The sequence below is a fragment of the Pelodiscus sinensis genome, unplaced genomic scaffold (genome assembly GCF_049634645.1).
Source record: "Pelodiscus sinensis isolate JC-2024 unplaced genomic scaffold, ASM4963464v1 ctg156, whole genome shotgun sequence".
In the NCBI taxonomy this organism is placed as follows: domain Eukaryota; kingdom Metazoa; phylum Chordata; order Testudines; family Trionychidae; genus Pelodiscus; species Pelodiscus sinensis.
The window spans coordinates 648-69386 of NW_027466003.1; the positions used below are offsets into that span (position 1 = coordinate 648).

At 64.9% G+C, this 68739-nt stretch overlaps 3 protein-coding genes across 3 annotated transcripts; 2 read left to right on the forward strand and 1 right to left on the reverse strand.

Annotated features, from left to right (window-relative positions):
• Positions 1 to 1205: 1205 nt before the first annotated feature.
• LOC142825867 (amyloid beta precursor protein binding family B member 1-like) lies at positions 1206 to 16096 on the forward strand (the record flags this gene model as incomplete). The annotated part of the gene is given in 7 exon segments (XM_075918011.1): positions 1206 to 1574; positions 4390 to 4474; positions 8700 to 8783; positions 9500 to 9615; positions 15509 to 15685; positions 15820 to 15849; positions 15851 to 16096. Coding segments are annotated over 7 exon segments (996 nt in total), but the record flags the coding sequence as incomplete, so codon positions are not given.
• Positions 16097 to 16222: 126 nt separating this feature from the next.
• SMPD1 (sphingomyelin phosphodiesterase 1) lies at positions 16223 to 30962 on the reverse strand. Its single transcript, XM_075918016.1, is given in 7 exon segments — positions 16223 to 17838; positions 17911 to 18056; positions 18422 to 18498; positions 24997 to 25101; positions 25104 to 25170; positions 26635 to 27398; positions 30684 to 30962. Coding segments are annotated over 7 exon segments (1767 nt in total). The 5' UTR covers positions 30882 to 30962; the 3' UTR covers positions 16223 to 17428.
• Positions 28244 to 30636, forward strand: LOC142825872 (uncharacterized). The gene has a single exon (XM_075918017.1). It carries the CDS (start codon positions 28904 to 28906, stop codon positions 30509 to 30511), a length of 1608 nt encoding a protein of 535 aa, XP_075774132.1. The 5' UTR covers positions 28244 to 28903; the 3' UTR covers positions 30512 to 30636.
• Positions 30963 to 68739: the final 37777 nt, after the last annotated feature.

A 68739-nucleotide genomic window follows, 5' to 3' on the forward strand; every position in this document is an offset into this window, starting at 1 on the left:
CCTCGCCCCGTCTCCCTGCCCCCGTCTGCCGTCTGCCTGCCCCCCGCCCCGTCTCCCTGCCCCCGTCTGCCGTCTGCCTGCCCCTCGCCCCGTCTCCCTGCCCCCGTCTGCCGTCTGCCTGCCCCTCGCCCCGTCTCCCTGCCCCCGTCTGCCGTCTGCCTGCCCCCCGCCCCGTCTCCCTGCCCCCGTCTGCCGTCTCCCTGCCCCCCGCCCCATCTCCCTGCCCCCCGTCTGCCGTCTCCCTGCCCCCCGCCCCATCTCCCTGCCCCCCGTCTGCCGTCTGCCTGCCCCCCGCCCCATCTCCCTGCCCCCGTCTGCCGTCTGCCTGCCCCCCGCCCCATCTCCCTGCCCCCGTCTGCCGTCTGCCTGCCCCTCGCCCCGTCTCCCTGCCCCCGTCTGCCGTCTGCCTGCCCCTCGCCCCGTCTCCCTGCCCCCGTCTGCCGTCTGCCTGCCCCTCGCCCCGTCTCCCTGCCCCCGTCTGCCGTCTGCCTGCCCCCCGCCCCATCTCCCTGCCCCCGTCTGCCGTCTCCCTGCCCCCCGCCCCATCTCCCTGCCCCCCGTCTGCCGTCTCCCTGCCCCCCGCCCCATCTCCCTGCCCCCCGTCTGCCGTCTGCCTGCCCCCCGCCCCATCTCCCTGCCCCCGTCTGCCGTCTGCCTGCCCCCCGCCCCATCTCCCTGCCCCCGTCTGCCGTCTGCCTGCCCCTCGCCCCGTCTCCCTGCCCCCCGTCTGCCGTCTCCCTGCTCCCCACCCCGTCTGCCTGCCCCCCGCCTGCCTGTCACCCCCAGACAGAAGAGCACAGGACAGTCGGAATCCCCCGCCACAGGGCAGCAGCACAGTCCCCCTACGTCACAGCTGCCCGCCTGTCACCCCAAGTGCCATGGCCCCGCCCGCCCACGGTCCGACACCCCAGGGCCAGGTGTGGCGGCTCGGCGGGTCCCCCGATCTGCAGCAAGAAGAGAGTCCGCCAGCTCTCTCTCCTCCCGGACACAGCCCGGCACAGACGGGAGGTTACAGGACTCAGGGCCCGGATGCCCCAGACCCCCGGGTTAGGGGCCCATCACCCCCGCCCCTCAGCTTCCTCCATGTTTCCCCCCAGCAGCTCCCCTGCCCGCCCTCAGCCTGGCGCTTTGCCTGCCTGACTCATGGCAGCCGCCCTGCTGGCAGGGCTACAGCTACCGGCCAGTAGGGGTCAGTGGTGGCCCAGAGGGGGTGGCCGCCCCACGGCATTGCACCTGGGACCTGTTGGGCTTTGTCGCCCCCTGGCTCTGCCCTCAGGCCCTGCAGCCAGTCGATCTGCGGGGGGCCGGGCCCCAGCTGCCAACGGCCCAGGCCCCTGGCCAGGTGCAGGGGAGGATGCTGCAGGGCTCGGCTCTGCGGGGGGGTACCAGCCCCCCAGGCTCAGGAAGGGGGCAGGACGCCCCCCAGGCTGGGAGCTCTGAGCCTCGCCTCTCCCCACAGGGACTTTGCCTACGTGGCCCGGGACCCGCTGACGCAGAAGCTGAAATGCCACGTCTTCCGTTGCGAGACACCGGCCACGGGCATCGCCACCTGCCTGCAGGCCCTGTGCGCCCAGGTGAGACCCCCGACCCGCCCCAGGCCCCGTGCGCCCGGGTGAGACCCCCGACCCGCCCCAGGCCCCGTGCCCCCAGGTGAGACCCCCGCCCCGCCCCAGGCCCCGTGCGCCCAGGTGAGACCCCCGCCCCGCCCCAGGCCCCGTGCGCCCAGGTGAGACCCCCGACCCGCCCCAGGCCCCGTGCGCCCAGGTGAGACCCCCGACCCGCCCCAGGCCCTGTGCCCCCAGGTGAGACCCCCGCCCCGCCCCAGGCCCCGTGCGCCCAGGTGAGACCCCCGACCCGCCCCAGGCCCCGTGCGCCCAGGTGAGACCCCCACCCCGCCCCAGGCCCCGTGCGCCCAGGTGAGACCCCCGACCCGCCCCAGGCCCCGTGCGCCCAGGTGAGACCCCCACCCCGCCCCAGGCCCCGTGCGCCCAGGGTGAGACCCCACCCCAGGCCCCGTGCGCCCGGGTGAGACCCCACGCCCCGCCCCAGGCCCCGTGCGCCCAGGTGAGACCCCCACCCCGCCCCAGGCCCCGTGCGCCCAGGTGAGACCCCCGACCCGCCCCAGGCCCCGTGCGCCCAGGTGAGACCCCCACCCTGCCCCAGGCCCCGTGCGCCCAGGTGAGACCCCCGACCCGCCCCAGGCCCCGTGCGCCCAGGTGAGACCCCCGACCCGCCCGCAGGCCCCGTGCGCCCAGGTGAGACCCCCGACCCGCCCCAGGCCCCGTGCGCCCAGGTGAGACCCCCGACCCGCCCCAGGCCCTGTGCGCCCAGGTGAGACCCCCACCCTGCCCCAGGCCCCGTGCGCCCAGGTGAGACCCCCGACCCGCCCGCAGGCCCCGTGCACCCGGGTGAGACCCCCGACCCGCCCCAGGCCCCGTGCGCCCAGGTGAGACCCCCGCCCCGCCCCAGGCCCCGTGCGCCCAGGTGAGACCCCCGCCCCGCCCCAGGCCCTGTGCGCCCAGGTGAGACCCCCGCCCCGCCCCAGGCCCTGTGCGCCCAGGTGAGACCCCCCACCCCGCCCCAGGCCCCGTGCGCCCAGGTGAGACCCCCGACCCGCCCCAGGCCCCGTGCGCCCGGGTGAGACCCCCGACCCGCCCGCGCGGCCCCGTGCCCCCGGCCCGGGTGAGACCCCCGCCCCGCCCCAGGCCCCGTGCGCCCGGGTGAGACCCCCGACCCGCCCCAGGCCCCGTGCGCCCGGGTGAGACCCCCGACCCGCCCCAGGCCCCGTGCGCCCGGGTGAGACCCCCGACCCGCCCCAGGCCCCGTGCGCCCGGGTGAGACCCCCGACCCGCCCCAGGCCCCGTGCGCCCGGGTGAGACCCCCGACCCGCCCCAGGCCCCGTGCGCCCGGGTGAGACCCCCCGCCCCGCCCAGGCCCCGTGCGCCCGGGTGAGACCCCCGACCCGCCCCAGACCCCGTGCGCCCGGGTGAGACCCCCGACCCGCCCCAGACCCCGTGCGCCCGGGTGAGACCCCCGCCCCGCCCCAGGCCCCGTGCGCCCGGGTGAGACCCCCGACCCGCCCCAGGCCCCGTGCGCCCGGGTGAGACCCCCGACCCGCCCCAGGCCCCGTGCGCCCAGGTGAGACCCCCGACCCGCCCGCAGGCCCCGAGCGCCCGGTGAGACCCCCGACCCGCCCGCAGGCCCCGTGCGCCCGGGTGAGACCCCCGACCCGCCCCAGGCCCCGTGCTCCCAGGTGAGACCCCCGACCCGCCCGCAGGCCCCGTGCGCCCGGGTGAGACCCCCGACCCGCCCCAGGCCCCGTGCGCCCAGGTGAGACCCCCACCCCAGGCCCCGTGCACCCGGGTGAGACCCCCGACCCGCCCCAGGCCCCGAGCGCCCGGGTGAGACCCCCGACCCGCCCCAGGCCCCGTGCGCCCCGGAGAGACCCCCGACCCGCCCCGGGCCCTGTGCGCCCAGGTGAGACCCCCGACCCGCCCCAGGCCCCGTGCGCCCAGGTGAGACCCCCGACCCCTCCTGCAGGCCCAGTGCCCCCGGTGAAACCCCCCAACCCGACCCACCCCCCTGCCCGCAGGCCCTGTGCCCCCCGGTGAAATCTCCCAACCCCGCCCTCCAGGCCTTGTGTCCCCCGGAGAGACCCCCGACCCGACCCTCCCCCCCTGCCCTGCAGGCCCTGTACCCCCCGGAGAGACCCCCCAACCTGACCCACCCCCCTGCCCGCAGGCCTTGTGCCCCCCGGAGAGACCCCCAACCCGACCCACCCTCCCGCCCTGCAGGCCCTGTGCCCCCCGGTGAAACCCCCCCAACCCAACCCAGCCCCCTGCCCGCAGGCCCTGTGCCCCCCGGTGAAACCCCCCCAACCCAACCCAGCCCACCCCCGTGCCCGCAGGCCCTGTGCCCCCCGGTGAGACCCTCGACCCAGACCCACCCCCCCGCCCTGCAGGCCCTGTGCCCCCCGGTGAGACCCCCGACCCAGACCCACCCCCCCGCCCTGCAGGCCCTGTGCCCCCCGGTGAGACCCCCGACCCAGACCCACCCCCCCGCCCTGCAGGCCCCGTGCGCCCAGGTGAGACCCCCGACCCAGACCCGCATGCAGGCCCAGTGACCCACGGAGAGACCCCCCCAACCCGACCCAGCACCACTCTCTGCCGACCCCAGTCCCTGGCACCCCCACACGTGGTCTGTCCCCACCCCTGGCCGCCCTGCGCAACCGAGCCCCCCACGGTGGCCAGTGCAGGCTGAACTGGAGTCTTTTGAGGACAGATCCCAGCGCCCGCCAGCCTCGGGGGGCCCTGCCCGGCCGGGTGGGGGGCAGCGCCTGGGGAGGGGCCATAGGGGCTCACCCCACGGTGTGCGGCCGGGGGTCCCTAGGTTCTGGCGCAGCGACGGAGCACCCGGGCCCTGGCCAGCAGCCCAGCGACGGAGCACGGCAAGATGGTGGAGATCCCCTTCCAAGGTAGGGCCGGGGGGCGAGGCAGCGGTGGGCGGGGCGGCCGGGGGGGTCATGGGTGGTGAGGGGTGGGGGTTTGGGGCAGCGGAGGGGGGTGAGGCCGGGGGGGGTCGCAGGGCAGTGAGGGGTGGGGCTTTGGGGCAGCGGCGGGGGGTGAGGCCGGGGGGGGGGGTCGCGGGGCAGTGAGGGGTGGGGGTTTGAGGCAGCGAGGGGTGGGGCTTTGGGGCAGCGGAGGGGGGTGAGGGCGGGGGGGGTCGCGGGGTAGTGAGGGGTGGGGCTTTGGGGCAGCGGAGGGGGGTGAGGCCGGGGGGGGTCGCAGGGCAGTGAGGGGGTGGGGCTTTGGGGCAGCGGCGGGGGATGAGGCCGGGGGGGGGGTTGCGGGCAGTGAGGGGTGGGGGTTTGAGGCAGCAAGGGGTGGGGCTTTGGGGCAGCGGAGGGGGGTGAGGGCAGGGGGGTCGCGGGGTAGTGAGGGGTGGGGCTTTGGGGCAGCGAGGGGTGGGGGTTTGGGGCAGCGGAGGGGGGTGAGGCCGGGGGGGGTCACGGGGCAGTGAGGGGTGGGGCCTTGGGGCAGCAGAGGGGGGTGAGGCCGGGGGGGTCGCGGAGTAGTGAGGGGTGGGGCTTTGGGGCAGCAGAGGGGGGTGAGGCCAGGGGGGGTTGCGGGGCAGTGAGGGGTGGGGTTTTGGGGCAGTGAGGGGTGGGGCTTTGAGGCAGCGAGGGGTGGGGGTTTGGGGCAGCAGAGGGGGGTGAGGCCGGGAGAGCCACGGGACAGTGAGGGGTGGGGCTTTGGGGCAGCGGAGGGGGGTGAGGGCGGGGTGGGTCGCGGGGCAGTGAGGGGTGGGGCTTTGGGGAACGAGGGGTGGGGGTTTGGGGCAGCAGAGGAGGGTGAGGCCAGGGGGGGTTGCGGGGCAGTGAGGGGTGGGGTTTTGGGCCAGTGAGGGGTGGGGCTTTGAGGCAGCTAGGGGTGGGGGTTTGGGGCAGCAGAGGGGGGTGAGGCCGGGGGAGCCACGGGACAGTGAGGGGTGGGGCTTTGGGGCAGCGGAGGGGGGGTGAGGGCGGGGTGGGTCGCGGGGCAGTGAGGGGTGGGGCTTTGGGGAACGAGGGGTGGGGGTTTGGGGCAGCAGAGGAGGGTGAGGCCAGGGGGGGTTGCGGGGCAGTGAGGGGTGGGGCTTTCGGGCAGTGAGGGGTGGGGATTTGGGGCAGCGGAGGAGGGTGAGGCCGGGGGGGGTCACGGGGCAGTGAGAGGTGGGGCTTTGGGGCAGTGAGGGGTGGGGGTTTGGGGCAGCAGAGGGGGGGTGAGGTCAGGGGGGCTTGCGGGGCAGTGAGGAGTGGGGGTTTGGGGGCAGCGGAGGGGGGTGAGGCCGGGGGAGCCGCGGGACAGTGAGGGGTGGGGCTTTGGGGCAGCGGAGGGGGGGTGAGGGCGGGGGGGGGGTCGCGGGGCAGTGAGGGGTGGGGCTTTGGGGCAGCGAGGGGTGGGGGTTTGGGGCAGCAGAGGGGGGTGAGGCCAGGGGGGGTTGCGGGGCAGTGAGGGGTGGGGTTTTGGGGCAGTGAGGGGTGGGGACTTGGGGCAGCAAAGGGGGGTGAGGCCGGGGGAGCCGCGGGACAGTGAGGGGTGGGGCTTTGGGGCAGCGGAGGGGGGTGAGGCCCGGGGGGGGTCGCGGGGCAGTGAGGGGTGGGGCTTTGGAGCAGCGAGGGGTGGGGGTTTGGGGCAGCAGAGGGGGGTGAGGTCAGGGGGGGGTTGCGGGGCAGTGAGGGGTGGGGGTTTGGGGCAGCGGAGGGGGGTGAGGCCGGGAGGGTGGGGCTTTGGGGCAGCGAGGGGTGGGGGTTTGGGGCAGCAGAGGGGGGGTGAGGCCGGGGGGGCCGCGGGGCAGTGAGGGGTGGGGGTTTGGAGCAGCGGAGGAGGGTGAAGCCGGGGGGGGCTGCGGGGCAGTGAGGGGTGGGGCTTTGGGGCAGCGGAGGGGGATGAGGCATGGGGGGGTCGCGGGGCAGTGAGGGGTGGGAGTTTGGGGCAGCAGTGGGGGGGTGAGGCCGGGGGGGTCATGGGGCAGTGAGGGGTGGGGCTTTGGGGCAGCAGAGGGGGGTGAGGCCGGGGGGGGGTCGCGGGGCAGTGAGGGGTGGGGCTTTGGGGCAGCGGAGGGGGATGAGGCATGGGGGGGGGTCGCGGGGCAGTGAGGGGTGGGAGTTTGGGGCAGCAGTGGGGGGTGAGGCCGGGGGGGTCATGGGGCAGTGAGGGGTGGGGCTTTGGGGCAGCAGAGGGGGGTGACGCCGGGGGTGGTCGCGGGGCAGTGAGGGGTGGGGGCAGCGGCGGGGGTGAGGCCGGGGGGGTCGCGGGGCAGTGAGGGGTGGGGGCAGCGGAGGGGGGTGAGGCCGGGGGGGTCGCGGGGGCAGTGAGGGGTGGGGGCAGCGGAGGGGGGTGAGGCCGGGGGGGTCGCGGGGCAGTGAGGGGTGGGGGCAGCGGAGGGGGTGAGGCCGGGGGGGTCGCGGGGCAGTGATGGGTGGGGGCAGCGGCGGGGGTGAGGCCGGGGGGGTCGCGGGGCAGTGAGGGGTGGGGGCAGCGGCGGGGGGTGAGGCCGGGGGGGGGGGTCGCGGGGCAGTGAGGGGTGGGGGCAGCGGCGGGGGTGAGGCCGGGGGGGTCGCGGGGCAGTGAGGGGTGGGGGCAGCGGCGGGGGTGAGGCCGGGGGGGTCGCGGGGCAGTGAGGGGTGGGGGCAGTGGCGGGGGGTGAGGCCGGGGGGGGGGTCGCGGGGCAGTGAGGGGTGGGGGCAGCGGCGGGGGTGAGGCCGGGGGGGTCGCGGGGCAGTGAGGGGTGGGGGCAGTGGCGGGGGGTGAGGCCGGGGGGGTCGCGGGGCAGTGAGGGGTGGGGGCAGCGGCGGGGGTGAGGCCGGGGGGGGGTCGCGGGGCAGTGAGGGGTGGGGCTTTGGGGCAGCAGAGGGGGGTGACGCCGGGGGTGGTCGCGGGGCAGTGAGGGGTGGGGGCAGCGGCGGGGGTGAGGCCGGGGGGGTCGCGGGGCAGTGAGGGGTGGGGGCAGCGGAGGGGGGTGAGGCCGGGGGGGGTCGCGGGGCAGTGAGGGGTGGGGGGCAGCGGCGGGGGTGAGGCCGGGGGGGTCGCGGGGCAGTGAGGGGTGGGGGCAGCGGCGGGGGGTGAGGCCGGGGGGGTCGCGGGGCAGTGAGGGGTGGGGGCAGCGGCGGGGGTGAGGCCGGGGGGGTCGCGGGGCAGTGAGGGGTGGGGGCAGCGGCGGGGGTGAGGCCGGGGGGGTCGCGGGGCAGTGAGGGGGTGGGGGCAGCGGCGGGGGTGAGGCCGGGGGGGTCGCGGGGCAGTGAGGGGTGGGGGCAGCGGCGGGGGTGAGGCCGGGGGGGGTCGCGGGGCAGTGAGGGGTGGGGGCAGCGGCGGGGGTGAGGCCGGGGGGGTCGCGGGGCAGTGAGGGGTGGGGGCAGCGGCGGGGGTGAGGCCGGGGGGGTCGCGGGGCAGTGAGGGGTGGGGGCAGCGGCGGGGGGTAAGGCCGGGGGGGTCGCGGGGCAGTGAGGGGTGGGGGCAGCGGCGGGGGGTAAGGCCGGGGGGGTCGCGGGGCAGTGAGGGGTGGGGGCAGCGGCGGGGGGTAAGGCCGGGGGGGGTCGCGGGGCAGTGAGGGGTGGGGGCAGTGGCGGGGGGTGAGGCCGGGGGGGGGGGTCGCGGGGGCAGTGAGGGGGTGGGGGCAGCGGCGGGGGTGAGGCCGGGGGGGGTCGCGGGGCAGTGAGGGGTGGGAGGCAGCGGCGGGGGGGTAAGGCCGGGGGGGTCGCGGGGCAGTGAGGGGTGGGGGGCAGCGGCGGGGGGTGAGGCCGGGGGGGTCGCGGGGCAGTGAGGGGTGGGGGCAGCGGCGGGGGGTAAGGCCGGGGGGGTCGCGGGGCAGTGAGGGGTGGGGGGCAGCGGCGGGGGGTGAGGCCGGGGGGGGTCGCGGGGCAGTGAGGGGTGGGGGCAGCGGCGGGGGTGAGGCCGGGGGGGTCGCGGGGCAGTGAGGGGTGGGGGCAGCGGCGGGGGTGAGGCCGGGGGGGGTCGCGGGGCAGTGAGGGGTGGGGGCAGCGGCGGGGGTGAGGCCGGGGGGGGTCGCGGGGCAGTGAGGGGTGGGGGCAGCGGCGGGGGGTGAGGCCGGGGGGGTCGCGGGGCAGTGAGGGGTGGGGGCAGTGGCGGGGGGTGAGGCCGGGGGGTGTTTGGCTTTACCAGCCTGGACTCCAGGTGCCCCCGTCTAACCCCCCCCCGCAGTCGAGTTTCCAGCCCCCAAGACTGAGCTGGTGCAGAAGTTTGAGGTGTCCTACCTTGGCAGCGCGCCCGTCGCCCGGCCTGTGGGTACGGCCCCCCGCCCCCCCGCCCCCTGGGGCTCTGCCCACCTGCCTGGTCCATGGGTATGGCCCCACCACAATTTCTGGCCCCCCCCGCGCCCCTGCTCAGCCCCCCGCGGGTACAGCCCCACGGCCCCCCCGCGCCTTCTGCCCCCTTGGATTCCACCCACTCCTGCCGACACGGGGTAGTCCTTGGGCTCCAGCGCCGGAGAGCCCGGCCCAGGGGAGGGGCCCCGGCCCAGGGAGGGGGCCCCGGCCCAGGGAGGGGGCCCCGGCCCAGGGAGTGGGGGCCCGGCCCAGGGAGGGGGGGGCCTGGCCCAGGGAGGGGGGGCCCGGCCCAGGGAGGGGGCCCCGGCCCAGGGAGTGGGGGCCCGGCCCAGGGAGGGGGGGCCCGGCCCAGGGAGGGGGGGGCCCGGCCCAGGGAGGGGGCCCCGGCCCAGGGAGGGGGGGGCCCGGCCCAGGGAGGGGGCCCCGGCCCAGGGAGTGGGGGCCCGGCCCAGGGAGGGGGGGGCCCGGCCCAGGGAGGGGCGCCTGGCCCAGGGAGGGGGGCCCGGCCCAGGGAGGGGCGCCCGGCCCAGGGAGGGGGGGGCCCGGCCCAGGAGGGGGGCCCGGCCCAGGGAGAGGCGCCCGGCCCAGGGAGGGGGGCCCGGCCCAGGGAGGGGGCTCGTGGGCTGGTCCCCACGTGGCTCTGCCTGATGCCCTCTGTGCTCGCTCACTCCCCAGGCGTCGACGTGATCCACGCAGCCCTGGACTCGGTGCTGGCGCCCACCAGCCGGGACCACTGGACCCCCAGCCACGTCCACGTGGCACCTGCCACGCTCAGCATCACCCACGCTCAGGTGAGAGCCGCCGTGGCAGGATCCTGGCTGAAGAACCCCTGGGTCAGGCTGTGGGGCCACGCAGCCCCACCTGCGCCTGCTGTCACCTCGTCCCCCTGCCCGAAGGGGGGCGCCGCCACCCACCACGTGCCTGAGGCTCTTCCTGCGCCACGCGTGGCCCCCCCGGCTCCGCCTGGCCCCCGCGCCCGGGGCTGTACGCAGGGCTAACCGCCATGTGCCCCCCCGCGGCCTGCCTGGCTCCCGACTGCCCCCCCGGGGTACCCGCCGGTTACCTGGGCAACCGCACTCCACGACACCTGCCCCCCCCCCGGGGTACCCGCCGGTTACCTGGGCAACCGCACTCCACGACACCCGCCCCCCCGGGATACCCGCCGGTTACCTGGGCAACTGCACTCCACGACACACACCCCCCCCGGGTACCCGCAGGTTACCTGGGCAACCGCACTCCACAACACCCCGCCCCCCCGGGATACCCGCCGGTTACCTGGGCAACCGCACTCCACGACACCTGCCCCCCCCCCCGGGGTACCCGCAGGTTACCTGGGCAACCGCACTCCACGACACCTGCCCCCCCCCGGGTACCCGCAGGTTACCTGGGCAACCGCACTCCACGACACCCGCCCCCCCGGGGTACCCGCCGGTTACCTGGGCAACCGCACTCCACGACACCCGCCCCCCCCCGGGATACCCGCCGGTTACCTGGGCAACCGCACTCCACAACACCCGCCCCCCCCGGGTACCCGCAGGTTACCTGGGCAACCGCACTCCACGACACCCGCCCCCCCGCCGGGATACCCGCAGGTTACCTGGGCAACCGCACTCCACGACACCCGCCCCCCCCGGGGTACCCGCCGGTTACCTGGGCAACCGCACTCCACGACACCCGCCCCCCCCGGGGTACCCGCCGGTTACCTGGGCAACCGCACTCCACGACACCCGCCCCCCCGGGGTACCCGCCGGTTACCTGGGCAACCGCACTCCACGACACCCGCCCCCCCGGGGTACCCGCCGGTTACCTGGGCAACCGCACTCCACGACACCCGCCCCCCCGGGGTACCCGCAGGTTACCTGGGCAACCGCACTCCACGACACCCGCCCCCCCGGGGTACCCGCAGGTTACCTGGGCAACCGCACTCCACGACACCCGCCCCCCCCCGGGATACCCGCAGGTTACCTGGGCAACCGCACTCCACAACACCCGCCCCCCCCCCCGGGATACCCACAGGTTACCTGGACAACCGCACTCCACAACACCCGCCCCCCGGGATACCCGCCGGTTACCTGGGCAACCGCACTCCACGACACCTGCCCCCCCCGGGGTACCCACAGGTTACCTGGACAACCGCACTCCACAACACCCGCCCCCCCGGGATACCCACAGGTTACCTGGGCAACCGCACTCCACGACACCCGCCCCCCCGGGGTACCCGCCGGTTACCTGGGCAACCGCACTCCACGACACCCGCCCCCACGGGATACCCGCAGGTTACCTGGGCAACCGCACTCCACAACACCCGCCCCCCCCCGGGGTACCCGCAGGTTACCTGGGCAACCGCACTCCACAACACCTGCCCCCCCCGGGGTACCCGCAGGTTACCTGGGCAACCGCACTCCACAACGCCCAGCCTGACTCCCCCGCCCCATCTGAGGCCACCTCTGCCAGGGCCCTGCCGGCTGCCCAGATGCCGTTCCCGCCCCCCAGCCGTGGGCCCCCCGCTCGCCCTGGGGCTGCTCTGCTCCCCTGCCCTGCCCAAGGGGCGCCGCCGCTGACCCCCCACCGGAGCCATTCCCCAAACTCAGCCGGGCCGGCTCCTCGTACAGCACGTCTGGGCCCCTGCGCCGGCACCAACCTGCATCCCGCCCCCCCCAGCGTCCCAACAACCCCCCCCAACCCCCGCCAGGCCCCATCCCCCCACCAGTGTCCCAACCCCCCCCCGCCAGGCCCCATCCCCCCACCAGTGTCCCAACCCCCCCCCCGCCAGGCCCCATCCCCCCACCAGTGTCCCAACCCCCCACCGCCAGGCCCCATCCCCCCACCAGTGTCCCAACAACCCCCCAACCCCCACCAGGCCCCATCCCCCCCCAGCGTCCCAACAACCCCCCCAACCCCCGCCAGGCCCCATCCCCCCACCAGTGTCCCAACCCCCCCCGCCAGGCCCCATCCCCCCACCAGTGTCCCAACAACCCCCCAGCCCCCGCCAGGCCCCATCCCCCCCCCAGCGTCCCAACAACCCCCCCAACCTCTGCCAGGCCCCATCCCCCCACCAGTGTCCCAACCCCCCACCAGTGTCCCAACCCCCCCGGCATCCCAACCACCCCCCGCCAGGCCCCATCCCCCCACCAGCATCCCAACCCCCCCCCCCGGCATCCAACCACCCCCCGCCAGGCCCCATCCCCCCACCAGCATCCCAACCCCCCCGGCATCCCAACCACCCCCTGCCAGGCCCCATCCCCCCACCAGTGTTCCAACCCCCCCGGCATCCCAACCCCCCCCCCCGCCAGGCCCCATCCCCCCACCAGCATCCCAACCCCCCCCCGGCATCCAACCACCCCCCGCCAGGCCCCATCCCCCCGCCAACATCCCAACCCCCGCTGCCAAGCCCCATCCCCCCACCAGTGTCCAACCCCCCCCCCCCCGCCAGGCCCCATCCCCCCCCAGCATCCCAACAAACGCAACCTCCCACCTGGTCCTAGCCCTCCCCTCCCCCCCCCGCCAGGGCCAGGAGCCTGCTCAGCTTTGGCACCTCCTGGCTGTGACCTGGGGGCCACCCGCAGTCGGTCCCCCTGGATGGGGCCGTGGGGGAGCCACACGCCCCCAAAGGCCTGCGGAGCCGCGCGGCCAGTCGCCAGGAACCCGGCGCAGAGCAGAGGCCGCTAGCGCCACGAGCAGGGTCCCCCGGGGGTCTGGGCCCGGCTCTGCTCCCCAGACGGAGGCCGTGCCGTGTGTGTGTGTGGGGGGGGGTTCCTTGTGTGACTCTGCTCGCCAGACGGAGGCCGTGTGTGTGTGGGGGGGGGTTTCCTCGTGTGACTCTGCTCCCCAGACGGAGGCCGTGCCGTGTGTGTGGGGGGTGGGGTTCCTCGTGTGACTCTGCTCCCCAGACGGAGGCCGTGCCGTGTGTGTGTGTGTGGGGGGGGGTTCCTCGTGTGACTCTGCTCCCCAGACGGAGGCCGTGCCGTGTGTGTGTGTGGGGGGGGGGGTTCCTCGTGTGACTCTGCTCCCCAGACGGAGGCCGTGCCGTGTGTGTGTGTGTGGGGGGGTTCCTTGTGTGACTCTGCTCGCCAGACGGAGGCCGTGTGTGTGTGTGGGGGGTGGGGTTCCTCGTCTGACTCTGCTCCCCAGACGGAGGCCGTGCTGTGCGAGTGTGGGGTGGGGTTCCTCGTCTGACTCTGCTCCCCAGACGGAGGCCGTGCTGTGCGAGTGTGGGGTGGGGTTCCTCGTCTGACTCTGCTCCCCAGACGGAGGCCGTGCCGTGTGTGTGTGCGGGGGGGGTTCCTCGTGTGACTCTGCTCCCCAGACGGAGGTCGTGTGTGTGTGGGGGGGGTTCCTCGTCTGACTCTGCTCCCCAGACGGAGGCCGTGCTGTGCGAGTGTGGGGTGGGGTTCCTCGTCTGACTCTGCTCCCCAGACGGAGGCCGTGCCGTGTGTGTGTGCGGGGGGGGTTCCTCGTGTGACTCTGCTCCCCAGACGGAGGTCGTGTGTGTGTGTGGGGGGGGTTCCTCGTGTGACTCTGCTCCCCAGACGGAGGCCGTGTGTGTGGGGGGGGGGGTTCCTCGTGTGACTCTGCTCCCCAGACGGAGGCCGTGTGTGTGTGTGTGGGGGGGTTCCTCGTGTGACTCTGCTCCCCAGACGGAGGCCGTGCCGTGTGTGTGGGGGGGGGGGTTCCTCGTCTGACTCTGCTCCCCAGACGGAGGCCGTGCCGTGTGTGTGTGGGGGGGGTTTCCTCGTCCTGACTCTGCTCCCCAGACGGAGGCCGTGCCGTGTGTGCGAGTGTGTGGGGGGGTTCCTCGTGTGACTCTGCTCCCCAGACGGAGGCCGTGTGTGTGTGGGGGGGGGGTTCCTCGTGTGACTCTGCTCCCCAGACGGAGGCCGTGCCGTGTGTGTGTGGGGGGGGGGTTCCTCGTGTGACTCTGCTCCCCAGACGGAGGCCGTGCTGTGCGAGTGTGTGTGTGTGGGGGGGTTCCTCGTGTGACTCTGCTCCCCAGACGGAGGCTGTGTGTGTGTGTGGGGGGGGGGTTCCTCGTGTGACTCTGCTCCCCAGACGGAGGGCCGTGCCGTGTGTGTGTGGGGGGGGTTCCTCGTGTGACTCTGCTCCCCAGACGGAGGCCGTGTGTGTGTGTGGGGGGGGGTTCCTCGTGTGACTCTGCTCCCCAGACGGAGGCCGTGCCGTGTGTGTGTGGGGGGGGTTCCTCGTGTGACTCTGCTCCCCAGACGGAGGCCGTGCTGTGCGAGTGTGTGTGTGTGGGGGGGTTCCTCGTGTGACTCTGCTCCCCAGACGGAGGCTGTGTGTGTGTGTGGGGGGGGGTTCCTCGTGTGACTCTGCTCCCCAGACGGAGGCCGTGTGTGTGTGTGGGGGGGGGTTCCTCGTGTGACTCTGCTCCCCAGACGGAGGCCGTGCCGTGTGTGTGTGGGGGGGGTTCCTCGTGTGACTCTGCTCCCCAGACGGAGGCCGTGCTGTGCGAGTGTGTGTGTGTGGGGGGGTTCCTCGTGTGACTCTGCTCCCCAGACGGAGGCTGTGTGTGTGTGTGGGGGGGGGTTCCTCGTGTGACTCTGCTCCCCAGACGGAGGCCGTGCCGTGTGTGTGTGGGGGGGGTTCCTCGTGTGACTCTGCTCCCCAGACGGAGGCCGTGCTGTGCGAGTGTGTGTGTGGGGGGGTTCCTCGTCTGACTCTGCTCCCCAGACGGAGGCCGTGCTGTGCGAGTGTGTGTGTGGGGGGGGGGGTTCCTCGTGTGACTCTGCTCCCCAGACGGAGGCCGTGCTGTGCGAGTGTGTGTGGGGGGGGGGGGGGTTCCTCGTCTGACTCTGCTCCCCAGACGGAGGCCGTGCTGTGCGAGTGTGTGTGTGGGGGGGTTCCTCGTCTGACTCTGCTCCCCAGACGGAGGCCGTGCTGGTGCGAGTGTGGTGTGTGTGGGGGGGGTTCCTCGTGTGACTCTGCTCCCCAGACGGAGGCCGTGCTGTGCGAGTGTGTGTGTGGGGGGGGGTTCCTCGTGTGACTCTGCTCCCCAGACGGAGGCCGTGCCGTGTGTGTGTGGGGGGGGGTTCCTCGTGTGACTCTGCTCCCCAGACGGAGGCTGTGTGTGTGTGTGGGGGGGGGTTCCTCGTGTGGACTCTGCTCCCCAGACGGAGGCCGTGCCGTGTGTGTGTGGGGGGGGTTCCTCGTGTGACTCTGCTCCCCAGACGGAGGCCGTGCTGTGCGAGTGTGTGTGTGGGGGGGGTTTCCTCGTGTGACTCTGCTCCCCAGACGGAGGCCGTGCTGTGCGAGTGTGTGTGTGGGGGGGGTTCCTCGTCTGACTCTGCTCCCCAGACGGAGGCCGTGCCGTGTGTGTGTGGGGGGGGTTCCTCGTGTGACTCTGCTCCCCAGACGGAGGCCGTGCCGTGTGTGTGTGGGGGGGGTTCCTCGTGTGACTCTGCTCCCCAGACGGAGGCCGTGCTGTGCGAGTGTGTGTGTGTGGGGGGGGTTCCTCGTCTGACTCTGCTCCCCAGACGGAGGCCGTGCTGTGCGAGTGTGTGTGTGGGGGGGTTCCTCGTGTGACTCTGCTCCCCAGACGGAGGCCGTGCTGTGCGAGTGTGTGTGTGGGGGGGGGGTTCCTCGTCTGACTCTGCTCCCCAGACGGAGGCCGTGCTGTGCGAGTGTGTGTGTGTGGGGGGGGGTTCCTCGTCTGACTCTGCTCCCCAGACGGAGGCCGTGCTGTGCGAGTGCCGGGTGCGGTTCCTCTCCTTCATGGGCGTGGGCCGGGACGTTCGCTCCTTCGCCTTCATCGTGGCCAGTGCCCCGGGGACCTTCCGCTGCCACATGCTCTGGTGCGAGCCCAACGCCGCGGGGCTGAGCGAGGCCGTTCAGGCTGCCTGCATGGTGAGCCCCCCCCGCCCCCTTCCCAGGCCTCCCCCAGGCCCTGCCCTGTGCGCTCCCCGGCCTGCAGGGGCCTTGCCCCCACCTCCGGGGGTGTTCCTCGCTCTGCCCGGCTGCTAACCCCCCTCTCTCCCCAGCTGCGCTATCAGAAGTGCCTGGACGCCCGGCCCCCAGGCCCCCAGCTCCTGCCTGCCGGCGCCGCCCGACTCCGTGGCCCGGCGCGTGGGCTGCACCGTCCGCAAGGGCGTCCAGAGCCTGCTGGGCAGCCTGAAAGCCAAGCGCCTGGGGGCACAGACGCCGTGAGCCGCCCCCGGGGCGAGGGGCCCGGCCCCACAGGGAGCACCGGGCTGGGCTGTCTGCCGGCCGTGGGTAGTTGTACTAGCTCGTTAATAAACCGTCCTGCACCACCCTGGAGAGGGGCCGCGCCAGCCCACCCGCGCCGGGGCAAAGGGCAAGGACCCCCCGAGCAGCTCCCTCCCCCCCCACCCGTCAGGCAGGCACCAGGCCCCGTCCGGCGCCCAACTCAGCACCACAGCCCAGTTTGATTCATCTTTTATTGAGGGGAAGCGCCAACAGGCCCACCCAGCCACAGGGCCCCCCGCGGCCCCCAGCCCCGCCACAGGGCCCCACATGGCCCCCCAGCCACAGGGCCCCCCGCGGCCCCCCGGCCACAGGGCCCCACATGGCCCCCCAGCCACAGGGCCCCCCGCGGCCCCCAGCCCCGCCACAGGGCCCCACGCAGCCCCCAGCCCCGCCACAGGGCCCAGGTGCATGGGAAGAGCAGGTGCCAGCTGGGCCCGGCCGCCACTCGCACCTCAGGGCCTGGACATGGGAGAAGGGCGCAGCTGCTGACGCCACAGGGCCTGGCCGAGCTCCGCGCAGCTACCGCTGGTGCCTCAAGGCCTGAATGTGGGAGAGGAGTAGTCCAGCCAGACAGAGCTCAGCACAGCCGCCGCCGGCACCACAAGGCCCGGCCAGACCAAGCTCGGCCGCCGCTAGCGCCACAGGGCCCAGCCAGACTGAGCTCAGCCCAGCCGCCGCTAGCGCCACAGGGCCCAGCCAGACTGAGCTCAGCCCAGCCGCCGCTAGCGCCACAGGGCCCAGCCAGACTGAGCTCAGCACAGCCGCCGCTTGCGCCACAGGGCCCGGCCAGACTGAGCTCAGCACAGCCGCCGCTTGCGCCACAGGGGCCCGGCCAGACTGAGCTCAGCACAGCCGCCGCTGGCGCCACAGGGCCCGGCCAGACTGAGCTCAGCTCAGCCGCCGCTAGCGCCACAGGGCCCGGCCAGACTGAGCTCAGCCCAGCCGCCGCTGGCGCCACAGGGCCCGGCCAGACTGAGCTCAGCCCAGCCGCCGCTGGCGCCACAGGGCCCGGCCAGACTGAGCTCAGCCCAGCCGCCGCTAGCGCCACAGGGCCCGGCCAGACTGAGCTCAGCACAGCCGCCGCTGGCGCCACAGGGCCCGGCCAGACTGAGCTCAGCACAGCCGCCGCTGGCGCCACAGGGCCCGGCCAGACTGAGCTCAGCCCAGCCGCCGCTGGCGCCACAGGGCCCGGCCAGACTGAGCTCAGCCCAGCCGCCGCTGGCGCCACAGGGCCCGGCCAGACGGAGCTCAGCACAGCCGCCGCTGGCGCCACAGGGCCCGGCCAGACGGAGCTCAGCACAGCCGCCGCTGGCGCCACAGGTCCCGGCCAGACGGAGCTCAGCACAGCCGCCGCTGGCGCCACAGAGCCCGGCCAGATGGAGCTCAGCACAGCCGCCGCTGGCGCCACAGGGCCTGGATGTGGGGGAAGGGCAGGCGGGGGCTGAGGCTGTGGCAGAGCCGGGGGTCGGCGGAGCGCCCGGTGCGCAGGGCGCAGAGCAGGGCGACCTGGCAGGGCTCCCGGCAGGGCTCGCGGGGCGGGTGGCCCTTGTGCAGCAGGAACCAGAAGCGCTGGAAGAGGCGCTGGTCGGCCTGCAGGCGGCGGATGAGCTGGTCCCAGTCGGCCGGGAAGACGCTGGGCAGCCCGTAGGCCTCGCGGGCGCCGTAGAGGCGCTGCCACCGGGCCACGGCCCCCGGAGCGTTGGCCTCCGTCAGGTTGAGGATGAAGGTCTCGTGGTCGAGCACCATGTGGGAGCTGCCGGGGTAGTCGCCGTCCAGCTGGTAGACCCGGTAGCCTGGGGGCAGGGGAGCAAAGCGTCACACCCAGCCAGCCCCACACCCCGCCCCCCACCCTTCCCCCCACTCACCAGGGTTGAGGTTGATGTAGGTGGTGACGCTGGGGGCCACGAAGGCCACGGAGACGGGGCGCGTGAGTGTCTCCTCGTCATAGAACATCTCGAACTCGTCCACGTGCGTGTGCCCGAAGAACTGCGCCGCGATGGTGCCCTCGAACCTATTGTGGGCAGAGCCGGGTGTCAGGGGCCCTTGCTGGGCCCACGGGTGCTGGCGGGGGTGAGCCAGTGACCCTAGTGGGACAAACAGGGCACTTCCGGCATTGCGCTCGGGTCTGCCTCAGTTTCCCTCTGCCTCGCTCACCAGCCCATTCCCACCAGGCGGGAAGCGCAGGGCCCTGGGTCCTTTGGAGAGGAACAGCTACGGCACCCGACAGGAGCGGCCATGGGGCCTGGCAGCGGAGCGGGGGCTGGGCTGGGTCCAGGGGACGCCAAACTCACTGGGGAGAGGGGTGTCCCTGCCAGGCGGGTGGGGGAGGGGCGCCCAGGGCAGGGAGGGGCTGGAGAAGCCGGGGTGGGGGCCCACCTGTTGACGATGCGGTAATAGTTCCAGCTCCAGCTCTTCAGGCAGTGGGCGGGGGGGATGTGCCCGATGACGTGCACCTGGGACAGCAGCAGGTGAGAGCAGGGAACCCCCCCAGCACCCGCCGGAACGCCCCCTCCCCCGACACACCGCTACCCGCCCCCCCCAAACACCCGCCGGAACACCCCCTCCCCCGACACACCGCTACCCGCCCCCCCAAACACCCGCCGGAACACCCCCTCCCCCGACACACCGCTACCCGCCCCCCCAAACACCCGCCGGAACACCCCCTCCCCCGACACACCGCTACCCGCCCCCCCAAACACCCGCCGGAACACCCCCTCCCCCGACACACCGCTACCCGCCCCCCCAAACACCCGCCGGAACGCCCCCTCCCCCGACACACCGCTACCCGCCCCCCCAGCACCCGCCGGAACGCCCCCTCCCCTGACACACTGCTACCCGCCCCCCCAGCACCCGCCGGAACGCCCCCTCCCCCGACACACCGCTACCCGCCCCCCCAAACACCCGCCGGAACACCCCTCCCCCGACACGCCGCTACCCGCCCCCCCAGCACCCGCCGGAACGCCCCCTCCCCTGACACACTGCTACCCGCCCCCCCAGCACCCGCCGGAACGCCCCCTCCCCGACACACCGCTACCCGCCCCCCCAAACACCTGCCGGAACGCCCCCTCCCCCGACACACCGCTACCCGCCCCCCCCAAACACCTGCCGGAACGCCCCCCTCCCCCGACACACCGCTACCTGCCCCCCCAGCACCCGCCGGAACGCCCCCTCCCCCGACACACCGCTACCCGCCCCCCCAGCACCCGCCGGAACGCCCCCTCCCCCGACACACCGCTACCCCGCTCCCCCCAAACACCCGCCGGAACGCCCCCTCCCCAGACACACCGCTACCCCCGCCCCCCCAAACACCCGCCGGAACGCCCCCTCCCCAGACACACCGCTACCTGCCCCCCCAAACACCCGCCGGAACGCCCCCTCCCCCGACACACCGCTACCCCGCCCCCCAAACACCCGCCGGAACGCCCCCTCCCCCGACACGCCGCTACCCGCCCCCCCAAACACCCGCCGGAACGCCCCCTCCCCCGACACACCGCTACCCGCCCCCCAGCACCCCGCCGGAACGCCCCCCTCCCCCGACACACCGCTACCCCGCCCCCCCAAACACCCGCCGGAACGCCCCCTCCCCTGACACACCGCTACCCGCCCCCCCAGCACCCGCCGGAACGCCCCCTCCCCCGACACGCCGCTACCCGCCCCCCCAAACACCCGCCGGAACGCCCCCTCCCCTGACACGCCGCTACCCGCCCCCCCCAAACACCCGCCGGAACGCCCCCTCCCCCGACACACCGCTACCCGCCCCCCCAGCACCCGCCGGAACGCCCCCTCCCCCGACACACCGCTACCCGCCCCCCCAGCACCCGCCGGAACGCCCCCTCCCCCGACACACCGCTACCCGCCCCCCCAAACACCCGCCGGAACGCCCCCTCCCCCGACACGCCGCTACCCGCCCCCCCAAACACCCGCCGGAACGCCCCCTCCCCCGACACACCGCTACCCGCCCCCCCAGCACCCGCCGGAACGCCCCCTCCCCCGACACACCGCTACCCGCCCCCCCAAACACCCGCCGGAACACCCCCTCCCCTGACACACCGCTACCCGCCCCCCCAGCACCCGCCGGAACGCCCCCTCCCCCGACACACCGCTACCTGCCCCCCCAGCACCCGCCGGAACGCCCCCTCCCCAGACACACCGCTACCTGCCCCCCAGCACCCGCCGGAACGCCCCCTCCCCCGACACACCGCTACCCGCCCCCCCAGCACCCGCCGGAACGCCCCCTCCCCCGACACACCGCTACCCGCCCCCCCAAACACCCGCCGGAACACCCCCTCCCCTGACACGCCGCTACCCGCCCCCCCCAGCACCCGCCGGAACGCCCCTCCCCCGACACGCCGCTACCCCGCCCCCCCAAACACCCGCCGGAACGCCCCCTCCCCTGACACGCCGCTACCGCCCCCCCCAAACACCCGCCGGAACGCCCCCTCCCCCGACACGCCGCTACCCGCCCCCCCAAACACCCGCCGGAACGCCCCCTCCCCTGACACGCCGCTACCCGCCCCCCCCAAACACCCGCCGGAACGCCCCCTGCCCCCGACACACCGCTACCCGCCCCCCCAGCACCCGCCGGAACGCCCCCTCCCCAGACACACCGCTACCCGCCCCCCCAAACACCCGCCGGAACGCCCCCTCCCCAGACACACCGCTACCTGCCCCCCCAGCACCCGCCGGAACGCCCCCTCCCCCGACACACCGCTACCCGCCCCCCCAGCACCCGCCGGAACGCCCCCTCCCCCGACACACCGCTACCCGCCCCCCCAACCACCCGCCGGAACGCCCCCTTCCCCGACACACCGCTACCCGCCCCCCCAAACACCCGCCGGAACGCACCCTCCCCCGACACATACCGCTACCCGCCCCCCCAAACACCCGCCGGAACGCACCCTCCCCCGACACACCGCTACCCGCCCCCCCAAACACCCGCCGGAACACCCCCTCCCCTGACACACCGCTACCCGCCCCCCCAAACACCCGCCGGAACACCCCTCCCCTGACACACCGCTACCCGCCCCCCCAGCACCCGCCGGAACGCCCCCTCCCCCGACACACCGCTACCCGCCCCCCCCAGCACCCGCCGGAACGCCCCCTCCCCCGACACACCGCTACCCCCGCCCCCCAGCACCCGCCGGAACGCCCCCTCCCCCGACACACCGCTACCCGCCCCCCCAAACACCCGCCGGAACGCCCCCTCCCCAGACACACCGCTACCTGCCCCCCCAGCACCCGCCGGAACGCCCCCTCCCCCGACACACCGCTACCCGCCCCCCCCAGCACCCGCCGGAACGCCCCCCTCCCCCGACACACCGCTACCCGCCCCCCCAACCACCCGCCGGAACGCCCCCTCCCCCGACACACCGCTACCCGCCCCCCCAAACACCCGCCGGAACGCACCCTCCCCCGACACACCGCTACCCGCCCCCCCAAACACCCGCCGGAACACCCCCTCCCCTGACACACCGCTACCCGCCCCCCCCAGCACCCGCCGGAACGCCCCCTCCCCCGACACACCGCTACCCGCCCCCCCAAACACCCGCCGGAACGCCCCCTCCCCCGACACACCGCTACCCGCCCCCCCAGGACCCGCCGGAACGCCCCCTCCCCCGACACGTCGCTACCCGCCCCCCCAAACACCCGCCGGAACGCCCCCTCCCCCGACACACCGCTACCTGCCCCCCCAGCACCCGCCGGAACACCCCCTCCCCCGACACGTCGCTACCCGCCCCCCCCCAAACACCCGCCGGAACGCCCCCTCCCCCGACACACCGCTACCCGCCCCCCCCAGCACCCGCCGTAACGCCCCCTCCCCCGACACACCGCTACCTGCCCCCCCAGCACCCGCCGGAACGCCCCCTCCCCCGACACGTCGCTACCCGCCCCCCCAAACACCCGCCGGAACGCCCCCTCCCCCGACACACCGCTACCCGCCCCCCCAAACACCCGCCGGAACGCCCCCTCCCCCGACACACCGCTACCCGCCCCCCCAAACACCCGCCGGAACGCCCCCTCCCCTGACACGCCGCTACCCCGCCCCCCCAGCACCCGCCGGAACGCCCCCTCCCCCCGACACACCGCTACCCGCCCCCCCAGCACCCGCCGGAACGCCCCCTCCCCCGACACACCGCTACCCCGCCCCCCCAGCACCCGCCGGAACGCCCCCTCCCCCGACACACCGCTACCCGCCCCCCCCAAACACCCGCCGGAACGCCCCCTCCCCAGACACGCCGCTACCCCGCCCCCCCAGCACCCGCCGGAACGCCCCCTCCCCCGACACGTCGCTACCCCGCCCCCCCCAAACACCCGCCGGAACGCCCCCTCCCCCGACACACCGCTACCCGCCCCCCCAAACACCCGCCGGAACGCCCCCTCCCCCGACACACCGCTACCCGCCCCCCCAAACACCCGCCGGAACGCCCCCTCCCCTGACACGCCGCTACCCGCCCCCCCAGCACCCGCCGGAACGCCCCCTCCCCCGACACGCCCCCTCCCCTGACACACCGCTACCCGCCCCCCCAGCACCCGCCGGAACGCCCCCTCCCCCGACACACCGCTACCCGCCCCCCCAGCACCCGCCGGAACGCCCCCTCCCCCCGACACGTCGCTACCCCGCCCCCCCAAACACCCGCCGGAACGCCCCCTCCCCAGACACACCGCTACCCGCCCCCCCAAACACCCGCCGGAACGCCCCCTCCCCCGACACACCGCTACCCGCCCCCCCAGGACCCGCCGGAACGCCCCCTCCCCCGACACGTCGCTACCCCGCCCCCCCAAACACCCGCCGGAACGCCCCCTCCCCTGACACGCCGCTACCCGCCCCCCCCAGCACCCGCCGGAACGCCCCCTCCCCCGACACACCGCTACCCGCCCCCCCAGCACCCGCCGGAACGCCCCCTCCCCCGACACACCGCTACCCCCGCCCCCCCAAACACCCGCCGGAACGCCCCCTCCCCAGACACACCGCTACCTGCCCCCCCAGCACCCGCCGGAACGCCCCCTCCCCCGACACACCGCTACCCGCCCCCCCAAACACCCGCCGGAACGCCCCCTCCCCAGACACACCGCTACCCGCCCCCCCCAAACACCCGCCGGAACGCCCCCTCCCCAGACACACCGCTACCTGCCCCCCCAGCACCCGCCGGAACGCCCCCTCCCCCGACACACCGCTACCCGCCCCCCCAAACACCCGCCGGAACGCCCCCTCCCCCGACACACCGCTACCCGCCCCCCCAAACACCCGCCGGAACGCCCCCTCCCCTGACACACCGCTACCCGCCGGAACGCCCCCCTCCCTGACACACCGCTACCCGCCGGAACGCCCCCTCCCCCGACACACCGCTACCCACCCCCCCAAACACCCGCCGGAACGCCCCCTCCCCCGACACACCGCTACCCGCCCCCCCAAACACCCGCCGGAACGCCCCCTCCCCTGACACACCGCTACCCGCCGGAACGCCCCCTCCCCCGACACACCGCTACCCGCCCCCCCAAACACCCGCCGGAACGCCCCCTCCCCTGACACGCCGCTACCCGCCCCCCCAAACACCCGCCGGAACACCCCCTCCTCCGACACACCGCTACCCGCACCCCCAAACACCCGCCGGAACGCCCCCTCCCCTGACACGCCGCTACCCGCCCCCCCAAACACCCGCCGGAACGCCCCCTGCCCCCGACACACCGCTACCCCCGCCCCCCCAGCACCCGCCGGAACGCCCCCTGCCCCCGACACACCGCTAACTGCCCCCCCCAGCACCCGCCGGAACGCCCCCTCCCCTGACACACCGCTACCCGCCCCCCCCCAGCACCCGCCGGAACGCCCCCTCCCCTGACACGCCGCTACCCGCCCCCCCCCCAGCACCCGCCGGAACGCCCCCTCCCCTGACACGCCGCTACCCGCCCCCCCAGCACCCGCCGGAACGCCCCCTGCCCTGACACACCGCTACCCGCCCCCCCCCCCAGGACCCGCCGGAACGCCCCCTACCCCCGACACACCGCTACCTGCCCCCCCAAACACCCGCCGGAATGCCCCCTCCCCCGACACACCGCTACCCGCCCCCCCAGCACCCGCCGGAACGCCCCCTCCCCCGACACACCGCTACCCGCCCCCCCAAACACCCGCCGGAACACCCCCTCCCCCGACACACCGCTACCCCCGCCCCCCCCAAACACCCGCCGGAACGCCCCCTCCCCCGACACACCGCTACCCGCCCCCCCCAGCACCCGCCGGAACGCCCCCTCCCCCGACACACCGCTACCCGCCCCCCCCCAGCACCCGCCGGAACGCCCCCTCCCCCGACACACCGCTACCCGCCCCCCCAGCACCCGCCGGAACGCCCCCTCCCCCGACACACCGCTACCCGCCCCCCCAAACACCCGCCGGAACGCCCCCTCCCCCGACACACCGCTACCCCGCCCCCCCAGCACCCGCCGGAACGCCCCCTCCCCCGACACACCGCTACCCGCCCCCCCCCAGCACCCGCCGGAACGCCCCCTCCCCCGACACCCCGACACACCGCTACCCGTCCCCCCAGCACCCGCTGGAACGCCCCCTCCCCTGACACGCCGCTACCCGCCCCCCAGCACCCGCCGGAACGCCCCCTCCCCCGACACACCGCTACCCGCCCCCCCAAACACCCGCCGGAACACCCCCTCCCCCGACACACCGCTACCCGCCCCCCCAAACACCCGCCGGAACGCCTCCTCCCCTGACACACCGCTACCCACCCCCCCGAGCACCCGCCGGAACGCCCCCTCCCCCGACACGCCGCTACCCACCCCCCCCAGCACCCGCCGGAACGCCCCCTGCCCCCGACACACCGCTACCCGCCCCCCCAAACACCCGCCGGAACGCCCCCTGCCCCCGACACGCCGCTACCCACCCCCCCCAGCACCCGCCGGAACGCCCCCTCCCCCCAGCCAGCCCCCCAGCCAGCCCTCCTCACCTTCTCCTGCTGCTCCTCTGCCGCCTGCAGCACCCCCACCAGCCACTGCAGCTGCCCCGCCGGGTCCGTGGCGTTGATGAGGAGCCAGAAATTGGCCTCGGAGCAGAGAAGTTCATGTTGAGGGAGACGAGGCGCAGGCCGGGGCGCAGGCGCAGCGTGTAGAAGCCCCCCACCCTGCGGGCGGCAGTGTGAGGGGGGCCGGCGGGGGGAGGGGTACGCCCACCCTGCGTAGACCTCATAGCCGGCCCCCCTCCCCCAGCCAGCCCCCCTCCCCGCAGCCAGCCCCCCAGCTGGCCCCCCTCCCCGCAGCCAGCCCCCCTCCCCGCAGCCAGCCCCCCAGCCGGCCCCCCTCCCCCCAGCCGGCCCCCCTCCCCGCAGCCAGCCCCCCAGCCGGCCCCCCTCCCCGCAGCCAGCCCCCCTCCACGCAGCCAGCCCCCCAGCCGGCCCCCCTCCCCGCAGCCAGCCCTCCTCCCCGCATCCAGCCCCCCAGCCGGCCCCCCTCCCCGCAGCCAGCCCCCCTCCCCGCAGCCAGCCCCCCAGCCGGCCCCCCTCCCCACAGCCAGCCCCGACAGCCCCCCTGCCAGCCCCCCTCCCTGCATCCAGCCCCGACAGCCCCCCAGCCAGCCCCCCTCCCCGCAGCCAGCCCCGACAGCCCCCCAGCCAGCCCCCCTCCCCCCAGCCAGCCCCCCAGCTGGCCCCCCTCCCCGCATCCAGCCCCGACAGCCCCCCAGCCAGCCCCTCTACCCCCAGCCAGCCCCCCAGCTGGCCCCCCTCCCCGCATCCAGCCCCAACAGCCCCCCAGCCAGCCCCCTCCCCCCAGCCAGCCCCCCAGCTGGCCCCCCTCCCCGCATCCAGCCCCGACAGCCCCCCTCCCCGCAGCCAGCCCTCCTCCCCGCATCCAGCCCCCCAGCCAGCCCCCTCCCCGCATCCAGCCCCGACAGCCAGCCTCCCTCCCCCCAGCCAGCCCCCCAGCCAGCCCCCCTCCCCGCAGCCAGCCCTCCTCCCCGCATCCAGCCGCCCAGCCAGCCCCCTCCCCGCATCCAGCCCCGACAGCCAGCCCCCCTCCCCCCAGCCAGCTCCCCTCCCTGCATCCAGCCCCCCAGCCAGCCCCCTCCCTACATCCAGCCCCACAGCCAGCCTCCCTCCCCGCATCCAGCCGCCCAGCCAGCCCCCTCCCCGCATCCAGCCCCGACAGCCAGCCCCCTTCCCCACAGCCAGCCCCCCTCCCTGCATCCAGCCCCGACAGCCAGCCCCCCTCCCCGCATCCAGCCAGCCCCCCTCCCCACAGCCAGCCCCCCAGCTGGCCCCCCTCCCCGCATCCAGCCCCGACAGCCCCCCAGCCAGCCCCCCTACCCCCAGCCAGCCCCCCAGCTGGCCCCCCTCCCCGCATCCAGCCCCGACAGCCCCCCAGCCAGCCCCCCTACCCCCAGCCAGCCCCCCAGCTGGCCCCCCTCCCCGCATCCAGCCCCAACAGCCCCCCAGCCAGCCCCCCAGCTGGCCCCCCTCCCCGCATCCAGCCCCGACAGCCCCCCAGCCAGCCCCCCTCCCCGCAGCCAGCCCTCCTCCCCGCATCCAGCCCCCCAGCCAGCCCCCCAGCCAGCCCCCTCCCCGCATCCAGCCCCCCAGCCCCCTCCCCACCTGAGGGTCTGCAGGGCCTCGGGGGGCAGCCAGCCCTGCCAGGCCTGGGCCATGGCCTCGTAGAGCCAGGCGGAGGACTGGTTGCCGTGCACGTAGGGCGGGGGGAAGCCGTTGACGGGCGCCGCCTCGTGGTTGCCCACGGCGGGGTACACGGCCAGGGGCGCCAGGTGCTTGCGCAGCAGGGTGCTGAGCGTGCGCAGCGCCCGCAGCTGGTCGGCCCGGCTCTGCTGCCAGACGTCGTGGGCCGGCAGGTCGCCCGCCCAGTAGGCCAGCTGGAAGGGGGGGCCGCGGGCCAGGTGCTGCAGCAGGTGCTCGATGGTGTGCAGAGGCAGGTCGCACCTGCCGTACTCGCCCCAGTAGCCGGCGCCCGCCCCGCCGGGGCCCGGCTCCCCCCGGCAGCACAGCGGGTCCTTGCAGGCGGGGTCGCTGCCCGGCGCGTAGGCCCGGTCCCAGTGCAGGTCGGTGAGGAAGAGCAGGCGGGCGGTGGGGGCGCCGGGCGGGGGCGGCGCGGGCGGCACCACGGGCGGCTTGGGGGCGCCGGGCAGCGTCACGTTCCAGTCCGCCAGGATGTCCCAGTGCCCGCAGCGGGCGCCCACCAGCAGGCCGCAGATCTCCTCCGGCCGCAGCACGGAGCGCACCCAGGCCGACACCACGTCCTTCTCGAAGAGCCGCACGGCGTCCCGGCACACCGCCGGCCGCGCCAGCCGCAGCGCCGTGCACACGCTCGCCGCCAGGCGCCCGAGCCGCTCCTCACTGGGCTCCATCTGCAACAGGCACGGAGCCCCTCAGCGAGCGCAAACCCTGCGAGGGGCCTGGCTACTGAGCCTGAGCCCCCGACGCCCCCGGGCGCTCGAGTGAGAGCCGAGGAACCAGGCGGCCGCGCCTTTCCGAACCCTGCGCCCCCCTCCTCTGCCCCCTCTGGGTGGGGCACAACCCCTGCACAGGGGCTGCCAGCAGCTCCTGCCCCGCTTCCTGGATGTTCCCCTCCTCCTGCCCCCCTCAAGTGGCTTGATCCCCAGGCCCCTCAATGCCGGTCCCGGCTCAGCCCTGGCCTCCCCCTTTGCCCCTTTCTAGTGCCCGCACAAAGCCCCCGGCAGAGTCTGACAGAGCTGGTGGGGTGGAGCAGGGCGTGGGGCGCAGGGCAGGGCGCGGGGCGGGGCAGGGCAGGGAGCGGGGCAGGGCAGGGCGCGGGGCACAGGGCAGGGGGCGGGGCACAGAGCAGGGCACAGGGCAGGGCGCGGGACAGGGCATGGGGCGGGGCAGAGAGCAGGGTGCAGGGCACAGGGCAGGGGGCGGGGCACAGAGCAGGGCGCAGGGCACAGGGCAGGGCGCGGGACAGGGCATGGGGCGGGGCACAGAGCAGGGCACAGGGCAGGGCGCGGGACAGGGCATGGGGCGGGGCAGAGAGCAGGGTGCAGGGCACAGGGCAGGGGGCGGGGCACAGAGCAGGGCGCGGGGCACAGGGCAGGGCGCGGGACAGGGCATGGGGCGGGGCACAGAGCAGGGTGCAGGGCACAGAGCAGGGGGCGGGGCACAGAGCAGGGCACAGGGCAGGGGGCGGCACAGGGCAGGGCGCGGGGCGGGGCAGGGCGCGGGGCGGGGCGCAGGGCACGGGGCGCGGTGCAGGGCAGGGCACAGGGCAGGGCAGGGCAGGGGCTTCAGCAGCCCCAGGTGCACGCTCGGGACCTCTGGCTTGAGCAAATTAAAAGCCCCTTCTGCATATGGCTGTCCGCCTGTGCGCGCCGTGTGTCCGCCTGTGCATCTGCCTGCGTGCGCCGTGTGTCCGCCTGTGCTTCCGTCTGCACGTGTGCCGTGTGTCCGCCTGTGCATCTGCCTGTGCTTCCACCTGCACGTGCACCGTGTGTCCACCTGCACCTGCTGTGTGTCCGCCTGTGCATCTGCCTGAGCGCGCCATGTGTCCGCCTGTGCTTCTGTCTGCATGTGTGCCGTGTGTCCGCCTGTGCATCTGCCTGTGCGCACCGTGTGTCTGCCTGTGTGCCTCGTGTGCCCGCCTGTGCTTCCGTCTGCCCGTGTGCTGTGTGTCCACCTGTGCACGCCGTGTGTCCGCCTGTGCATCTGCCTGAGCGCGCCATGTGTCCGCCTGTGCTTCCGTCTGCACGTGTGCCGTGTGTCCGCCTGTGCGTCTGCCTGTGCGCACCGTGTGTCCGCCTGTGTGCCTCGTGTGTCTGCCTGTGCTTCCGTCTGCACGTGTGCTGTGTGTCCGCCTGTGCGTCTGCCTGTGCGCGCCGTGTGTCCGCCTGTGTGACTCATGTGTCCGCCTGTGCTTCTACCTGCACGTGTGCCGTGTGTCCACCTGCACCTGCTGTGTGTCTGCCTGTGCATCTGCCTGTGTGCGCCGTGTGTCCGCCTGTGCTTCCGTCTGCACGTGTGCTGTGTGTCCACCTGTGCGTCTGCCTGTACGCACCGTGTGTCTGCCTGTGCTTCCACCTGCACGTGCACCGTGTGTCCGCCTGCACCTGCCGTGTGTCTGCCTGTGCATCTGCCTGCGTGCGCCGTGTGTCAGCCTGTGCTTCCGTCTGCACGTGCGCCGTGTGTCCACCTGTGCGTCTGCCTGTGCGCGCCGTGTGTCTGCCTGTGCTTCCACCTGCACGTGTGCTGTGTGTCCACCTGTGCGTCTGCCTGTGCGCACCGTGTGTCTGCCTGTGCTTCCACCTGCACGTGCACCGTGTGTCCGCCTGCACCTGCCGTGTGTCTGCCTGTGCATCTGCCTGCGTGCGCCGTGTGTCAGCCTGTGCTTCCGTCTGCACGTGCGCCGTGTGTCCACCTGTGCGTCTGCCTGTACGCGCCGTGTGTCTGCCTGTGCGCGCCATGTGTCTGCCTGTGCTTCCACCTGCACGTGCGCCGTGTGTCCACCTGCACCTGCCATGTGTCTGCCTGTGCATCTGCCTGCATGCGCCGTGTGTCTGCCTGTGCTTCCACCTGCATGTGCGCCGTGTGTCCACCTGCACCTGCCGTGTGTCCGCCTGTGCATCTGCCTGCACGCACCATGTGCCCACTTGTGTGTGCCATGTGTCCACCTGCACCTGCCGTGTGTCCGCCTGTGCATCTGCCTGCGCGCGCCATGTGTCCACCTGCGCACCCCGTGTGTCCGCCTGTGCTTCCGTCTGCATGTGTGCTGTGTGTCCACCTGTGCATCTGCCTGCACGCGCCATGTGCCCACTTGTGTGTGCCGTGTGTCCACCTGCGCACACCGTGTGTCTGCATGTCGTGTGTCCGCCTGTGCTTCCACCCGCACGAGCCGTGTCTGCTTGTGTGTGATGCGTGTCCACCTGCACCTACTGTGTGTCGGCCTGCACGTCTGCCTGCGAGTGCCATGTGCCCACTTGTGTGCCATGTGTCTGCCTGTACGTCCGCGTCCGCGTGCCATATGTCCGCCTGTACATGCTGTGTGTCCACCTGCGCGCGCCGTGCCTTAGACCCACGACGTGCACGAACCCGACACGCAGATGCACAACGTGCACACGCGAGGCTCAGTCTGCCTGTGGGTCTGTCTGTGCAAAGCCTGGTGCTCGTGTCCCACTCTGCTACCTTCTTCCCCTCCCCCCCGCCGGCTCTGCCCCGTGTCCGGCAGCAAGGGGCTCGCCCCCCAGCTCCGCCCAAGGCAGGTTCAGTGCGGGCGGGGCGCAGGGCAGAGGCAGCACCACTGCGCATGCTCGAACACCCCGCGTCGCGTTCACCCCCCACGCAGCACCTCGCTCCCAGGAGCGGGACAACCCCGGGGCAGCCGGTTCGGGGCTGGGTCGGACCCTGGCTCAGAACCGCCCCACGGGGCGCCCGGCCTGACACTTCCGTTGCCTGCCTCAGTTTCTCCGGGTCAGGAGAGTCCGGGGCGGGGAGGAGCCCGTGTTCCCGGTAGAGACTTGGGCGCTTGTGGGGCGGCCTCACCCCGCGGGGGGGGGGGTCCACGGGGGCAGGACCGCACACAGCAGTAAGCGGCCAGCCCGCGCCCGGTCCCCTCCCCACCGCACCCAGCCCGGAGAGTCCCCCCCCCCCGCGGGGCGGCCCGAAGCGGCGGGGACGGGCGCTACCTGCACGCCCAGGTCGACGGCGGAGAAGAGCAGGCGGCAGGCCGGGCAGCTCAGGTTCCGCCAGCCGAACTGCGCCCCCGCGGCCGCCAGCTGCTCCCCCAGCGGCGCCGGGCCCCCGGGGCCGGGCCGGGCCGAGCCGAGCCGGGCCAGCGCCCCCAGCAGCAGCAGCAGCAGCAGCAGCCAGGCGGCCCGGGCCATGGCGAGTCCCCGGCGCAGCAACCTCGCAGCGCTGCGCCCCGCCCAGGAAGCGCTGCGCCCGGGCAGTCCCGGCTCCGGACCGCCCCCCCGCGCAACCAGCCCCCCCAGTGCCGCCTCCGGCCGCCCCGCCCCCCTCCCTTTGGACGGGGAACCCGTCGGGGGGGGGTTAGAACCGCCCACCTGTGTGTGGGAGTAGCTGGGGGGCACAGGGAGCACTGGGGTGTGTGGGGGAGGAGGGGAGATGGGTTATAACCTCTCCCCTGTGTAAGGGGGGCTGGGGGGCACAGGGAGCGCTGGGGTGTGTGAGGGGAGGTGGGGGATGGGTTATAACCTCTCCCCTGTGTAAGGGGTCTGGGGGGCACAGGGAGCACTGGGGTGTGTGAGGGGAGGTGGGGGATGGGTTATAACCTCTCCCCTGTGTGAGGGGGGCTGGGGGGCACAGGGAGCACTGGGGTGTGTGAGGGGAGGTGGGGGATGGGTTATAACCTCTCCCCTGTGTAAGGGGGGCTGGGGGGGCACTGGGAGCACTGGGGTGTGTGAGGGGAGGTGGGGGATGGGTTATAACCTCTCCCCTGTGTAAGGGGTCTGGGGGGCACAGGGAGCACTGGGGTGTCTGAGGGGAGGTGGGGGATGGGTTATAACCTCTCCCCTGTGTGAGGGGGGCTGGGGGGCACAGGGAGCACTGGGGTGTGTGAGGGGAGGTGGGGGATGGGTTATAACCTCTCCCCTGTGTGAGGGGGGCTGGGGGGGCACTGGGAGCACTGGGGTGTGTGAGGAGAGGGGGGGGATGGGTTATAACCTCTCCCCTGTGTAAAGGGGGTTGGGGGGGCACAGGGAGCACTGGGGTGTCTGAGGGGAGGTGGGGGATGGGTTATAACCTCTCCCCTGTGTAAAGGGGGTTGGGGGGGCACAGGGAGCACTGGGGTGTCTGAGGGGAGGTGGGGGATGGGTTATAACCTCTCCCCTGTGTGAGGGGGGGCTGGGGGGGCACAGGGAGCACTGGGGTGTGTGAGGGGAGGTGGGGGATGGGTTATAACCTCTCCCCTGTGTGAGGGGGGCTGGGGGGCACAGGGAGCACTGGGGTGTCTGAGGAGAGGTGGGGGATGGGTTATAACCTCTCCCCTGTGTGAGGGGGGCTGGGGGGCACAGGGAGCACTGGGGTGTCTGAGGGGAGGTGGAGGATGGGTTATAACCTCTCCCCTGTGTGAGGGAGGCTGGGGGGCACAGGGAGCACTGGGGTGTCTGAGGGGAGGTGGAGGATGGGTTATAACCTCTCCCCTGTGTGAGGGGGGGCTGGGGGGCACAGGGAGCACTGGGGTGTCTGAGGGGAGGTGGAGGATGGGTTATAACCTCTCTGTGACGTAGTGGGGGTACTTGCTGGGCTGTGGTGACCCCTGCTGTCTGGAGCAAGACCCAGCAGGGAAAACCTCACTAGGCAGAGGTAAGGCCAAACTTGTTGAACCAGGGGCCAGACACCCCCCATGGAGAGGAACAAAGGAAGGTGGATGCTGCCCTGGCTGGGGGGCAGGGCTGGAAGGGAATTTAGTTAGTTACTGTGGGAAAGCATGGAGGAGAGCCTAGGAGAAGGGGCTGGAGTTTAGGGGCCCAGTCTCCCCCATCTCAAGGGGGCCTGAGGCATCCTAGCCCAGCTCTGTGACCAGATTCCATCTGTGCTGTGCTGTAACCTGGAGAGGCAATAAACTTCCTCTATTCCACCGGCTGGTGCAGTCTGTTTGTGCCATTTCGGGGTGCAGGAGACGGGGAACCCCCAACGCGCCGTCACACCTCTCCCCTGTGTAAGGGGGCGGGGGGGCACAGGGAGCGCTGGGGTGTGTGAGGGGAGGGGGGATGGGTTATAACCTCTCCCCTGTGTGGGGGGGGGGGGGGCTAGGGGAGCACTGGGAGGTCTGGGGGGCAGTGGGGAGTTTTTCTTTCAGACCTAATTTGAGCCCCTCAGTCATGGCCCCAGACATTTCCTGGTACGGGTGCTGAAGGATCCGACCTGGGGCCAGGCACAACTCGACCTGCTGCTCACAAACAGGGAGGAACTCGTGGGGGAAGTTGAGGTGGGTGGCGCCCTGGGAAGCCCTGATCCCCAGCTAGTCGATTTCAGGATCCTGACAAAAGGATGGTAAAGAGCTCAGCAAAAAGCACCTGGACTTCAGCAGAGCAGCCTGTGGCTCCCTCCGAGAACTGACGGGCAGGATCCCCTGGGATGTAACGTGAAGGGGAAGGAGTCCGGGAGAACTGGCAGGATTTTAAAGAAGCCTTGTTAAAGGCACAGGAAGAAACCAGCCCGATGTGCAGCAAGAAAAGCAAATATGGCAGGTGACCAGACTGGCTACTGGGGACATCCCTGATGAGCTTAAACACAAAAAGGAAGCTGACAAGTGTGGAAACTTGGACAGATGACTGGGGATTAGTATAAATATATTGCTCGAGAATGCCGGGCAGTCAGCAGGCAGGCGAAAGCACAACTGGACTTGCAGCTGGCGAGGGATGTGAAGGGAACAAGAAAGGTTTCTACAGGCATGTCAGCAATAAGAGGGTGACCAGAGAGGGGGTGGGGCCCCTAATGGATGAGAGAGGTAGCCTAGTGACAGACGATGTGGGGAAAGCTGAAGCACTCAATGCTTTCTTTGCCTCTGTATTCACGGACAAGGTGAGCTCCCAGACTAATGCACTAGGCAATGCAGTATGGGAAGGAGGCGGGCAGCCCTCGGTGGGCTAGGAACTACTTAGAAAAGCTAAACTTACACAAATCCATGGGCCCGGATTTAATGTGAGGGTACTGAGGCAGTCGGCAAAGGCCATTGCGGAATTATCTTTGAAAAGTCGTGGAGATCGGGAGAGATCCCGGGTGACTGGAAAAAAGCAAATGTAGGGCCCATCTTTAAACAAGGGAAGAAGGACGATCCAGGGATCTATAAGCTGGTCAGTCTTACCTCGGTTCCTGGAAAAATCATGGAAGGGATCCTTAAGGAATCCATTTTGAGGCACTTGGATGAGAGGAAAGTGATCAGGAATAGTCAACGTGGATTCACAAACAGCAAGTCGTGCCTGACCAATGTGATTAGCTTCTCTGATGGGGTAACTGTCTCTGTGGACATGGGGAAGTCGTGGACTTGACCTACGTTGATATATCTTGACTTTATCAAGGCTTTTGATACGGTCTCCCACAATATTCTTGCCAGCAAGTTAAGGGATTGTGGATTGGATAAATGGACAGTAAGATGGATAGAAAGAGGCTAGAAGGCCGGGCCCAGCGGGTAGTGATCAACGGCTCGATGTCAGGTTGGCGGTCGGTTTCTAGCGGAGTGCCCCAAGGTTCGGTTCTGGGACCGGTTTTGTTCAACATCTTTATTCATGACCTGCATGAGGGGGTAGATTGTGTGACAGGCCGGGCCGGGTCTGGGCACCATTCAGGGCGTCCCCTCAGGGCAAATTGCTCAAAACCAGGGCTCCTTAAAGCCCCAGACTTGAGACCTTTCCCAAACAGGCCACACACCAGTCACACCGAGCGCTTCAGCTGCCAATCCGGCCAGCAGGAACCTCGCGAGCAAACCCCTCAGACACCCCGGCTCCCCCTGTGCTGCAGTCAGCCCTGGGCCTAGCACAGGGGAGGGGTTCTAGGACCCGATCTCACCTACCCCCAACAGCTCTTTCTGGTCCCAGGGAACCAGCCCCAGATCCCCGGTCAGTTCACTCTGGATCCTCCCCACAAGACCCCGCCGGGCCCGTCCTGTAGAATCCACAATCTAAAGGTTTATTAAGAGAAGAAAGAAAAGGCGGTGAGTGAGGTTCAGGAGAACACGTCACACGCTCCAGTCTCCCAGTTCTCGATGCAGGCTCTCAGCAGAGATGTTTCAGACGGCCAGCTGAGAAGTCCCTGGCGCTGTGCCGTAGTGGGGGTACCCGACGGCTTTCTATGCTGGCTCTGTGGTAACCCCACTGGCTGCCGCTGGTACCACGGCCCAGAAGGACAGGGGATGGGTCATTATGCAAAGAGGCCCTCTCAACGGGTCCGACCAGCTACCCCCATGGAGAGGAACAAAGGAAGGGGGATGCTGCCCTGGCTGGGGGGCAGGGCTGGAGGAGAGGGAGTTAGTGTCTGTCTGGGAGCATGGAGGAAGCAGCCTCAGCAAAGGCTGGGGGGTTTAGAAGCCGGACCCCCCCATCTCAAGGGGGGCTGAGGCATCCTAGGCCTGCCCTGGAACCTGGTGACATCTGTGCTGGGCTGTATCCTGGAGAGGCAATAAACCACCTCTATTCTACTGGCTGGGGGAGTCTGTTCGTGCCTGTCACGTTGCTGGATCTTGAGGGGAGCAGCCAGATCACTGCTGCACCCATAGGTGGGGGTGTTGGCCCCAAAAATGGTATAGAAGGGGGCCATGTGAGGTATTGAATAGACGCTTATTATCTGATAATCCTATGTACGCTGTTCTGGTGTTTGTAGAATGTCTGTGTGTGCAATTATTAGCATGGACTTGTGTGGACACTGAAGATTTCCCTGCATGTGGTTAAGCATTGCTATGGACAGGCTGATTAGCCAGGCCCTGTAGGACAATGGCACTTGATGGGCCAAGGACACACCCAAAGAAGGGGGCTGTCACCTGAGGGCTGCCAGCAGGAAACACAGAGATTGGCCTCTGTCCAGGTGACCTGCTACATACCAGAAGAGGCCAGGAAGGAGTATAAAGAGGCCATGTGGTCGATGCCATTTTGTTCTCAGCTCAGCACTTCATCCCAGAGGCAGCACTGCAGGGATTGAAGAGCCCGGAAGACCTGTGAACCCATCCTGATCGTAGGATGTGCAATAAGAACTTTTAAACCAGCAGCTGCAACATCTCTGCTAGAGCCTGCATCGAGAACTGGGAGATTCGGTGCATGTAACGTACTGTACTTTAATAACCTTACTCTCAGGCTTTTCTTTCTTGTAATAATAAACCTTTAGATATAGATTCTAAAGGATTGGCCCAGCATGATTTGTGGTAAGGTCCAGAGGGTAAATTGACCAGGGATCTGTGGCTGGTTTCTTGGAACCGGACAGAACTTGTTCGGGGTAGGTGGAATTGGGTGCTAGGACCCCCCTCCTGTGTATGAGGCCCGGGGCCATCTGGGGCACGGATATTGCTGGGGTGTCGGAGGGGTTTTGCTCGGGAGGCTTCAGGCAGGTTGCTGAAGCGCTCTGTGGGACTGGTTTGTGGCCTGTGTGGAGAGGTCACCAGTCTGGGGGCTGTAAGGAGCCCCGGATTGGAGCAATTCGCCCTGAGCGGACGCCCTCAGCTGTGCCCGGACATGGCCCGGTCCGTCACAGTGCCATTTCAGGGGTGCAGGAGGCGGGGGACCCCAACACATCGTCACACTGGTGTCAGGAGTGGGATGCACTGCACCCCGTGGATGGAGCTCCCAGCGGCGAGCGACAAGGCGCAGTAGAAGCAAGAGCCCTGGAGCCAGGCGTGCTGGAGACAGAGCGAAGCGGTTCCTGGGAATCGTGGGGCGCTGCAGCACTAGACTGGTGAGTCTGCACCGAGGGGCCCAGCGGGCAGATGGCCTACGCCCGACTCTTGAAGGCTGAGCTGGTGGGGCTGTGCAGAGAGAGGGGCTTGCCTGTGCAGAAAGCAACCAAGGCCCAGCTGATTGCCCAGCTGGAAGAGAATGACCAGCCACAGGGCCAGGATCTTGTCCCCAGGGGGAGCAGCCCAATACCCCCACTACGTCACAGGCGTACGTCCTGTGTCAGGGCGGGTCGGCCTCCTTCCCCTCACTGCCCCTCGCAAGGCTGATCCGGGAGAAGCAGCAAGATTAAAGCCAAGACGGAGACACCTCATGGCACTTAGATGTCTCTGGTGTCTCCCAACTGGAGCTGGTCACATGATGCGTGATTCACACGCCGGCAGCCATGAGCTACTGGCTGGTTTGCAGGTTTCCAGATGCATCATTCACTGAACAATCCTTCCTTCCCACAGGCAGCCCGAGTCACTGCTCTGTCTCAGGCAGAGAACACTCAGGCTGCGTCTAGACTGGCAGGATTTGCCGGAAATGCTTGGAACGGAAAAGTTTTCTATTAAAAGCATTTTCGGAAAAGCGCGTCTAGATTGGCAGAACACTTTTGTGCAAAAGCACTTTTTGCGGAAAAGCATCCGTGGCCAATCTAGACGCGCTTTTCCGCAAAACAAATCTGAGCTGTCTACACTGGCCCTTTTGCGCAAAAAGACTTTTGCCTGAACGGGAGCAGCATGGTATTTGCGCAAGAAGTTCTGATTTCAGACAGTAGGAAGTCAGTGTCTTGCGGAAATTCAAGCGGCCAGTGTAGACAGCTGGCAAGTTTTTCCGGAAAAGCGGCTGATTTTCCAGAAAAACTGGCCAGTCTAGACACAGTCCCACAGTACCAGCCCAGAGCCCCTGTTCACAGCTCCACACACGCACATCACACCAGTACATGAGTAGCAGACCTAGAATCAGTAGGTCGTAAGTTTCCGTTTGACACCTCACATGGCCCCCTTTGTACAGACTTTGGGGCAATCCCCCTCCCCCAGTGGGCTCAGCTGTGATTTATCTGCTCCCCTTAAAATCCAATGAAGTGACAGATTGCACCCTCAGCTAGTTTGCAGATGACACTAAGCTAGGGCGAGGGGTAGATACACCGGAGAGCAGGGATAGGGAACAGAGCGACCTGGACAGTGCCGGGTGTTGCTGGTTCAATGTGACAAGGGGGGAGTTTTGGGGGCTCAGGGGGGTTACATACAGGGGGGCTCAGTGCCGGATGTTACTGTTTCAATGTGACAAGAGGGGAGTTTTGGGGGCTCGGGGGGGTTACATACAGGGGGGCTCAGTGCCGGCTGTTACTGGTTCAATGTGACAAGGGGGGAGTTTTGTGGGTTCAGGGGGGATACACACAGGGGCTCAGTGCCGCGTGTTGTTGGTTCAATGTGACAAAGGGGGGGAGTTTTGGGGGTTCAGGGGGGTTACATACAGGGGGGTTCAGTGCCGGATGTTACTGGTTCAATGTGACAAGGGGGGAGTTTTGGGGGCTCGGGGGTTACATACAGGGGGGTTCAGTGCCGGATGTTACTGGTTCAATGTGACAAGGGGGGAGTTTTGGGGGCTCAGGGGGGTTACATACGGGAGGGCTCAGTGCCGGGTGTTGCTGGTTCAATGTGACAAGGGGGGAGTTTTGGGGGCTCGGGGGGGTTACATACAGGGGGGCTCAGTGCCGGGTGTTGCTGGTTCAATGTGACAAAGGGGGGGAGTTTTGGGGGTTCAGGGGGGTTACATACAGGGGGGCTCAGTGCCGGATGTTACTGGTTCAGTGTGACAAGGGGGGAGTTTTGGGGGCTCAGGGGGGTTACATACAGGGGGGCTCAGTGCCGGGTGTTGCTGGTTCAATGTGACAAGGGGGGGAGATTTGGGGGCTCAGGGGGGTTACATACAGGGGGGCTCAGTGCCGGATGTTACTGGTTCAATGTGACAAAGGGGGGGAGTTTTGGGGGCTCAGGGGGGTTACATACAGGGGGGCTCAGTGCCGGGTGTTGCTGGTTCAATGTGACAAGGGGGGGAGTTTTGGGGGCTCAGTGGGGTTACATACAGGGGGGGCTCAGTGCCGGGTGTTACTGGTTCAATGTGACAAGGGGGGAGTTTTGGGGGCTCAGGGGGGTTACATACAGGAGGGCTCAGTGCCGGGAGTTACTGGTTCAATGTGACAAGGGGGGGAGATTTGGGGGCTCAGGAGGGTTACATACAGGGGGGCTCAGTGCCGGGTGTTACTGGTTCAATGTGACAAGGGGGGAGTTTTGGGGGCTCAGGGGGATTACATACAGGGGGGCTCAGTGCCGGGTGTTGCTGGTTCAGTGTGACAAGGGGGGAGTTTTGGGGTCTCAGGGGGGTTACATACAGGGGGGCTCAGTGCCGGGTGTTGCTGGTTCAATGTGACAAGGGGGGGAGATTTGGGGGCTCAGGAGGGTTACATACAGGGGGGCTCAGTGCCGGATGTTACAGGTTCAATGTGACAAAGGGGGGGAGTTTTGGGGACTCAGGGGGGTTACATACAGGGGGGCTCAGTGCCGGGTGTGGCTGGTTCAGTGTGACAAGGGGGGAGTTTTGGGGACTCAGGAGGGTTACATACGGGGGGGCTCAGTGCCGGGTGTTACAGGTTCAATGTGACAAAGGGGGGGAGTTTTGGGGACTCAGGGGGGTTACATACAGGGGGGCTCAGTGCCGGGTGTTGCTGGTTCAGTGTGACAAGGGGGGAGTTTTGGGGACTCAGGAGGGTTACATACAGGGGGGCTCAGTGCCGGATGTTACAGGTTCAATGTGACAAAGGGGGGGAGTTTTGGGGGCTCAGGGGGGTTACATACAGGGGGGCTCAGTGCCGGGTGTTACTGGTTCAATGTGACAAGGGGGGAGTTTTGGGGGCTCAGAGGGGTTACATACAGGGGGGCTCAGTGCCGGGTGTTGCTGGTTCAGTGTGACAAGGGGGGAGTTTTGGGTGCTCAGTGGGGTTACATACAGGAGGGCTCAGTGCCGGGTGTTGCTGGTTCAATGTGACAAGGGGGGGAGTTTTGGGGGCTCAGGGGGGTTACATACAGGGGGGCTCAGTGCCGGGTGTTGCTGGTTCAATGTGACAAGGGGGGAGTTTTGGGGGCTCAGGGGGGTTACATACAGGGGGGCTCAGTGCCGGGTGTTACTGGTTCAATGTGACAAGGGGGGAGTTTTGGGGGCTCAGGGGGGTTACATACAGGGGGGCTCAGTGCCGGGTGTTACTGGTTCAATGTGACAAGGGGGGAGTTTTGGGGGCTCAGGGGGGTTACATACAGGGGGGCTCAGTGCCGGGTGTTGCTGGTTCAATGTGACAAAGGGGGGGAGTTTTGGGGTCTCAGGGGGGTTACATACAGGGGGTCTCAGTGCCGGGTGTTGCTGGTTCAATGTGACAAAGGGGGGGAGTTTTGGGGGCTCAGGGGGGTTACATACGGGGGGGCTCAGTGCCGGAAGTTGCTGGTTCAATGTGACAAGGGGGGAGTTTTGGGGGCTCAGGGGGGTTACATACAGGGGGGCTCAGTGCCGGATGTTACTGGTTCAATATGACAAGGGGGGAGTTTTGGGGGCTCAGGGGGGTTACATACGGGGGGGCTCAGTGCCGGGTGTTACTGGTTCAATGTGACAAGAGGGGAGTTTTGGGGGCTCAGGGGGGTTACATACGGGGGGGCTCAGTGCCGGGTGTTGCTGGTTCAGTGTGACAAGGGGGGAGTTTTGGGAGCTCAGGGGGGTTACATACAGGGGGGCTCAGTGCCGGGTGTTGCTGGTTCAATGTGACAAGGGGGGAGTTTTGGGGACTCAGGGGGGTTACATACAGGGGGGCTCAGTGCCGGGTGTTGCTGGTTCAATGTGACAAGGGGGGAGTTTTGGGGTCTCAGGGGGGTTACATACAGGGGGGCTCAGTGCCGGGTGTTGCTGGTTCAATGTGACAAGGGGGGGAGTTTTGGGGGCTCAGGAGGGTTACATACAGGGGGGCTCAGTGCCGGATGTTGCTGGTTCAATGTGACAAAGGGGGGAGTTTTGGGGGCTCAGGGGGGTTACATACGGGAGGGCTCAGTGCCGGGTGTTACTGGTTCAATGTGACAAGGGGGGAGTTTTGGGGGCTCAGGGGGGTTACATACAGGGGGGCTCAGTGCCGGGTGTTGCTGGTTCAGTGTGACAAGGGGGGAGTTTGGGGGATTCAGGGGGGTTACATACAGGGGGGCTCAGTGCCGGGTGTTACTGGTTCAATGTGACAAGGGGGGAGTTTTGGGGACTCAGGGGGGTTACATACAGGGGGGCTCAGTGCCGGGTGTTACTGGTTCAATGTGACAAGGGGGGAGTTTTGGGGGCTCAGGAGGGTTACATACAGGGGGGCTCAGTGCCGGGTGTTACTGGTTCAATGTGACAAGGGGGGGAGATTTGGGGGCTCAGGAGGGTTACATACAGGGGGGCTCAGTGCCGGGTGTTGCTGGTTCAATGTGACAAAGGGGGGGAGTTTTAGGGGTTCAGGGGGGTTACATACAGGGGGGCTCAGTGCCGGATGTTGCTGGTTCAATGTGACAAGGGGGGAGTTTTGGGGGCTCAGGGGGGTTACATACAAGGGGGGCTCAGTGCCGGGTGTTGCTGGTTCAATGTGACAAGGGGGGAGTTTTGAGGGCTCAGGGGGGTTACATACAGGGGGGGCTCAGTGCCGGGTGTTGCTGGTTCAATGTGACAAGGGGGGAGTTTTGGGGGCTCAGGGGGGTTACATACAGGGGGGCTCAGTGCCGGATGTTGCTGGTTCAATGTGACAAGGGGGGAGTTTTGGGGGCTCAGGGGGGTTACATACAGGGGGGGCTCAGTGCCGGGTGTTGCTGGTTCAATGTGACAAGGGGGGAGTTTTGAGGGCTCAGGGGGGTTACATACAGGGGGGCTCAGTGCCGGGTGTTGCTGGTTCAATGTGACAAGGGGGGAGTTTTGAGGGCTCAGGGGGGTTACATACAGGGGCTCAGTGCCGGATGTTACTGGTTCAATGTGACAAGGGGGGAGTTTTGGGGGCTCAGGGGGGTTACATACAGGGGGGGCTCAGTGCCGGGTGTTGCTGGTTCAATGTGACAAGGGGGGAGTTTTGGGGGCTCGGGGGGGTTACATACGGGGGGGCTCAGTGCCGGGTGTTGCTGGTTCAATGTGACAAGGGGGGGAGTTTTGGGGGCTCAGGGGGGTTACATACAGGGGGGCTCAGTGCCGGGTGTTGCTGGTTCAATGTGACAAAGGGGGGGAGTTTTGGGGACTCAGGGGGTTATATACAGGGGGGGCTCAGTGCCGGATGTTACTGGTTCAATGTGACAAGGGGGGAGTTTTGGGGGCTCAGGGGGGTTACATACGGGGGGGCTCAGTGCCGGAAGTTGCTGGTTCAATGTGACAAGGGGGGAGTTTTGGGGGCTCAGGGGGGTTACATACAGGGGGGCTCAGTGCCGGGTGTTACTGGTTCAGTGTGACAAGGGGGGAGTTTTGGGGGTTCAGGGGGGTTACATACAGGGGGGTTCAGTGCCGGGTGTTGCTGGTTCAGTGTGACAAGGGGGGAGTTTTGGGGGCTCAGGGGGGTTACATACGGGGGGGCTCAGTGCCGGGTGTTACTGGTTCAATGTGACAAAGGGGGGAGTTTTGGGGGCTCGGGGGGGTTACATACAGGGGGCGCTCAGTGCCGGGTGTTACTGGTTCAATGTGACAAGGGGGGAGTTTTGGGGGCTCAGGGGGGTTACATACAGGGGGGCTCAGTGCCGGGTGTTGCTGGTTCAATGTGACAAGGGGGGGAGTTTTGGGGGCTCAGGGGGGTTACATACGGGGGGGCTCAGTGCCGGATGTTACTGGTTCAATGTGACAAGGGGGGGAGTTTTGGGGGCTCAGAGGGGTTACATACAGGGGGGCTCAGTGCCGGGTGTTGCTGGTTCAATGTGACAAGGGGGGAGTTTTGGGGGTTCAGGGGGGTTACATACCGGGGGGTCAGTGCCGGGTGTTGCTGGTTCAGTGTGACAAGGGGGGAGTTTTGGGGGCTCAGGGAGGTTACATACAGGGGGTCTCAGTGCCGGGTGTTACTGGTTCATTGTGACAAGGGGGGAGTTTTGGGGGCTCAGGGGGGTTACATACGGGAGGGCTCAGTGCCGGGTGTTGCTGGTTCAATGTGACAAGGGGGGAGTTTTGGGGGCTCAGGGGGGTTACATACGGGGGGGTTCAGTGCCGGATGTTACTGGTTCAGTGTGACAAGGGGGGAGTTTGGGGGGTCAGAGGGGTTACATACGGGGGAGCTCAGTGCCGGGTGTTACTGGTTCAATGTGACAAGGGGGGAGTTTTGGGGGCTCAGGGGGGTTACATACAGGGGGGCTCAGTGCCGGGTGTTACTGGTTCAGTGTGACAAGGGGGGAGTTTTGGGGGCTCAGAGGGGTTACATACGGGGGGGCTCAGTGCCGGGTGTTACTGGTTCAGTGTGACAAGGGGGGAGTTTTGGGGGCTCAGGGGGGTTACATACAGGGGGGCTCAGTGCCGGGTGTTACTGGTTCAATGTGACAAAGGGGGGAGTTTTGGGGGCTCGGGGGGGTTACATACAGGGGGGGCTCAGTGCCGGGTGTTACTGGTTCAATGTGACAAGGGGGGAGTTTTGGGGGCTCAGGGGGGTTACATACAGGGGGGCTCAGTGCCGGGTGTTGCTGGTTCAATGTGACAAGGGGGGAGTTTTGGGGGCTCAGGGGGGTTACATACAGGGGGGCTCAGTGCCGGATGTTGCTGGTTCAATGTGACAAGGGGGGAGTTTTGGGGGCTCAGGGGGGTTACATACAGGGGGGCTCAGTGCCGGGTGTTGCTGGTTCAATGTGACAAGGGGGGAGTTTTGGGAGCTCAGGGGGGTTACATACAGGGGGGGCTCAGTGCCGGATGTTACTCGTTCAATGTGACAAGGGGGGAGTTTTGGGGGCTCAGAGGGGTTACATACAGGGGGGCTCAGTGCCGGGTGTTGCTGGTTCAATGTGACAAGGGGGGAGTTTTGGGGGTTCAGGGGGGTTACATACAGGGGGGTCAGTGCCGGGTGTTGCTGGTTCAGTGTGACAAGGGGGGAGTTTTGGGGGCTCAGGGAGGTTACATACAGGGGGGCTCAGTGCCGGGTGTTACTGGTTCAATGTGACAAGGGGGGAGTTTTGGGGGCTCAGGGGGGTTACATACAGGGGGTCTCAGTGCCGGGTGTTACTGGTTCATTGTGACAAGGGGGGAGTTTTGGGGGCTCAGGGGGGTTACATACGGGGGGGCTCAGTGCCGGGTGTTGCTGGTTCAATGTGACAAGGGGGGAGTTTTGGGGGCTCAGGGGGGTTACATACGGGGGGGTTCAGTGCCGGATGTTACTGGTTCAATGTGACAAGGGGGGAGTTTTGGGGGCTCAGGGGGGTTACATACGGGAGGGCTCAGTGCCGGGTGTTGCTGGTTCAATGTGACAAGGGGGGGAGTTTTGGGGGCTCAGGGGGGTTACATACGGGAGGGCTCAGTGCCGGGTGTTGCTGGTTCAATGTGACAAGGGGGGAGTTTTGGGGGCTCAGGGGGGTTACATACAGGGGGGCTCAGTGCCGGGTGTTGCTGGTTCAATGTGACAAGGGGGGAGTTTTGGGGGCTCAGAGGGGTTACATACGGGGGGGCTCAGTGCCGGGTGTTACTGGTTCAATGTGACAAGGGGGGAGTTTTGGGGGCTCAGGGGGGTTACATACAGGGGGGCTCAGTGCCGGATGTTACTGGTTCAATGTGACAAGGAGGGAGTTTTGGGGGCTCAGGGGGGTTACATACAGGGGGGCTCAGTGCCGGGTGTTGCTGGTTCAGTGTGACAAGGGGGGAGTTTTGGGGGCTCAGGGGGGTTACATACAGGGGGGCTCAGTGCCGGGTGTTGCTGGTTCAATGTGACAAGGGGGGGAGTTTTGGGGACTCAGGGGGGTTACATACAGGGGGGGCTCAGTGCCGGATGTTGCTGGTTCAGTGTGACAAGGGGGGAGTTTTGGGGGCTCAGGGGGGTTACATACAGGGGGGCTCAGTGCCGGGTGTTACTGGTTCACTGTGACAAGGGGGGAGTTTTGGGGGCTCAGGGGGGTTACATACAGGGGGGCTCAGTGCCGGGTGTTACTGGTTCAATGTGACAAGGGGGGAGTTTTGGGGGCTCAGGGGGGTTACATACAGGGGGGCTCAGTGCCGGATGTTACTGGTTCAATGTGACAAGGGGGGAGTTTTGGGGGCTCAGGGGGGGTTACATACAGGGGGGCTCAGTGCCGGGTGTTACTGGTTCAATGTGACAAGGGGGGAGTTTTGTGGTTCAGGGGGGGTTACATACAGGGGGGCTCAGTGCCGGGTGTTGCTGGTTCAGTGTGACAAGGGGGGAGTTTTGGGGGCTCAGGGGGGTTACATACAGGGGGGCTCAGTGCCGGGTGTTACTGGTTCAATGTGACAAGGGGGGAGTTTTGGGGGCTCAGGGGGGTTACATACAGGGGGGCTCAGTGCCGGGTGTTACTGGTTCAATGTGACAAGGGGGGGAGATTTGGGGGCTCAGGAGGGTTACATACAGGGGGGCTCAGTGCCGGATGTTGCTGGTTCAATGTGACAAGGGGGGAGTTTTGGGAGTTCAGGGGGGGTTACATACAGGGGGGCTCAGTGCCGGGTGTTGCTGGTTCAATGTGACAAGGGGGGAGTTTTGGGGGCTCAGGGGGGTTACATACAGGGGGGCTCAGTGCCGGGTGTTACTGGTTCAGTGTGACAAGGGGGGAGTTTTGGGGGCTCAGGGGGGTTACATACAGGGGGGCTCAGTGCCGGGTGTTACTGGTTCAGTGTGACAAGGGGGGAGTTTTGGGGGCTCGGGGGGGTTACATACAGGGGGGCTCAGTGCCGGGTGTTGCTGGTTCAATGTGACAAGGGGGGAGTTTTGGGGGCTCAGGGGGGTTACATACAGGGGGGCTCAGTGCCGGGTGTTGCTGGTTCAGTGTGACAAGGGGGGAGTTTTGGGGGCTCAGGAGGGTTACATACAGGGGGGCTCAGTGCCGGATGTTACTGGTTCAATGTGACAAAGGGGGGGAGTTTTGGGGGCTCAGGGGGGTTACATACAGGGGGGCTCAGTGCCGGGTGTTGCTGGTTCAATGTGACAAGGGGGGGAGTTTTGGGGGCTCAGGGGGGTTACATACAGGGGGGCTCAGTGCCGGGTGTTACTGGTTCAATGTGACAAGGGGGGAGTTTTGGGGGTTCAGGGGGGTTACATACAGGGGGGCTCAGTGCCGGATGTTACTGGTTCAATGTGACAAGGGGGGAGTTTTGGGGGCTCAGGGGGGGTTACATACAGGGGGGCTCAGTGCCGGGTGTTACTGGTTCAATGTGACAAGGGGGGAGTTTTGTGGTTCAGGGGGGGTTACATACAGGGGGGCTCAGTGCCGGGTGTTGCTGGTTCAGTGTGACAAGGGGGGAGTTTTGGGGGCTCAGGGGGGTTACATACAGGGGGGCTCAGTGCCGGGTGTTACTGGTTCAATGTGACAAGGGGGGAGTTTTGGGGGCTCAGGGGGGTTACATACAGGGGGGCTCAGTGCCGGGTGTTACTGGTTCAATGTGACAAGGGGGGGAGATTTGGGGGCTCAGGAGGGTTACATACAGGGGGGCTCAGTGCCGGATGTTGCTGGTTCAATGTGACAAGAGGGGGGGTTTTGGGAGTTCAGGGGGGGTTACATACAGGGGGGCTCAGTGCCGGGTGTTGCTGGTTCAATGTGACAAGGGGGGAGTTTTGGGGGCTCAGGGGGGTTACATACAGGGGGGCTCAGTGCCGGGTGTTACTGGTTCAGTGTGACAAGGGGGGAGTTTTGGGGGCTCAGGGGGGTTACATACAGGGGGGCTCAGTGCCGGGTGTTACTGGTTCAGTGTGACAAGGGGGGAGTTTTGGGGGCTCGGGGGGGTTACATACAGGGGGGCTCAGTGCCGGGTGTTGCTGGTTCAATGTGACAAGGGGGGAGTTTTGGGGGCTCAGGGGGGTTACATACAGGGGGGCTCAGTGCCGGGTGTTGCTGGTTCAGTGTGACAAGGGGGGAGTTTTGGGGGCTCAGGAGGGTTACATACAGGGGGGCTCAGTGCCGGATGTTACTGGTTCAATGTGACAAAGGGGGGGAGTTTTGGGGGCTCAGGGGGGTTACATACAGGGGGGCTCAGTGCCGGGTGTTGCTGGTTCAATGTGACAAGGGGGGGAGTTTTGGGGGCTCAGGGGGGTTACATACGGGGGGGCTCAGTGCCGGGTGTTGCTGGTTCAATGTGACAAGGGGGGAGTTTTGGGGGTTCAGGGGGGTTACATACAGGGGGGCTCAGTGCCGGATGTTACTGGTTCAATGTGACAAAGGGGGGGAGTTTTGGGGGCTCAGGGGGGTTACATACAGGGGGGCTCAGTGCCGGGTGTTACTGGTTCAATGTGACAAGGGGGGAGTTTTGGGGGTTCAGGGGGGTTACATACAGGGGGGCTCAGTGCCGGGTGTTGCTGGTTCAATGTGACAAAGGGGGGGAGTTTTGGGGGCTCAGGGGGGTTACATACAGGGGGGCTCAGTGCCGGGTGTTGCTGGTTCAATGTGACAAAGGGGGGGAGTTTTGGGGACTCAGGGGGGTTACATACAGGGGGGGCTCAGTGCCGGGTGTTGCTGGTTCAATGTGACAAAGGGGGGAGTTTTGGGGGCTCAGGGGGGTTACATACAGGGGGGCTCAGTGCCGGGTGTTGCTGGTTCAATGTGACAAGGGGGGAGTTTTGGGGGCTCAGGGGGGTTACATACCGGGGGCTCAGTGCCGGATGTTGCTGCTTCAATGTGACAAGGGGGGAGTTTTGGAGGTTCAGGGGGGTTACATACCGGGGGCTCAGTGCTGGATGTTGCTGGTTCAATGTGTCAAAGGGGGGGAGTTTTGGGGGCTAAGGGGGTTACATACGGGGGGGCTCAGTGCCGGGTGTTACTGGTTCAATGTGACAAAGGGGGGGAGTTTTGGGGGCTCAGGGGGGTTACATACAGGGGGGCTCAGTGCCGGGTGTTGCTGGTTCAATGTGAAAAGGGGGGAGTTTTGGGGGTTCAGGGGGGTTACATACCGGGGGCTCAGTGCCGGATGTTGCTGGTTCAATGTGTCAAAGGGGGGGAGTTTTGGGGGCTAAGGGGTTACATACGGGGGGGCTCCGTGCCGGATGTTACTGGTTCAGTGTGACAAGGGGGGAGTTTTGGGGGTTCAGGGGGGTTACATACAGGGGGGCTCAGTGCCGGGTGTTGCTGGTTCAATGTGACAAGGGGGGGAGATTTGGGGGCTCAGGGGGGTTACATACAGGGGGGCTCAGTGCCGGGTGTTGCTGGTTCAATGTGACAAAGGGGGGAATTTTGGGGGCTCAGGGGGGTTACATACAGGGGGGCTCAGTGCCGGATGTTGCTGGTTCAATGTGACAAGGGGGGAGTTTTGGGGGTTCAGGGGGGTTACATACCGGGGGCTCAGTGCCGGATGTTGCTGGTTCAATGTGTCAAAGGGGGGGAGTTTTGGGGGCTAAGGGGGTTACATACGGGGGGGCTCAGTGCCGGGTGTTACTGGTTCAATGTGACAAAGGGGGGGAGTTTTGGGGGCTCAGGGGGGTTACATACAGGGGGGCTCAGTGCCGGGTGTTGCTGGTTCAATGTGACAAAGGGGGGGAGTTTTGGGCACTCAGGGGGGTTACATACAGGGGGGGCTCAGTGCCGGGTGTTGCTGGTTCAATGTGACAAAGGGGGGAGTTTTGGGGGCTCAGGGGGGTTACATACAGGGGGGCTCAGTGCCGGGTGTTGCTGGTTCAATGTGACAAGGGGGGAGTTTTGGGGGCTCAGGGGGGTTACATACCGGGGGCTCAGTGCCGGATGTTGCTGGTTCAATGTGACAAGGGGGGAGTTTTGGGGGTTCAGGGGGGTTACATACAGGGGGGCTCAGTGCCGGATGTTGCTGGTTCAATGTGTCAAAGGGGGGGAGTTTTGGGGGCTAAGGGGGTTACATACGGGGGGGCTCAGTGCCGCGTGTTGCTGGTTCAATGTGACAAAGGGGGGGAGTTTTGGGGGTTCAGGGGGGTGTGACGTAGTGGGGGTACTTGCTGGGCTGTGGTGACCCCTGCTGTCTGGAGCAAGACCCAGCAGGGAAAACCTCGCTAGGCAGAGGTAAGGCCAAACTTGTTGAGCCAGGGCCCAGACACCCCCCATGGAGAGGAACAAAGGAAGGTGGATGCTGCCCTGGCTGGGGGGCAGGGCTGGAAGTTGGTTAGTTGGTTGCTGGCTGTCTGAGAGCATGGAGGAGACAGCCTAGGGAGAGGAGCTGGAGTTTAGGGGCCCAGTCTCCCCCCAACTCAAGGGGGCCTGAGGCATCCTAGCCCAGCTCTGTGACCAGATTACATCTGTGCTATGCTGTATCCTGGAGAGGCAATAAACTTCCTCTATTCCACCGGCTGGTGCGGTCTGTTTGTGCCATTTCGGGGTGCAGGAGACGGGGGACCCCCAACGCGCCGTCACAGGGGGTTACATACGGGAGGGCTCAGTGCCGGGTGTTGCTGGTTCAATGTGACAAGGGGGGAGTTTTGGGGGTTCAGGGCGGTTACATAGAGGGGGGCTCAGTGCCGGGTGATGCTGGTTCAATGTGACAAAGGGGGGGAGTTTTGGGGGTTCAGGGGGGTTACATACATGGGGACTCAGTGCCGGGTGTTGCTGGTTCAATGTGACAAGGGGGGAGTTTTGGGGGTTCAGGGGGGTTACATACAGGGGGGCTCAGTGCCGGGTGTTGCTGGTTCAATGTGACAAAGGGGGGGAGTTTTGAGGGTTCAGGGGGGTTACATACAGGGGCTCAGTGCCGGATGTTGCTGGTTCAATGTGACAAGGGGGGAGTTTTGGGGACTCAGGGGGGTTACATACGGGGGGCTCAGTGCCGGGTGTTGCTGGTTCAATGTGACAAGGGGGGAGTTTTGGGGGTTCAGGGGGGTTACATACAGGGGGTCTCAGTGCCGGGTGTTGCTGGTTCAATGTGACAAAGGGGGGGAGTTTTGGGGGTTCAGGGGGGTTACATACGGGAGGGCTCAGTGCCGGGTGTTGCTGGTTCAATGTGACAAGGGGGGAGTTTTGGGGGTTCAGGGCGGTTACATAGAGGGGGGCTCAGTGCCGGGTGATGCTGGTTCAATGTGACAAAGGGGGGGAGTTTTGGGGGTTCAGGGGGGTTACATACATGGGGACTCAGTGCCGGGTGTTGCTGGTTCAATGTGACAAGGGGGGAGTTTTGGGGGTTCAGGGGGGTTACATACAGGGGGGCTCAGTGCCGGGTGTTGCTGGTTCAATGTGACAAAGGGGGGGAGTTTTGAGGGTTCAGGGGGGTTACATACAGGGGCTCAGTGCCGGATGTTGCTGGTTCAATGTGACAAGGGGGGAGTTTTGGGGACTCAGGGGGGTTACATACGGGGGGCTCAGTGCCGGGTGTTGCTGGTTCAATGTGACAAGGGGGGAGTTTTGGGGGTTCAGGGGGGTTACATACAGGGGGTCTCAGTGCCGGGTGTTGCTGGTTCAATGTGACAAAGGGGGGGAGTTTTGGGGGTTCAGGGGGGTTACATACGGGGGGGCTCAGTGCCGCGTGTTGCTGGTTCAATGTGACAAGGGGGGAGTTTGCGGTTGCAGAGAACAGCGCAGAACTGGAGCCATTGTCTGGTGCCCTGGTGCCCTGGTGCCCTGGGACCCCGGCCCTGCTCAGAGGACACAGCCAGGTCCGGCCAGACACCAGCCAAGGGGCTGCAGGGGGGACCCCAACCGGCCCTGCTGACCCCAGCGAGGGGGGAGCACTGGACATGGAGGGGGGGAGAGGAGAGGGGCCCGGGCGACCCTCTTTCCTGGAAGCAGACTCTGGCCGGGGGAGGGGCGGTGGCTGGGGTATTGGAGGCTCTGCTGGGAGACGGGGGCTGTTTTGGGGGGCCGAGGGCAGGCAGGGCTCAGCCGGCTGCGGGGAGGCTGACGTGGGGCTGGGGCCCAGGCCGACTGGCCCGAGGGAGCCTTCGCCGTGTTCAAAGCTCCATAGCCCCTCCTGCTGGGGGCTGGCTGGGAGTCGCAATGGGCTGGGGAGCGGGGGGGCGCTGTTCCCTCTGGGGGGAGGGGACCCCCGAGGGGTCACGGCGGAGGAGGCGGCTGGAGGCCCTGAGAGGCGCCGTCCCGGAGGCGGAGGGGGCCCCCCCATGTGAGAGGGCCCCCGAGAGGGGGGCGCCGCACTGGAGTGGCCCCTGGGGAAGGGCCGTCTCACTGCCGCCGGGCGGGAGGGGCTCCCCGGGAAGGGGCCGTGCTGGGGGGCCCTGCCTGGCGAGGGATGGGCCGAGAGGGGGCAGGACCCGAGCGCCGTGGCACGTGGCAGCAGAGGCTGGCCGGGGTGCACCCCGGGACCGTTGGCTGCAGGGCAGGGCAGAGTGAACGAGGGTGTTGGAGGAGCCAGCGGGGACGTGGCCTGTGCCCAGCTCCTGGGGCGACCTGGCCCATCCGGGCAGGGCCAGGGCTGAGCGGGGGCTCACTGAGAAGTGGCCGGTAGCCCAGCTGGGGGAGAATGGCCAGACAGAGCTCCAGGCCCCAGGCCACAGGCCCCAGCGCGGCTCCCGGGACGCCCGGGGGGGGGGGTGCGGTGTGAGCGTGGCAGCCTGGAGCCTGTGGGAGCCGACCCCCAGCCAGCGCAGGGAGCCCCGATCCGGGTTCTCCCCGGGAGCTGGAGCTGGAGGCGCAGAGGCCGGTGGACGGGCGGAGGGCGAGAGGACCGAGTCCGGCAGCACGAGCTGGAGCTGGAGGAGAGACCGGCCAAGGGGCCAGTCCGGGGGTCAGTGGGGAGGGGCCCCGTGTAGGGAGGGGGATGGCAGGATGCCGACCTGGGAGGGGCTAGTGACCAGCACCGGAGGGACCCTGCAGATGCTCCGCAGCCTGGCCCCCGCGGGGCCCAAGACCAGAGCGACACTGGCCGGGGGCGTGATGGAGTCCGGGACGGGGCCGTTCACACAGGCCTGGCTGCTCGGGGGGAGCTGACCCCCAGGCCGGCCGGACATGGTGCAGGGGCCTGCGCAAGTCCCCTGGTGCCACCGACAAGGAGGGGGCCAGCGTGCTGGGGGCATCGGGGCCAGGGCCACCGCCGAGGGCGTGTACAGCCGGGGGGGCTGGAGCAGCTGTGGGACATTTCCCCCAGACCTCGAGGGGAGGCTGCCCGACCGGAATCCATATTGAGGCACTTGGAAGAGGGGAAAGTGATCAGGAATAGTCAGCATGGATTCACAAAGGGCAAGTCGTGCCTGACCAATCTGATTAGCTTCTGTGATGAGGTAACTGGCTCTGTGGACATGGGGAAGTCAGTGGATGTGATAGACCTTGACTTTAGCAAGGCTTTTGATACGGTCTCCCACAATATTCTTGCCAGCAAGTTAAGGGATTGTGGATTGGATAAATGGACGGTAAGATGGATAGAAAGCTGGCTAGAAGGCCGGGCCCAGCGGGTAGTGATCAACGGCTCGATGTCAGGATGGCGGTCGGTTTCTAGCGGAGTGCCCCAAGGTTCGGTTCTAGGACCGGTTTTGTTCAACGTCTTTATTAATGACCTGGATGAGGGGATAGATTGCACCCTCAGCAAGTTTGCAGATGACACTAAGCTGGGGGGAGAGGTAGATACGCTTGAGGGCAGAGATAGGGTCCAGAGTGACTTAGACAAATTGGAGGATTGGGCCACTAGAAATCTGATGAGGTTGAACAAGGGACTGCGAAGCGGACAGGGGACTGCAGACAGGGGAGTTGAAGAGGGAGAGCAAAGCGACCCCACCGCCGAAGAGGCTACCCGGTGAGAGTACAAGCTGTGGTGTGAGTGTGTGCCTGTGCCTGACTGTTTGAATTTTACAGTTTGAAGTGTGAATTGAGTCTGATTCCAGGGAGTGCTAGCAGTTTCAGTTTCAGCTTCTGTGGCAGTTGGGACTGAGAGCCTGCCATTGTTCCCTTGATTGCCTCTGATTAGCCTCAGGCTCAGCCTTCCCCTGTGTGACTCAGAAGGGGGCAGGCCTGACCTAGGCAAGCAGGCTTTAAAAAGCCAGAGCAGTGCGACCAGGGGAGCGAAGCGGACAGGGGACTGCAGACAGGGGAGTTGAAGAGGGAGTGACTGATGGTGATGAAGACCCGAAGCGCTTGTGCCAGTACTTCTCCTGTCTCCTCCACCTGTGCCTGTATCCAGACAGAGAACCTGAGCATGGATGCCTCTACCCAGGTCCTGGTGTGGTCTTGCTGTATTTGTGGCTTGCAATTCCCACTGAGTGATCTCCAGGCTGGAGGAAACAACCGTTGTGAAAGGTGCCTGCTGGTGGAATCTCTCAGGCAGCAGGTGGGAGAGCTACAGGAGGAGGTGGCCAGGCTGAGGAGCATTCGAAGCCATGAGGAATTCCAGGACAGTATTCCTGTGGAGTCCACGGAGGTCACTGTCCTAGGATGTGGGACTTTTGACCAGCCACTTATGGAGGAGGCAGTAGTGCAGGGTGAGCACTGGCAGCTGGTTACTTCCGGCAGCAGGCAGTGTTCCACCCCTGCTCCTAACCCTCCCACTGTGTTGTTACATAACCGTTACACTTTACTTTCAGCAGGAGACAAGGAGTCACCCCCCACAGTGGAGGAGACCAGGCCTTGCACCACCAAGGTTGAGCAGTCTCCTGCCACCACTGCGAGGAGGAAACGTAGGGTAGTGGTGGTTGGAGACTCTCTTCTGAGGGGAACAGAGGCACCCATCTGTCGCCCTGACAGTTCATCTCGAGAGGTATGCTGTCTGCCAGGGGCCCGTATCCGAGATGTTACGGAGGCATTGTCGAGGATTATCCGGCCCTCTGACTACTACCCCATGCTACTCATCCACGTGGGCACAAATGATACTGCCAGGTGTGACACTGAGCGGATCAAGTGTGACTACAGGGCTTTGGGAGTACGGGTGAAGGAGTTTGGAGCACAGGTGGTATTCTCTTCTATCCTTCCTGTCAAAGGCAGGGGCCCGGGCAGAGAGAGGTGCATCCTGGAGGTGAATGCCTGGCTGCGACGATGGTGTCGCCAGGAGGGATTCGGCTTCCTTGATCACGGGGTGCTCTTCCAGGAAGGACTGCTTGGCGGAGATGGAGTTCACCTTTCCAGGAGCGGGAAGGCCTTGCTTGGACACAGACTGGCTAACCTTGTGAGGAGGGCTTTAAACTAGGTTTGTCGGGGGCAGGTGAGCAAAGCCCACAGGTAAGTGCTGCATGTGCGGGACTGGGAGATGGGTTGGAAATGGGGGGGACTACGGCCTATAATGGCAAGGAGAAAGGAGGGTCAGGGCACAACAGGGAGGCAAGATCAAATCAGTATCTTAGATGCCTATATACAAATGCGAGAAGTATGGGTAATAAGCAGGAAGAACTGGAATTGCTAACCAATAAATACAACTATGATATCATTGGTATTACAGAAACCTGGTGGGATGGGACGCATGATTGGAATGTTGGTATGGAAGGGTACGGCTTGCTCAAGAAGGACAGACAGGGAAAAAAGGGAGGAGGGGTTGCCTTGTATATTAAAAATGTACACACTTGGACTGAAGTGGAGATGAACGTAGGAGATAGCTGTGTAGAGAGTCTCTGGGTTAAGCTAAAAGGGGTAAAAAACGAGGGTGATATCATGCTAGGAGTCTACTACAGGCCACCTAGCCAGGTGGAAGAGGTGGATGAGGCCTTTTTTAAACAATTAACAAAACTATCCAAAGCCCAAGATTTGGTGGTGATGGGGGACTTCAACTATCCAGACATATGTTGGGAAACTAACACAGCGAGGCACAGGCTATCCAATAAGTTTCTGGACTGCATTGGAGACAACTTTCTGTTTCAGAAGGTTGAAAAAGCTACCAGAGGAGAAGCTGTTCTGGATTTGGTTTTAACAAATAGGGAGGAACTAGTTGAGAACTTGAAAGTGGAAGACAGAATAGGGGACAGTGATCACGAAATAATAGAGTTCATGATCTTAAGGAAAGGTAGAAGGGAGACCAGAACAATTGAGGTAATGGATTTCAGGAAGGCAGATTTTGATAAGCTCAGAGAACTTGTAGGTAAGGTCCCATGGGAAGCAAGACTGAAGGGAAAAACAACTGAGGAGAGTTGGAAGTATTTCAAAGGGACGTTGTTAAGGGCCCAAAAGCAAACAATTCCGCTGTGTAGGAAAGATAGAAAATATGGCAAAAGACCAGCTTGGCTTAACAAGGAGATCTTGCACGATCTCAAAATAAAAAAGGAGTCGTATAAAAAATGGAAACTAGGACAACTAACAAAGGATGAATATAGGCAAGCAACACGGGAATGCAGGGGCAAGATTAGAAAGGCAAAGGCACAAAATGAGATCAAACTAGCTACAGGCATAAAGGGAAACAAGAAGACCTTTTATAAATACATTAAAAGCAAGAGGAAGACCAAGGACAGGGTAGGCCCACTGCTTAGCGAGGAGGGAGAAGCAGTAACAGGGAACTTGGAAATGGCGGAGATGCTCAATGACTTCTTTGTTTCGGACTTCACCGAGAAGTCTGGAGGTGTGCCTAACGTAGTGAATACAAGCAGAGAGAGGGTAAGTTTAGAAGATAGGATACACAAAGAACAAGTTAAAAATCACTTAGGAAAGTTAGATGTCAGCAAGTCACCAGGTCCTGATGAAATGCATCCCAGGATACTCAAGGAGCTGATAGAGGAGGTATCTGAGCCTTTAGCTATGATCTTTGAAAAATCATGGCAGACGGGAGATTCCAGAAGACTGGAAAAGGGCAAATATTGTGCCCATCTATAAAAAGGGGAATAAGAACAACCCAGGAAACTACAGACCGGTCAGTTTAACGTCTGTCCCAGGGAAGATAATGGAGCAGGTAATTAAGGAAATCATATGCAAACACTTGGAAGGTAATAAAGTGATAGGGAATAGCCAGCATGGGTTTGTGAAGAACAAGTCATGCCAAACTAATCTGATAGCTTTCTTTGATAAGATAACGAGCCTTGTGGATAAGGGAGAAGCGGTGGATGTCATATACCTAGACTTTAGTAAGGCATTTGATACGGTCTCGCATGATATTCTTATTGATAAACTAGGCAAATATAACTTAGATAGGGCCACGATAAGGTGGGTGCATAATTGGCTGGATAACCGTAGTCAGAGAGTCGTCGTTAACGGTGCTAAATCCTGCTGGAAAGGGATAACAAGTGGAGTTCCTCAAGGGTCTGTTTTGGGACCCGTACTGTTCAATATCTTCATCAATGATGTAGATATTGGGATAGAGAGTACGCTTATTAAGTTTGCAGATGATACCAAACTGGGTGGGGTTGCAACTTCTTTGGAGGATAGGGACATAATTCAAAATGACCTTAGCAAGTTAGAGAAATGGTCAGAGGTAAACAGGATGAGGTTTAATAAAGAGAAATGCAAAGTGCTCCACTTAGGAAGGAACAATCAGTTCCATACATACAAGATGGGAAGCGACTGTCTAGGAAGGAGCATGGCGGAAAGGGATCTAGGGGTCAGAGTGGACCACAAGTTGAATATGAGTCAACAGTGTGATGCTGTTGCCAAAAAAGCAAATATGATTCTAGGTTGTATCAACAGGTGTGTTGTAAGCAAAACTCGTGAAGTCATTCTGCCGCTCTACTCTGCACTAGTTAGGCCTCAGCTGGAGTACTGTGTCCAGTTCTGGGCGCCACATTTCAAGAAAGATGTGGAGAAATTGGAAAGGGTACAGAGAAGAGCGACAAGAATGATTAAAGGTTTAGAGAACATGACCTATGAAGCCAGGCTTCATGAACTGGGCTTGTTTAGTTTGGAAAAAAGAAGATTAAGGGGGGACATGATAGCGGTTTTCAAATATCTAAAAGGGTGTCAAAAGGAGGAAGGAGAAAATTTGTTCCTCTTGGTTTCTGAGGACAGGACAAGGAGTAATGGGCTTAAAGTGCAGCAGGGGAGGTTTAGATTGGACATTAGGAAAAAATTCCTAACTGTCAGGGTGGTCAAATATTGGAATAAATTGCCCAGGGAGGTGGTGGAATCTCCCTCTCTGGAGATATTTAAGAACAGGTTAGATAGACATCTGTCAGGGATGGTGTAGACGGAGCTTGGTCCTGCCTTGAGGGCGGGGGGCTGGACTCGATGATCTCTTGAGGTCCCTTCCAGTCCTATTATTCTATGATTCTATGATTCTAAGGACAAGTGTAGAGTCCTGCACTTGGGACGGAAGAATCCCAAGTATTGTTACAGGCTGGGGACCAACCGGTTAAGTAGCAATTCTGCAGAAAAGGACCTGGGGGTTACAGTGGATGAGAAACTGGATAGGAGTCAACAGGGGCCCTTGTAGCCAAGAAGGCTAATGGCATATTAGGTTGCATTAGGAGGAGCATTGCCAGCAGATCCAGAGATGTCATCATTCCCCTTTATTCAGCTCTGCTGAGGCCGCATCTGGAGTATTGTGTCCAGTTCTGGGCCCCCCACTACAGAAAGGATGTGGACGCATTGGAGAGGGTCCAGCGGAGGGCAACCAAAATGATTAGGGGGCTGGAGCGCATGACCTGTTCTCAGTAGTGACAGATGCAGAACAAGGAGCAATGGTCTCAAGTTGTGGTGGGAGAGGTCCAGGTTGGATATTAGGAAAAACTATTTCACTAGGAGGGTGGTGAAGCTCTGGGATGGGTTACCTAGGGAAGTAGTGGAGTCTCCATCCCGAGAGGTGTTTAAGTCTCGGCTTGACAAAGCCCTGGCCGGGTTGATTTAGTTGGGATTGGTCCTGCCTAGAGCAGGGGGCTGGACTTCTGAGGTCTCTTCCAGCTCTATGGTTCTACGACACTGGCGCAGCCGAGGGGGGGGTCTGATGCTGGCGTGACCCAGGGGGTGTGTTCGGCCCCGGTCAAGGTGCCTGTCGCGAGGCTACATCTGAAATGGGGGCCCAGGGAGGGGCCCAAAGAGGTGGGGGTGCAGGCTGCCCACGGAGGTGCTAATGCAAAATGATCTGGAGGACTGGTCCGAGGGCACTCGGAACGCCCTGGTCCTCACCCGGAGCCAGAGTCAGCGGGGCACAGGACCCCCCAGAGAGGGGAAGGGAAGCAATGCAGGTAGGGCTGGACAGGGGCAGTCCAGAGCCTCCAGCCCAGGGTGGGGAAACTGAGGCACAACCCTCCAGTGCCATAAACACCAGCCCAGCAGCCGAGTTCCGGATGGAGCTGCATAAGGATCCCTCTTTAGGGAAGCTGAGGGCCCTGGCTGAGCAGGGCAGTGCCGGGTCCTGGTCCCTGGGGAGGCCCTCAGGGAGAGATTCCCGCGGGAGAAGGGATTCCTGGGCCGGGAATGGACCGGCCGGGACACACTGAACCCTGGGAGGGGAGGAGGCAGCTGGTGGGTGCAGGCTGCAGGCTGCTGTGTGGAGAAATCCCTGTAACATTGTCACTCTCCTGTAACTTTGGATTAAGAACTTGCCCTTTTCCATGGCTCTGAGCTCAGGGTTCGTCCGGAATCTCTGGAACATTTCTCCTGGAACTTGGGATTAAGAGAAACTTCCCGTTTTATATAGAGATCTGGTCAGAGAAACTGTCTTTTGTTCTCTCCCCTTCCCTCGATTGCCCTGCTGAAATGGGTGAGGTGTGACTGGGGAATGGAAGGGGAGCCCCTCCGGCAGCAGGTGCCAGGGTGGAGAAGGGCTGGGAGCCAGATCCAAGCCAATCCCTGTGCAGTGAGCTCGTTAAGGAGACTGGACAGACAGACGCCTTGGGAGTCCTGTGGCAAGTGCTGCCCTTGGAAGGACTCTCTCTGGAGCAGCGTGAGGAAAGGCCAGGTGCTGACGAACTGGCTGCATGAGAGGGAGAAATAGGAGGCATCTTGCAGAGGGACCCCGGGTTTTCGTCATCAACATGTGTGCGTGTATATGTGTGAGAGTGCATGAGTGTGTGTGTGCGTGTGTGTGAGTACACGAGTGTGTGCATGAGTGTGTGTGTGTGTGTGTGCATGTGTGTGAGTGCACGAGTGTGTGTGTGTGCATGTGTGTGAGTGCACGAGTGTGTGCATGAGTGTGTGTGTGTGTGTGTGAGTGCATGAGTGTGCGTGCGCATGTGTGTGTGAGTGCATGAGTGTGTGTGTGCATGTGTGTGTGAGTGCGTGAGTGTGTGTGCGCGTGTGAGTGTGCATGAGTGTGTGTGTGAGTGCATGAGTGCATGAGTGTGTGTGTGTGAGAGCGCGCGTGCGAGAGAGTGCACGAGTGTGCGTGTGTGTGAGTGCATGAGTGTGTGTGTGTGAGTGCATGAGTGTGTGTGTGTGCGTGCGTGTGTGTGTGAGAGTGCACGAGTGTGTGTGTGGGGGGGGTGCATGAGTGTGTGTGTGTGTGCATGTGTGTGTGTGAGTGCACGAGTGTGTGTGAGTGCACGAGTGTGTGTGTGGGTGCATGAGTGTGTGTGTGTGTGTGCGCGTGTGTGTGTGAGAGTGCACACGTGTGTGTGTGGGTGGGTGGGTGCATGAGTGTGTGTGTGTGTGCGTGTGTGTGTGAGAGTGCATGAGTGTGTGTGTGTGTGTGGGTGGGTGCATGAGTGTGTGTGTGTGTGCATGTGTGTGTGTGTGCACGAGTGTGTGTGTGTGTGTGGGTGGGTGCATGAGTGTGTGTGTGTGCGTGTGTGTGTGAGAGTGCATGAGTGTGTGTGTGTGTGTGTGTGGGTGCATGAGTGTGTGTGTGGGTGCATGTGTGTGTGTGAGTGCACGAGTGTGTGTGCGTGTGTGTGGGTGGGTGCATGAGTGTGTGTGTGTGTGTGTGTGCATGTGTGTGTGTGAGTGCACGAGTGTGTGTGTGTGGGTGGGTGCATGAGTGTGATGTGTCCTATGCAGGTGATAAGTGTTGGTTGATCTGTGGATGTTCAGTACATGTGGCCTGTTGCCGTATCCCCCTGTAAAAGATCCCGGGTGCTTCTTTTAAGCACAACAGCTGTTCCTGTCCCAGGCTGCTGCCGAACTTTCCTTGGCCTGGGCTCTCGGACGCTGCTCGCCAGGATTGCAGGGCCTGTGACCCCCGCCAGCGGGTGGGGAAAGCCCAGGAGAAGTGTAAAGCGGCTTTGAAGCCCCTGCCCATCCTAGAGGAGCCTTCCAGAGGGTGGCCCCTGAGCAGGGTGACCCGGACGGGGAAGACACACACCCTGGTGGGGGTGGATTTCACTGCCCCTGGGCCGTGGCCCCGCCCTCTATCCAGGCAGACACGGTGGCAGACGCTGCTGGCCCTTTTCAGCAGGGGGGTTCCCCCAGGAGTCCTCACGGACCAGGGGTCCCACTTCATGTCGGCCCCGCCCCGGTGCTTGTGGGAGACGCACGGGGCCCGGCTCACCTGGGCCTCAGTTTACCATCCCAGTCCAACAGGCTGCTGGAGAGATTCAATGGACACTCAGACGACTGCTGAAAACCTTCATGGACCAGCACTCTCAGGACTGGGACAAGGACTCGCCCCCCTGCTGTCTGCGGACAGGGACGTCCCCAGGAATCCAGGGGTTCTCCCTGGTGAGTTGCTGTGCCGGAGAAGGGGGAGCCTAGACCTGATGAGGGATGAACAGGAGGGGAAGGCCTCTCTGGAGAGTGAGTCCGTGGTGAAGAATGTACTAACCCTCTGGGAAAAACTCACAGAGCTCATGGGCCTGGCCAGGGAGCAGGACACGAGGAGCCCTTCTTCCGCTCTGCTCTGCTCTGCGCTGGTTGGGCCTCAGCTGGAGTCTTGTGTCCAGTTCTGGGCACCGCATTTCAAGAAAGATGTGGAGAAATTGGAGAGGGTACAGAGAAGAGCGACAAGAATGATGAAAGGTCTAGAGAACATGACCTATGAAGGAAGGCTGAAAGAATTGGGCTTGTTTAGTTTAGAAAAGAGAAGACTGAGAGGGGGCATGAGAGCAGTTTTCAGATATCTAAAAGGGTGTCACAAGGAGGAAGGAGAAAACTTGTTCATCTTGGCCTCTGGGGATAGAACACGAAGCAATGGGCTTAAACTGCAGCAAGGGAGGTTTAGGTTGGACATTAGGAAAAAGTTCCTGTCGGGGTGGTCAAACACCAGGGAGGTTGTGGAATCCCCGTCTCTGGAGATATTTAAGAGCAGGTTAGATAAATGTCTATCAGGGATGGTCAAGACAGTATTTGGTCCTGCCATGAGGGCAGGGGACTGGACTCGATGACTCTCGAGGTCCCTTCCAGTCCTAGGGTCTGTCTACACTACAAAGTTAATTCAAACTAACAAATGTTAGTTCAAATTAACTTTCCTAGGCGCTACACTAGTGCTCCGTTAGTTCGAACTTAATTGGAACTAGCGGAGCGCTTAGTTTGAACTAGGAAAACCTCATTCCACGAGGATTAAGCCTAGTTCGAACTTACTAGTTCGAATTAAGGGCTGTGTAGCCCCTTAATTCGAACTAGTATGAGGCTAGCCCTCCCCAGCTTGCCCTGGTGGCCACTCTGGCCAACACCAGGGAAACTCTATTGCCCCCCTGTCACGTTGCTGAATTGGAGGGAAGCAGCCAGATCGCTGCTGCACCCCTGGGTGGGGGTGTTGGCCCCAGAAATTGGTATGGGGGGATTGAATGGGGATTGAATTGTTTGTTGATCTTATGTACGCTATTTATGTGAATGTATAATGTCTGTGTGTGTAGGTAGGAATCTGTAATATGTGTGGAAGCTGAATATTTCTGTGAATGTGGTTGAGCATGGCTATGGACAGGCTGGGTAGCAAAGCCCTGTGGAACAATGGCCCTTGATGGCCCAAAGACACACCTAAAGCAGGAGGGCGGAGACCCAAGGGCTGCCAGCAGAGATTGGCCTCTGACCAGGTGACTTGCTGCAGACTAGAAGAGGCCAGGAAGAAGTATAAAGAGGCCATGTGGTCGATGCCATTTTGGTCTCAGCTCAGCACTTCATCCCAGAGGCAGCACTGCAGGGATTGAAGAGCCTGGAAGACCTGTGAACCCATCCTGATCGTAGGATGTGCAATAAGGACTTTTAACCAGCAGCTGCAACATCTCTGCTAGAGCCTGCATCGAGAACTGGGAGATTCGGTGCATGTAACGTACTGTACTTTAATAACCTGACTCTCAGGCTTTTCTTTCCTGTAATAATAAACCTTTAGATATAGATTCTAAAGGATTGGCCCAGCGTGATTTGTGGGTAAGGTCCAGAGGGTAAATTGACCAGGGATCTGTGGCTGGTTTCTTGGAACCGGACAGAACTTGTTCGGGGTAGGTGGGATTGGGTGCTAGGACCCCCCACCTGTGTATAGGCCCGGGGCCATCTGGGGCACGGATATTGCTGGGGTGTCGGAGGGGTTTTGCTCGGGAGGCTTCAGGCAGGCTGCTGAAGCGCTCTGTGAGACTGGTTTGTGGCCTGTGTAGAGAGGTCGCCAGTCGGGGGCTGTAAGGAACCCCGGATTTGAGCAATTCGCCCTGAGCGGATGCCCTCAGCTGTGCCAAGACACGGCCCGGTCTGTCACACCCCCTCCCCTTAAAGGGGCACGGTCTGGCTACGGTGCCCGTGCCAGGTGCAAGCCTGCCAGGACCCAGCCAGCAGACCCTGCACCTGGCACGGATCGAGCCACCCACCCGATGCCACCCAGCCCTCCCCCTCTTCCCGGGACCAGGCTGGCGGCTCCTGGGAGCTTGCCCGGGACCGCAAGGGGCGGGCACCCGCCTGGGATAGTGCGGACATCGTGGACCTCGTCCACGATCTCCACACTATGCACAGGAAAGTGGCCGTCTAGGGCAGGAGAGCTGCCAGCCTGGCCACCCAGGAGCAGGTGTGCATGAAAATCAAGGGGGTCCACTGAGACCCCCGACCCTGAGCCCTGAGCTTACAATGGCCGTCCTGGGTCAGACCAAAGGTCCATCTAGCCCAGTAGCCTGACGGCCGACAGCGGCCAACCCTAGGGACCCTGGAGGGGATGGACCGAAGACAGTGACCAAGCCATTTGTCTCGTGCCATCCCTCTCCATCCTTCCACAAACCTTGGGCAGGGACACCACTCCTACCCCCTGGCTAAGACTACTCCATGGACCCAACCTCCATGACTTGATCTCACTTCCCTTTAAACTCTGTTCCAGTTGTAGCCTTCACAGCCTCCTGCAGCAAGGAGTTCCGCAGGTTGACTCTTTGCTTTGTGAAGAACAACTTTCTCTTACTAGTTTGAAGCCTGCTACCCATTCCTTTCCTTTGGTGTCCTCTAGTCCTTCTTTATGGGAACTAATGAACTTTTCTGTATGCACCCTCTCCACCCAACCCCTGCTTTTAGAGACCTCTATCCTGTCCCCCCTCTGTCTCCTCTTTTCTAAGCTGAAAAGTCCCAGTCTCTTTAGCCTCTCTTCATACGGGACCTGTTCCCAACCCCTGATCATGTTAGTTGCCCTCCCCTCTCCCAGCCTCTCTCTTCCCCTCTCCCACCTCCTTTTCCCAGTCTCCCCCAGTCTTGTTCAATAAAGAGAGATTCTATTTTTGAACACAATTGTCCTTTATTTTGTACATCAAGAAGAGGGGCTAGGGAGGGGTAAGTGGAAGGAGGTCAGGGAGGAATGGGGTACGAGCCCCCGATGGGGAGGACTGGGCTGGCTTTGCGGGCTTCTGGGGGTGGAAGCTCTCCTGCAGCCCCCCAATTGCCCCCTCTCCCCAGATGGCAGCCTGCGGCAAGTGCAGCCGGGCTGATGGCCGAGTGCTGTGATGTGCCCAGTGTGGGCACTCCGGGCACCCCAAGCCAGGACTGCTTTGCAAGCGGGGCACCCCTTAGAACTGTCTGTCCGGGGTGGGGGTTGGGTCCCTTTAAGCGCAGCCCTCGGCTAGCCTGAGACAGCAGCTCCACACTCTAAGTCCTCCTCTGATACCCTGCCGGTACCTGCTCCAGCCAGCCTTAACCCTGGTTCAGGGTCCACTCTGTGTGGACATGCTAGTTTGAATTGGCAAAATGCTAATTCAAACTAGTTTTTTAGTCTGGATGCGTTAGTTCGAGTTAGCGCTGTAGTGCAGACAGACCCCTAGTGTTCTGTGATTCTGAGCCCAGGCCCAGAGGCAGCAGAAGGCCTGGGCCGACCGCTCGGCATGTGCCTGCCCCTATGCCACCGGGGACCAAGTGATGCTCCTCATCCCGGGGAGGAAGAACAAGCTGCAGGCGGCCTGGGACGGTCCCTTCGTCAGACAGGCCACGGGGTGAGCTCTGGAGTGGAGCTGCCCAGCGGGGACACCATGACGAAACCGTCCTGGGATGGGGAGAGGCTGGTGCTGGCCGTGCGGGGCAGGGGGACAGGGAGAGGCTGGTGCTGGCCGTGCGGGGCAGGGGGTGGGGGAGAGGCTGGTGCTGGCCGTGCGGGGCAGGGGGACAGGGAGAGGCTGGTGCTGGCCGTGCGGGGCAGGGGGTGGGGGAGAGGCTGGTGCTGGCCGTGCGGGGAAGGGGGTGGGGGAGAGGCTGGTGCTGGCCGTGCGGGGCAGGGGGACGGGGAGAGGCTGGTGCTGGCCGTGCGGGGCAGGGGGTGGGGGAGAGGCTGGTGCTGGCCGTGCGGGCAGGGGGTGGGGGAGAGGCTGGTGCTGGCCATGCGGGGCAGGGGGAGGGGGAGAGGCTGGTGCTGGCCGTGCGGGGCAGGGGGAGGGGGAGAGGCTGGTGCTGGCCGTGCGGGGCAGGGGGAGGGGGAGAGGCTGGTGCTGGCCGTGCGGGGCAGGGGGAGGGGGAGAGGCTGGTGCTGGCCGTGCGGGGCAGGGAGAGGGGGAGGGGGAGAGGCTGGTGCTGGCCGTGCGGTGGAGGGGGAGAGGCTGGTGCTGGCCGTGCGGGGCAGGGGGTGGGGGAGAGGCTGGTGCTGGCCGTGCGGGGCAGGGGGAGGGGGAGAGGCTGGTGCTGGCCGTGCAGGGCAGGGGGAGGGGGAGAGGCTGGTGCTGGCCGTGCAGGGCAGGGGGAGGGGGAGAGGCTGGTGCTGGCCGTGTGGGGCAGGGGCAGGGGGAGGGGGAGAGGCTGGTGCTGGCCATGCGGGGCAGGGGGAGGGGGTCTCCTCCCAGAGGCTGAGGTTGGTGCCAGCTGCAGTCGATCCCCCTCTTGGCCCAGCTGACCCCGCCCAGCAAGCAGAGAGCAGGAGATGCTGCGTCCTACCAGCTGCTGTTCTCCCGGCCCGGGCTCACTGACCTGGCTGTGCCCTGGGTGGAGACGGGGCCCATCCGGTGCACCCCACTCAGAGTCACTGGGGGAGCAGCCCAGAACCTGGCTCCTGGGGGCATCCCGCCTCCCCCAGCTCCTGGGCTTCCCCAGTGGTGCTGGCCCAAGAAAGGACGGAACAGTCCAGCTCTGCGTGGACTATTGGAAAGTCAACGCCATGGCCGTGTCCGACGCCGACTGCTACCGACCAGCCCGGTGCCCTCGGGAGCCAGGGAGTGACACCGCCCCCCCGGCCTTTGCTGGAATCAGACAAAGCACGGAGAAGGCCGGGGAAGACACCCCAGCTCATCTGCATAGGAGGGAGAACTCATTAGCACCCAGAGTGGAGAGCAGCTCTTCCAAGGCAGGAACCGCACTGAACTCTGGGATACCGAAAGCAGAGACGCACGGCCTGATGGGAAATCCCTGCTCCAGGTGCTAATGAACCCAGGCTGCTCGCCCCCAAATTAGTCATGATCAGACCCATTCTAGTCACGATCCTACTGACATCCACACACTGACACTGCCCAGCTGCCTTGTGAGCGCCACGGAGGAGCCTCCCCACAGCCGGGGGTGACCAGTCGCTGCTGTCTCCCCGTTTGCCAGAAACAAATCCAGTGTCCCCTGAGCTAATGTCCTGGCCCTACGAAAACTCCTCCCCTTGCCCAAGAAAACCTGCTCTGATGCCTGGATTCAAACTGCGTCACTTCCACTGAGACGTCTTCAGCTCCTGCCTGATCGTGCGGGGGTGTAGGGATAACGTATCGATGTATTGAAAAGGATTCCCCCAAGTGGAAGTGACTCCCCAGAATTTGTTCCCCACAACTTAAAGTGTTTAGATTTATGATTCTTATTGCCCCTTTAGAGTAGAATGTATGAGGTCATGGAACTTAGAATTGTTAAGAATATAATCCTATGTAGCCAGAAACAGCCCCCCCCCCCCCCCGCCTGCCCCAGGGCATGCTCAGGCTTGTGCAAGGGGCTGCTAGAAATTGACATTGCAGAGATACATTGTAAGGATGCATTGTCAAGCCACTAACTCTGCTATGGGAGCCAAGCCCTGTAATTGACTAAGGGCCTTGTTACATAATTGACGCCTGTTCTCTTTAAGCAAAATGCAGGACAATGTAGCACTTTAAAGACTAACAAGATGGTTTATTAGATGATGAGCTTTCGTGGGCCAGACCCACTTCCTCAGATCAAATAGTGGAAGAAAATAGTCACAACCATATATACCAAAGGATACAATTAAAAAAAATGAACAAATATGAAAAGGACAAATCACATTGCAGAACAGGAGGGGGATGCGGGGGGGGGGGGGGAGGAAGGAAGGTAAGTGTCTGTGAATTGCTGATATTAAAGGTAGGGAGAGTGGGATGTTTGTGAGTTAATGGTATTAGAGGTGATAATTGGGGAAACTGTCTTGGTAATGGGTGAGATAGTTCAAATTCTTGTTAAGTCCTTGTTGGCAAGTGTCGAATTTTAACATGAATGACAGTTCAGAGGATTCCCTTTCAAGTGCAGATGTAAAAGGTCTTTGTAGCAGAATGCAGGTGGTTAAGTCATTGAGAGAGTGTCCTTTCTGGTTAAAGTGGCAAGAAACTGTTTTCTCTTTGTGATCTTGTCTGATATCTGTTTTGTGGGCATTAATCCTTTGGCGAAGTGTCTGAGATGTTTGTCCAATGTACATAGCAGACGGACACTTTCGGCACATGATAGCATAGATTATATTTCTGGATGCGCAGGAATATGTGTTCTTGATCTTATAACTCACTTGGTTAGGCCCAATAATGGTGTCAGCAGAATGAATATGTGGACAAAGCTGGCAACGGGGTTTGTTGCAAGGGAAGGTACCAGGGTTGGTATTAGTGTGGTATGTCCTGTGGTGGTTGGTAAGAATCATCTTGAGGTTAGGTGGTTGTCTATAGGAGACTATGGGTCTGTCTCCCAGAGCCTCTTTGAGTATGGTATCCTATTCCAGTATAGGCTGTAGTTTATTGATAATGTGTTGGACAGGTTTAAGTTGGGGGTTGTAGGTGATGACAAGTGGTGTTCTATTGTTGGTTTTCTTGGGTCTGTCTTGAAGTAGATGGTTTCTAGGTATTCGTCTGGCTCTTTCAATTTGCTTTTTTATTTCTCTGGGTGGGTAGTTGAGATTTATAAATGCTTGGTAGAGATCCTGAAGCTTCTGGTCTCTGTCAGTGGGATTAGAGCAGATGCGGTTGTATCGAAGGGCTTGGCTATAGACGATGGATCGTGTGGTGTGTTCTGGATGGGAGCTGGATGCATGTAGGTAACTGTATGAGTCGGTGGGTTTTCTGTAGAGAGTGGTGTCTAATTTTCCATTGTTGATTTGTACGGTGGTGTCCAGGAAGTGGATCTCTCGTGTAGAATGGTCCAGGCTGCGGTTGATGGTGGGGTGTAGGTTGTTGAAATCTCTGTGGAATATCTCCAGTGTTTCTTGGCCATGCGTCCAGATCATAAAGATGTCATCGATGTACCGTAGATAGAGGAGAGGTGAAAGGGGACGGGAGTTGAGGAAACGTTGTTCTAGGTCAGCCATAAAGATGTTAGCATACTGTGGGGCCATGCGTGTACCCATGGCTGTGCCGCTGATCTGGAGGTATAAGTTGTTCTCAAACTGGAAATAATTGTGGGTGAGAACAAAGTTACATAGGTCTGCTATCAGGTTGGCAGTGGTGTCCTCTGGGATAGTGTTTCTAATTGCTTGTAATCCATCTTCATGTGGGATGTTGGTGTATAGAGCTTCTACATCCATGGTGGCAAGGATGGTGTTATTGGGGAGGTTATCGATGTTTTGTAGTTTCCTTAGGAAGTCAGTAGTGTCTCGGAGATAGCTGGGGGTATTGGTTACGAAGGGTTTGAGAAGAGTGTCTACATAGCTGGATAGACCAGTAGTGAGTGTGCCAATACCAGAGATGATGGGACGTCCGGGGTGCCCAGGTTTATGGATCTTGGGAAGTAGATACTTACCTTCCTTCCTTCTCCCCCCCCCCCCCGCCCCCCGCATCCCCCTCCTGTTCTGAAATGTGATTTGTCCTTTACATATGTGTTCATTTTTTTAATTGTATCCTTTGGTATATCTGGTTGTGACTATTTTCTTCCACTATTTGATCTGAGGAAGTGGGTCTGGCCCACGAAAGCTCATCACCTAATAAACCATCTTGTTAGTCTTTAAAGTGCTACATTGTCCTGCATTTTGCTTCAGCTACCCCAGACTAACACGGCTACATTTCTATCACTGTTCTCTTTAAAACATTGTAACTTTACTCAGCACTCAGAGAATGTTTTAAGCAAAACCACCCAGAAACTTTTGTAACTACAACTTTTATTATTATACAAAATACTTTCTTGGAAACATTAATTAAGGAATGTATGTAAGAGAGAGAGAGAGAGTGCTTGGACGATGAATGAATGGTTCTGAGAGGTGCCAGCCTGAGAATGCAGCAACAAAGGGCTGAAGAAGGTGTCAGGTGCCAGTGCAACCAAAAGGTGTCAAGTGGAGAAAACCAAGTACTGGAGATCCACCCGGTGAGATCACTGACGAGCACCTGGCAGCCACCCTGGACATCAGCATGATGCAGCAATTCCCATAGACTGGCATAGGAAGAAATTCCTATAAGAACTGGACTAAAAGACTATGGAGTCAGAGTCCAAGGTTCTGCTGCCAGCCCACCAGGAGCTTCAGATGCGCATCCGATCAGGACTTCGCTCCCCACTCCCATCACTTGTGTACAGAATACCTGGCCAGTATTCGGTCACAAGCAACTTCCAGGCTGGGAACTATAACAAATACACAGAACTTGAATGAATGTTTCTATGTATAAGGGTTAAGTAGTTAAACAACGTTGTTTGCTTCAATCTTTTCTTTATTTTTTTTATTATCTTTACAATAAATGTGGTTTTGCCTTATGCCCCTCATAAGATCCTGCTTGCTTTTATTGGTACAACAGGGGCTGCTCTGCTCATCCCCTGCCTCTGGCCCCCGGCTCCCATCCCCCTCTGGGAACCCCGATCAGTGCCAGCTCCACAGAGCGGTGAGGTCTGCCCCCCCCCAACTCCCTCTCTAAGCACGGCTCCTGCCCCTGCCCTCTGGCCCCCGGCTCCCATCCCCCTCTGGGAACCCCGATCAGTGCCAGCTCCACAGA

What these genes read in the sequence shown, in the direction of transcription:
- LOC142825872 (XM_075918017.1), top strand. Translation starts at nt 28,904, where the DNA reads ATGTGTCCGCCTGTGCTTCTACCTGCACGTGTGCCGTGTGTCCACCTG.